The sequence below is a fragment of the Humulus lupulus genome, chromosome X (assembly GCF_963169125.1).
Source record: "Humulus lupulus chromosome X, drHumLupu1.1, whole genome shotgun sequence".
Taxonomy (NCBI): domain Eukaryota; kingdom Viridiplantae; phylum Streptophyta; class Magnoliopsida; order Rosales; family Cannabaceae; genus Humulus; species Humulus lupulus.
Window position 1 is genome coordinate 6,930,246 of NC_084802.1, and position 72,089 is coordinate 7,002,334.

At 34.1% G+C, this 72,089-nt stretch overlaps 4 protein-coding genes and 1 pseudogene across 19 annotated transcripts; 4 read left to right on the forward strand and 1 right to left on the reverse strand.

Annotated features, from left to right (window-relative positions):
* The first annotated feature begins 2,819 nt into the window (after positions 1-2,819).
* Positions 2,820-21,220, forward strand: LOC133806879 (somatic embryogenesis receptor kinase 2-like). Of its 7 annotated transcripts, none has more exons than XR_009879087.1 (9): positions 2,825-3,427; positions 4,244-4,376; positions 4,475-4,546; positions 5,259-5,402; positions 5,915-5,986; positions 6,100-6,171; positions 6,257-6,369; positions 17,162-18,458; positions 18,900-19,551. XR_009879087.1 is itself a non-coding variant. In XM_062244965.1 (9 exons), the coding sequence occupies exons 1-9, from the start codon at positions 3,337-3,339 to the stop codon at positions 21,025-21,027; spliced, it is 723 nt and encodes a 240-aa protein (XP_062100949.1). In that variant the 5' UTR covers positions 2,825-3,336; the 3' UTR covers positions 21,028-21,220. The 7 variants fall into 7 exon arrangements, 5 of the variants coding, with proteins under 5 accessions (XP_062100946.1, XP_062100949.1, XP_062100950.1 ...); XM_062244965.1 differs by lacking the exons at positions 17,162-18,458; positions 18,900-19,551 and adding exons at positions 19,933-19,947; positions 21,017-21,220; XR_009879088.1 differs by lacking the exons at positions 17,162-18,458; positions 18,900-19,551 and adding exons at positions 15,740-15,812; positions 16,320-16,571 and having other exon boundaries at positions 2,826-3,427.
* LOC133806881 (L10-interacting MYB domain-containing protein-like) lies at positions 21,188-30,984 on the forward strand. Of its 3 annotated transcripts, XM_062244970.1 has the most exons (5): positions 21,257-21,364; positions 22,275-22,775; positions 22,862-23,093; positions 23,171-23,292; positions 30,720-30,984. In XM_062244970.1, the coding sequence occupies exons 2-5, from the start codon at positions 22,761-22,763 to the stop codon at positions 30,738-30,740; spliced, it is 390 nt and encodes a 129-aa protein (XP_062100954.1). In that variant the 5' UTR covers positions 21,257-21,364; positions 22,275-22,760; the 3' UTR covers positions 30,741-30,984. The 3 variants fall into 3 exon arrangements, with proteins under 3 accessions (XP_062100952.1, XP_062100954.1, XP_062100953.1); XM_062244969.1 differs by lacking the exon at positions 30,720-30,984 and having other exon boundaries at positions 23,171-23,671; XM_062244968.1 differs by lacking the exons at positions 22,275-22,775; positions 22,862-23,093; positions 23,171-23,292; positions 30,720-30,984 and adding an exon at positions 21,456-22,233 and having other exon boundaries at positions 21,188-21,364.
* Positions 30,985-31,990: 1,006 nt separating this feature from the next.
* On the reverse strand, positions 31,991-35,941 carry LOC133805451 (MMS19 nucleotide excision repair protein homolog; annotated as a pseudogene).
* A 15,832-nt stretch (positions 35,942-51,773) lies between these two features.
* Positions 51,774-55,452, forward strand: LOC133806882 (probable glycosyltransferase At5g03795). 8 transcript variants are annotated; one of them, XM_062244975.1, is made up of 5 exons: positions 51,774-51,904; positions 52,683-53,480; positions 53,574-53,704; positions 53,785-54,133; positions 54,471-55,452. In XM_062244975.1, exons 2-5 carry the CDS (start codon positions 52,734-52,736, stop codon positions 55,134-55,136), a joined length of 1,893 nt encoding a protein of 630 aa, XP_062100959.1. In that variant the 5' UTR covers positions 51,774-51,904; positions 52,683-52,733; the 3' UTR covers positions 55,137-55,452. The 8 variants fall into 8 exon arrangements, with proteins under 8 accessions (XP_062100959.1, XP_062100962.1, XP_062100961.1 ...); XM_062244978.1 differs by having other exon boundaries at positions 51,857-52,003; XM_062244977.1 differs by having other exon boundaries at positions 51,868-52,016.
* A 3,931-nt stretch (positions 55,453-59,383) lies between these two features.
* LOC133807391 (uncharacterized) lies at positions 59,384-63,715 on the forward strand. Its single transcript, XM_062245705.1, has 4 exons — positions 59,384-59,782; positions 60,136-60,252; positions 60,359-60,429; positions 63,214-63,715. Exons 1-4 carry the CDS (start codon positions 59,615-59,617, stop codon positions 63,485-63,487), a joined length of 630 nt encoding a protein of 209 aa, XP_062101689.1. The 5' UTR covers positions 59,384-59,614; the 3' UTR covers positions 63,488-63,715.
* Positions 63,716-72,089: the final 8,374 nt, after the last annotated feature.

Below are 72,089 nucleotides of genomic sequence, written 5' to 3' on the forward strand. Positions count from 1 at the left end.
GCATTCTAAATCATAAAAACAACCAACAACAACAAGAATCAAAGAAAATCACTTGCCCATGTGTATCTTTCTTGCAAGATTTTAGAGAGGGAAGGTATGTGATTTTGTTATGAGAGGGGTATTTTTGGTATTAAATGAAATATGAGCATTTGTATCATATGGTGGTTAACTTTGGTTCAAATTTTAATTATTAAGCTAATGTAAGCATGATTTATCAAATTTCCCTTCACATATAAGGTGACAAAATATTTCCTTTTAAATTCTCACAATTATAAATAATGAATGGATAATTATAAATGAAAGCATATTTTTGAAAGTTAAAACATGAATAATAATAATACTAAAAAAGAAACTCTATTTGGTTTTGCTCGAAGTTCCAATATTAAAAACAAATTAGAAAACCCCATAATAAAGCATTTTTTTATTTTTATTTTTTAAAGAACATAAATAACAAGGAATTAGAGTAGTTGTCAACTTGACATTGATTATTTGGTTTGATTATTTTTTTTGTTTTGACATTTCATGTATTTTGATACTTTTTTTACACACATTGGAATTTTATATTAGGCTAATTGAGAAAATATATAAAATATAATCCTAATGATAAATAATTGATTATACCAAAACATTATGCCTTTGCTAACTCAAAATCTTAAATTATAATAATAATTAAAAAAAAAACTAAAAATTTATTTACTCCACCTTGTATTTCGCATTATAGCTATAAATGAGGGTCCTTATAACCATTGCCAAAAAAAGATAAAAGTTTAATAATGAAAAATCTTTCCCTACATAAAAAGAAATGTCTTAATGAATGAATGTTCTTTAATGTCACTCTTTTCAGCACTATTTTTTTTTGTTAATAATTAGAGAAAAAAATACATATTTTTAATATTGTTTTGATGTAATTTTATGCAAAGTAATGCTTCAATGTTCTATAAAATGTCAAGTGTATTCGACAAAAAAATATTTTACAAAATAACAAAGAAACAAAATTTTTGCCAAATATTTTAATTAGGAGCTTTCAAAATTTAGTCGATTTAGTCCAATACGCAAAGTTAGGGGTGAGCACGGTGTGGTTTGGGCAGTTTGAACACTTTTTAATACACCACGTCACAAGTGCGGTTTAGTAACTAAAACACACCATGCGGTGTGATTTGGTTGCACCAAACCGACCAAACCAAACCATTTTTTGCGGTGTGGTTTGGGCGGTTTTCCACGGTTTGCGTTAAAAAATATGCCATAACAAAATTTAAATTTTAAAAAAAATACTAAATCATTAGTTCATAACAAATCCTTAATAAGTTTTAAACAACATCACAAGTTATCAATTAAGTTCAGTGAAACAAAAAATAAATATACAAGTCTCCCATATTGGGTAACTATAAAAAATGATATATATGTAAAGTTTATTTTTTTTAATATATTTGTAAGTATGCGATGCGGTGCGGTGCAAACCAAAATTTCACACCGCCAAACCGCGCACCGCACCGCGCGGTTTAGCTAAAATACAAACCATACCGAACCATTACATTTTTGATACCGCGGTTTGCGGTGTAGTATGGTGCGGTGCGGTCGGTCACCGCGGTTTGTCGGTTTAGATGCTCACCCCTACGCAAAGTACAAATCATATTAAATTGAAAATTTTAAAATATGTACTTGTACAGAAACACTTTCAATATAAAAAATAACTCATCTTATACAATTCTTACTTATTTTAAAATGTTTTATTTTAAAAATTATAAGTCTATATGAATATTAATATTTTAAATATTATAAAAAACTAGTATTTAAAAAGAAACATTTTAGCTCCAAATAAAATATTGTTGTAGTTTATGAATATGAGTTATTATTATTGGAAATTCCTATGGTAGGGCTTCAAAAAGAGCCCTACCCCTACCAGTGAGATTTTTTTGTGTTCTTAATCTGTGAATAGTTTTCAACGCGATTTTTTATGACCGTGTATATTATAGTTATTTCTACATCCATTAAATTTTCAGAAAATTCTGAATACTTTATAATGCTGAAAATTAGTTTAATAACAGTTTTTTTGCATGTGTGACTATTTTTTTTATGCGCATGGAGAATAACATGTTTGAACCTAGTTTTCGGCATTGTAAATTATTCGCAATTTTTTAAAAATTTGCAGAATGCTCTAAATAATTACAATATACACAGTCATAAAAAAAGGTCACGCCGAAAATTATTCACGGGTCGGAAATACAAAAGAGCTCACCCCTACCATAAAATACTCCATTATTATTTATGAGTAGTGGAACTTATTGTAATTGTTGTTTATGATTTATTGATTATTGTGTAAGATTGTTGAATATAAATATTCTATTTTAATATTTAAGTGATTTATTGTTTTGTTAATTAAAAATATACATAAATGATCAAAATTAATACATAATTTAATATATATTAAAAGTATTAATTTTAAATTGTGCAAGTTGAATAGATTCACATATGAAATTTTTGATGCAGATTAAATTAGTTTTGACAAAAAAATTGCAAATTAAATTGAATAAACACTCCAAATTCTTTTGAAAAAAAAAAGCTAATAATAAACAGTATATTGGGAAAAAATAATAATAAAAAACTGAGAATTTGGACCGAATCTGAGGTGGCTAAAGTGGGCCCCCACGTACTCAAGCCCAGGATTTGATTCAAAACGGGGTTCGCCTACGGTCACGTCACTTTCCACGATCGAACGCGAAGGCGTTTTGACTGCGTACGGGCAGCGGTCAGCACCGTTCGGGCAGCTTCTTTTCTCTATCTCTCTCTCTCTCTTTCTTACACTAACACCCTCTCTCTCTCTCTCTGTGCACGCCTCACTCGAAAAAGAGAAAATAATAATAATATTAATAAAAAAGAAGAAGAAGAGAGAGAGAGATTACAATCTCACAAACACACTCAGTCTCAGGGAGAAGAGAGAGAGAGAGAGAGAGAGAGTTTGGAAAAGGGAAAGTTTGGCGAAAAGGGTAGCAGAGAAAGAATGGGAAATGTTTGAAAATGGTTTCGTTTTCATGGGGTTTCTTTTGGGTGGGATGAGATCGAACTTTTTATTCTTATTTAGTTGATGTAAATTTGTTTTTTTTTTTTTTTTTTTTCTTGGAATAATATAAATGGGTGTTTAAATTGGGTTGGTTTGGTGAGAGTTGGGATTTCTCTGGGTTGAGATTTGGGAGGTAGGGTTTTTGGTGATTTGGGATTGGTTAGGGGGAGTTGGTTGGGGGTGGGGGTAGGAGTTTTTTGTGATGTTGTGTTTGGGTGTGGCATACCATTTGGATCTAAGATTTTTGGTCACTTAGACAAAAAAAGCAAGGGGGAAATATGGAGAGGAAGCTTTGGTCTTCATTTTGCCTTTGGTTGATTTTGGTGGTTCATCCCTTATGGGTGATTATGGTATCTGCTAACAGGGAAGGTGAGTATGCATGATTTTTCATTTTTATTTTTGGGATTTTTTTGTAGCTCTGATCTTTTTATTTATTAGTTTCCAGAAATGGGTTTTGGTTTTTTTGTTTCTTTGGTATTTCTTTTGGAGCATTATTGGTTACTTATGTGATAATGGGTATTGACATACTTTTTTATTTTTGAATATTTGGAAATGTTCCTTGTTTATGATGCTTTTTTGTGTAAACGAAGTTGGTGGAATATTGATAAATTGGGTTGATCACCTTGGTGTTACACATTTATGGCTTGTAGTTGTGTTGTTTTAGTTTGCGAAGTTAATGGACACTTGGAAAATGTCTCTTGACTTGGTGTAACTTTTTTATTTCTCTTAAATGCCATTGTATTCCCCTGATGCAACCTTTTGAGTTGGTCGTACTTCTGTATACAGTAAGGATTCTATTAGACTTTCAGCTAATATGGTAGTTTAAGATCCTTTTTTCTGCGCTTTGAAAAGACCTTGAGTCCATACGCTTGACTCTATATGTTATTCTACATGTTGACTCTACTTGTGATGACCCTTTTGTTTAGTGTGTCAATGGTTGCAAGATTCTTACACATGTTCTATGTCAGCCGCCTTAAATCAGGAAAAAGTGTTAAATCCCATATTTTTAAAGGCTCTCATTTATTTTCTTCAGGTTTCTGTGTATTCTAGTGTCATGTACATGAGATTTTCATGGGTGGTTAGTATCCCCAACAGTTTTTCTGTTTTCAGACTCTGATATGGTGTTTTCAAATGTGCATTCTTTGCAGCAAGAACTTATTCTTATATATATTCACTTTGAAACAGGTGATGCCTTGCATAGTCTGAGGACCAACTTACAGGATCCCAACAACGTTCTGCAGAGTTGGAATCCCACCCTTGTAAACCCGTGTACATGGTTTCATGTCACGTGCAACAATGATAATAGTGTGATAAGGGTGTAAGTTTCTGCCATAGATAATCTCACCAAACCTGCTAAATTAATGAATTCGTTTAAGAAGATCTCGTGTACCTTTTGCTAAAGTTCAGTCTATGCAGTGATCTTGGAAATGCTGCTTTGTCTGGTCAACTTGTTCCACAGCTTGGCCTTCTCAAGAATCTACAATATTTGTAAGTGGTAGTATTACTTCAAAGCTCTTTTCGCTCTTTGTTTTATAATATCCCTTGCTTTTGCCCTTTGATCAGTGAACATTGGTCGCACCTTGGGCAATAAAACAGCCTATTGCATCTTGCACTGAAATAGGTCCTATTACATTTTTTCTTGCCTTTGAAATTCAATTGGCATAGTCTTACACCATTTTTACATCAATAATGGCGTTTTTAGAATTCCTAGTGAGAATGAATAGAATCAATAGCTGAAGCAGGTGTTACTCAACTGAATGTCGTGAATAAATTGCCATAATTCATAGGAGGCTTCTAGTATTATACGACTTATGTTCATAAATAATTAATTATATTTGTATTTTTGAAATTATATGATGTTGATAACTTTCTGATGCTTTCCAAGCACTCACAATCACTTTAGCAAAGCTATCTTTCTACGTGATGATTTGATGATCTTATCGGCTGTTTTGATTTGTACAAGTTTACATTTATGCTTGTCAGTAACATCTAATATCCATCTATTTTGAGGGATATTGCTAACTTTTGGTGCATTACTGTATCTCTCTCTTTCTCTAGGATATCCTTACACATTGGAATTGTATCTCTCCATTTTTTTCCCCTCATCAACCAATTTTGTAGTTTTTATTTAGCTTTGATGCAATATCGCCTTTATTGTCTTGACACGCAGAAATAACATGCTAATTTCACTTTGTAACAGGGAACTTTACAGTAATAACATTAGTGGAACAATTCCTAGTGATTTGGGGAATTTGACCAGCTTGGTTAGCTTGGATCTGTATTTGAATACTTTTACTGGTCCTATCCCGGACACCTTGGGCAAGTTGTCAAAATTGAGAGTTCTGTGAGTACTCTTATTCTTATTCTTTACCTTAATTATTTGTTTATCTCGTTGGTGTACTATGATGTCATCATAGACTTTTTCTTTCAAAATTATATACCTTTCACTTTTCAGGTTTTATTGAACTATTACCCTTTTACAATACCAAAGTGAAGAATAATGTAAGAAAGTGGGCTTTGAGGGTTGAATATATGAGGATTTTCTATAGGTCCTTGTGTCAATTAATAAATATTTTCACGAATCTTCTTTACTTATAATTTATGTTGTGCAGTGTCATGTGAAAGGGATATCTTTATTAAAGAGAGAGATAGAGTAAAAAAAAGGAATGGTAAATATGATGAGAGTTTATATTTGGAAGTTCACATGTCATCAAAATCTTGAATTGTGGAAACCATATTCCATCATAAATTAAATTTATTCCCTTGATTGGTTTGAGGTCTTTACACTGTTAATTTTCTACTGTAATGGTATTAGTTCTTAAAATTATTTCTTTTGTAATATTTGTGTAAGGATAGTCGGCTTAACAACAATAGTCTGACGGGTCCAATTCCTATGTCGTTGACCAACATCGCCTCACTGCAAGTGCTGTAAGTGACTATTGCTCTTGATGCAAACTTATACTCTCTCTTTCCCACCTTCTCTTTTTCTTTTTTAATATATGTATACTTATAACTTAATGCCTTGATGTTGTAAACCGTAGGGATCTATCAAATAACAAATTAACTGGAGAGGTTCCAGACAATGGCTCATTTTCTTTATTCACTCCCATCAGGTTTATAGCTATGTTTGATTTTTCTTACATTCACTATTTCTTATGTCTAGAGCTTGGCTGAACATGACGTTTTCCATTTTTGCAGTTTTGCTAATAACTTAAATCTATGTGGCCCGGTCACTGGGCGGCCCTGTCCTGGATCCCCCCCATTTTCGCCTCCTCCTCCTTTTGTACCACCACCCCCAATTTCAACCCCAGGTGATTATTTTGTTGCTTCTTATTTAATTTGTTCTTTCAGAATTAAGAAAAAGTTATGCATACCCTGTTCTTATTCTGGACATGAAAGTATGTCCATCTTTACTGTTAGTTTTTTAGCTTATTGTTTTACCATCTGTTGCCTGATTGAATTGTTATTTATGAGGCATTTGCTTTTGTAATTATATATAAAACCGAAGTTAAGCTCTTTTTGTCAGTATGCTAGCCAAATGATTATTATTAGACATTTGTTATTTTAAATGATGAATATGATGTTCAAATGTTAGCTGTGGATAATAATTTTATCTGTATATGCTTAAAATTTTCTAAATAATCAAAGGTTTACACTTGCCTACTTGGTGGTTATAAAACATGTGCTGGTGAAGCTTTCTTATTTCGTTATTGGTGGGCTCTTTCTTCCAAGTTTAAGAAGTAATTTTTCTTAAAAGTTAAAGATCAATCAATTAGGTAACACATGTTAGTGGTGTGCCTAAGGCGCAAACAAATTTGGCATCGCGGCTTCGACATAGCTGGAGGACAAGGCAAGGCCGAAGTGGGGGACGAGCCATAGTGATGTTGTTTAGGCATAGGGGAACCAGCAAAAGGAGGTTGTGGGCGATGTTGAGGAGCACGGGGCAGATTGAACAATGGTGGTCTAGATCTGCCTATGTTGGGGGTCAGATTTGAAAAGTTGGCTTGAAGGGAGCTGAGTGTATCCACACTATTTTGACGAGATAGACGAGCATCATAACTGAGAAGCAAACTATACACTTCTCCCATTGTTGGTCGATCAGCACGAGCTTGAATAGGCATAACATAGGCATTGTATTCCCATCCCAATCCGTTAAGGAAATAGAGCAATTGGTATGTGTACGGAACGAGTTCACCTGTAGAAGCCATAATGTTGCATAAACCTCTGAATTTCTGAATATAGGAGAAGGCAGAGAAACCATCCTTCTTCAAGGTCTGCAGCTGAGTACGAACTTCCGAGAGCCGAGAAAGAGACGCAACAGAGTAGATCTGGTCAAGAGAAAGCCTGATTTTTGCTGCAGTACGATAACCCACAATCTGACCGAGAAGCGATTCAATGATAGAGGCATATATCCAACTCATAATGAGTCGATTATATCGATTCCAAGTGTGAACCTCCTGGTGGACAGGATCGACAGAATCTGAAGCATTTGGAACTGGGCAAGGGCGATTTCCAGTGATGAAGTCCTCCAAACCGTTAGCTATGATGATGTTGAGCATTTGTGTTTGCCATACCACGAAGTTGTTTTCATCCAACTTGACTGCAATCAGTTGATTGACAGAAGGGAAAGTGGGTAGGGTGGTAGTATAAAAAGAAGGTACCGTAGGTAATGGTGCAAGAGGAGACGGAGAAGAAACATTTGGTACTGAAGGAGCAGGAGTGGTCTCCTCTGGAGGAGCAGAAGAGGAATATGTGGGGCTATTGACAGAGGCCATTGGCGGAGCATGTTAGGCTTCTGATACCATAATAGAAAAGAAAGCTAAAGGAATGGAAAAGATGTAATTCGTATTCCTTGAATTAGAGAAAAGGGTACAAAAGAGCTATATAGTGACATATAGCAGGACCACACAACACGTGGACTCTGCTTAATAAAAGAGTAATGCTCAATATAATAAAAGAAGCAAAGCACACACTTAAGGAAATTAATACACATTAATCATTTGGTTTAACATATATCACTCCTCACTAAAGCTCTTTTGTTTCTAAACAACCAGCTCCGCGTTCAAGTTTACGTTCAAACGTTGGGCAATGACCTCAGGGTCAATTTTTGTCATGTCCTCATGGCACAAAGTAAAGACATCTTTATATTTCGCTGAGAAATTCTCTAGCTTGGTGCTTAACTCTAAAGTGAGACCAAATCTGAACTAGGCCTCATACTCATGATGCTTAGAGTCGATTTTATAAGCAACTAACTCTTCAGTAACTTTGCCCTATCCTTCTTTCATGGTCTTAGGGGCTGAAGCTCCTCAGTGTCCTTAAAGTGAAAGAATGAAGTAGCTCAAACTCGCTACCATGGCATACGATGTTACTATCCATGCTCACAAATTCATCGATCTTAATAGTTGGAGCTCAGGTCATTGTTACGTAGCAAGCTCAACCTAAGATTGGTCACCATACATGACTTTGACCCCTTCTTTAGTGGAGAGCTTCATTTCTTGGTGGATACTATTGGTATTAAATGAGAAAAAGAAGAATAACAACCGAGATATTAAATGACACATAAATAGATAAGAGATTACCTCTAGTAGCATACAAAGTGTTCTTGAATCTTTTTGTATAAATCAACGAAGTCAATCTTCAAACACACAATGAGGTGTTTAAAATTTTTTATAGTTTTTTTTCTCAGGGAGAGTCTGACAGTCAAAATTTAACACCTTCTTAAACTTATGAAAAATATTGCTTCTTTTCAGGTTTATAAATATAATTAACTAATGGGTTTATACATTTTTGAACCCTGTGTTTTGTCCCATTACCTGTTTGGACCCTGTGTTTTGACAAATTACTTTTTGGACCCTATGTTTTGTAAAATGGTTAAAATAGAACCCTAAACTCAATTTGGCATCTCCTTAGCCTTTTCAGCCTCCTCCTCAGCTTCCTCTGCCTTCAATTGAGCTTGCCACCTCGCCAAGAACTCTTCCTCGAGGGTATCCAGGAAGCTTGTATCAAGGTCGGCATTGTTGGCCCAGATCCTGTACATGGCCGTGTCTACTGTGCGATCCTTCTTTTGCTTGAATTCCTCGAGGAGGTGAGCCTTTTCACCCTCCATTATGTCGATGGTGGCCTTTTTCTCCTCCTCGACCTTAGCGTTTAACTTTTCAAGCTCCTTGACTCTTGAGTTCTCCTCTTCAAGCTCTTTGATTCTCGAGTTCTTCTCTTCGAGCTCGGCCTCCAGCTTCGACTTGGCAGCTTTGAACTCATTAGCGAGCTTGAGCTGGAGATTCTTCGACTCTTGAGCATAGGACATGTTCGAATGAATCTTATTGTTCAGCTTGTAATTCAGCTGAGCAAATTCAGCAAGGGCCTATATACAAACAACTTGGGTCAGAGCATATACCAAGTAAAACCCAAACAAATAACAACAAAGTAAGAGAAAAATTACCGATGAGATGAGCTTGGTACCCTTGTCATAAAAGGCATTGGAGACTCGCGTGTTGGTCAGGAACTGCCACTGAGGAGCACTGAGATTGCTGAAGTTTTGGCCCACCCGAGACAAAACTTCCGAGCTGAGGGTGGCTCCGTGGGTCCCAGCGGCACTATCGATAACGTACTCACTAGAGAGAGTCGAAATCGATAGTAGACGCTCACAAGTTGGAGCCAGCTTCTTCGGAGCTGGTGCGGTCGACTGATGGATTTGAGTGGTAGGAGGCAGAGAAGGAGCAACTTCGGCAGGTACCCCGACCTGGGGGTCTGTGATCACAACTTGGCTTGGGCCTTGGGGACCCGGAGGAGGAGGAGTCACCTCAGCCCTTTTTGGGACCTTAGATGATCGTCCCATTTTTTGGGATGCCCTCAGGCGTTTGCTTTGTTTGGCTCCTGAACGATGATTGAGCACGTTATCGAGGTCAGAGTCCATATCGCCTGCATAAACGAGTCACACATTAGTATACGAGCTCAAAATACTGAAGTAAATGTGAAGCTAACATTTAATGGAAACAAAGATTCAAGTGACGAGAAACCTAACTGGAACTCTCCCCCGAGCTCATACTCGGCGACCAAGTAATCCCCTTATCTTCAGAGGAGGTTGGGGGAGTCCTTTCCCTATATGTGGAAGTTAACCTCGAAAGGTCTCTATAATCATTTTTTCCGTATTGAACGACTACCCATCCCAAACTTCATTTAAAATATACATGGTTTGGTATTTCCCTAGCCAACTATCAAATCTATGAACCCTATCGTCTACCCAAGACCATACATAGAAATCATCCTTGAAATCTGGGAATAAGATCAGGGTGTCGAGTTTATATTGTAGTAGGGAAGGAGACCACAAGGCCGAGCTGAGAATGACTTTACCTCTGTCACTCGAGCTCGAAGCCTCGTTGTTCGCATCATTTCCCGAGCACAGACTCATGTGGCGACGAGCTGGGGATCGGGCCCTTGAGCTCGTTGACCTCTGCCTCGAAGGAAGCTTGTCAGTAGGGAGTGGTACGTGTTCCCACATAATGTATTTTTGGTAGGTGGCATTGTCTATTGACTAGTCCTGCTCCAGAAGGCCGCAAGCTCGAAGCTTATCTTCATGAAGAAGATAAGATAGAGAACGCCTGCCGTACTACAGCTGGAGCAAAGCTTCCTTGTGCTCCCTCATTGAGTCTGTAGGAGTAGGGCGGTGATAGTTGGTTGAAGAAATGGACGCATATCAATTAGATCGAGCCTAAACATTAATCAAGCATGAAAATAAGGGAGGATATGTACTTATGAATTCGTTGGAATGAATAGAATTTCGAAGGAGCCAGGCCATCTGTCCAGAAGAAGGCCAGTTTGAAGTTGGGGGGATGGTTGGGCATGTCTTCAAAAAATTTCTTCTCCTTGGGATAGCTCGACAAGTAGTAGAAGCCGTCTCCTCCCCGAGCCCGGGAGGGGTTGCTTTTCAGGCAGAAGAGATACAGGATCTCTCATAGTGAAGGTCCTTCCCACTTTAATTCGTGGTACAGCGACCTTAGGGCTGACAAGACCCTGTATGAATTGGTCTGGAGTTGGAAAGGCGTGAGCCCAACAAAATCCAGAAAATCCTTAAAAAAAAAGGATTTCAAGGGTAGTAGAGCCCCTGCCTTCATATGCTCGCGACTCCAGGTCACGAGCTTAAGTTTATTGTCAGGACAACCATCGCCCAGGGCGTAGCAGCTTCGTTCGTTGGAGGTGGGAGCTTGACACCTTAGCGAGCCTGATAATCCTAGGTCGTGGCGAGCCAGGATGTCGGAGATTTTTCCTAATGAAGTAACTGAGCTCCAGTAATGCTCGACCTCGAAAAATTCTCCCCTGGAGGTAGGAATAGCAGCAGGTCGCGAGGTGGACGGATGATTTGATGAATCCTCCATCAGCGAGAAAGTAAGCTTACCAGGCTTGTAGGCAACGGTTACTTTGAGCGTGGGGTCGAGAGGGACCGGTCTAAGCTCGGGGTATGGATCTAGATAGATTGTGACCCGAAGTTTCCTCCTTTTTCTCTCCTCGACCACGTCAATTTGACGTCGGAAGTGAGCTCGAATATCTTCTTGCTCGCACCTCACTTTATGTTCGTGAATTAGCCGCTGGTTTCGAGTGAAGGGCGATTCAGGACTTGGAGTTGTCGGGTAATAAGGAACTGCGAGCATTGACTCCCACCGTTTTTCCGGATTCTACGATTTCTAGCAAGAAAGAAAAGAGTGAAATAATAATAAAATTTTAAGTGATTCAAGCTCGAATGCCCGAAATCACGGAATAAGCTCGATCGAGACTGAAATCTCGAAAGAACGGGTCGAACTCGAGGAAATACCCCGAGCCATTGTAAGGTTCGGGCTTCGAGCGTGTAGTTGGCGCGAAGGAGGGAAAGTGGATTTATTTTAAGAATTTCGGATTTTTAGGGAAAAAGTTGACAGTTACCCAAAAAGGCGATAATTTTGGGAAACATGCAATTTAAAACCCTAATTCAGTACCCTATTTCTTGGTCTACACAATACCTTGCCCGTAGTCTAAAATAAATAAATAAATAACCTACATTTACGTCTTTTGAACTAAATCTGGGTTTGAAACCCATGATATCAAAGATTTTGAACCCAAAATTTACGCAGTATCAGCTAAACAGTGTGGATGAGATTACTAATTGCTACAAATATTCTTATAAAACTAGTGAGAAACTAGTAAATACGTTATCGGTTTAGCAGAAACATAAAAATGCACGAAAAAAAATAAATGTATGGAGTCAAGAACATGAAACTTACACACTGAAGCTTGTGGATACAATGAAATTGACGACTGAAGGAGTGGTTGCAAGAGTGATCTCACAGAGTCGAACAGGCCAAGATTGTTTTGTTTTCTCGATTTAGAAAACATGCAAAGAGGAAAAATGATTTTTTGGCTTTGGTTTTTCTTTTTGAAACTCAAAATGTTAAAATGAAGAAGAATGGGACGACACAATTATATATATGTCCCAAGAGGAGATCAAGGGTCCAGCTAATCTGGGCCTTTGGCTGGATTTGGTCAGGTGGACCCTTGATCCAACGGTCAGGTGTGAATGTAACAATGGCAGCAAAAAGCTGGAACATGAAAGGATGTAGGTGTGCTGACAAGGTACTCAAGTACTTTGATTGAGCAACATGTGGCTGATGCGTGTCCACACTCGAGTGTGGTAGGCAGTTCAGTTTTCAAAAAATGGGCAATTCAAAAGTTTCCTTCAAATGGGATTCGAACCGATACTTTTGAGGGGGCAAAATGTTACACCCAGATTTCGAGAACGAGATCTTTTGACCTCGAAATTCAAGTTTGTATGGTGTAAGCTCGAAATAAGCAAGGTCATTATGAGGTCCACCAGTCAGAGATCTCGTGGGCTCGAATAGTATGTAGCCTCAAAGGTGTTTCGAGCCTATAAAGTGAACTCGCAACTCACAATAAGCAAGGGTTCGACACTTGTATAAGTTTCTTGATGCATCTTTTACCCTCAAACAAGATGATTCGAGCTCGAGAGGAGTAACCCTATTTTGGGATCCCATGTACTAAACAATCATTTTAATGAAAATTATCTGTTTATGACCAAAATCTTTTAAACTTTACCTGTTTATGACTTTGGGATCATGTTTTCGTTTGAAAGACTTGATTAGCAAGTCCTGCACTATTTTAAACACACAGTGTAACGGTCTTGGCTACCCAGGGCGTTGCAAAGCTGGACCATCCTTGAGTTGGATAGCTTAGGTGACAATGTGTACATATGCGGGTGCTCGACCGCCACGGCCAAGGGTTGAAAGAGGAACTAGGGTTAAACCCTATTTTGCCGCTTAGGTCGGCTGGTTGTAAATATTTTGTTGTAAATAACCTTTAAATTATATTTTTGGGATCCCAATGTATATGGTAAACATTTCAGTAAAACGTTATATCTTAACCAAAAATTTTAACCCTAAACCGCTATTCCTACTTAGTTACACGATTATGGCCAAATGACTCGATTAGTGAGTTTAGCACTGTTTAAAATGCTCACCGTAACGGTCCTTGGAGTTTAGGGCGTTACAATATCCATCGGAACACAGATCTAACCTTTATATCTCATTAAACCTATATCTGATACTGTATAGTCCCTAGATACCTCAGCTAGGACGTCCCCTCTAATCCTTGTCAGCTGTGGATCACCCAACCGACCTTCCTTTATTTTCTCCAACAGTGTAGACTGTAGCGCAATGTTGGCCAACTGGCCTAACAACAACTCTATTTCATGTAATTGATCAATCAAATCATCTATCATTGACAAATGATACCTGTTCTTAATGGTCAACTTGTTCAGTTCTCTGTGATCTATGTACATCCTCAGAGACCCATCCTCTTTCATCACAAATAAAATTTGGCGCACCCTATGGCGAGAAATTGGGTCTGATGAAACCCAAGTCTAGCAACTCATGTAATTGTATCTTCAATTCTTTCGACTCTACTGGGGCCATACTGTAAGGTGCCCTAAACATTGGCTCTATCCCAGGTGCCATTTCAATAACAAACTGTATCTCTCTATGTGGCGACATGTAACATCCCAAATTTCCTAATATGGCTTAGTGCCTGAATTAGGGCCAGGAGAGCCATAATTGGTTTAATGTGTTATTATATGATTACATGCATGATTATGTGGGTTGTATTTGCATATATATGGGATCGTTTCTTATAAGAAGGGCCATACTCAGAGACCCATCCTCTTTCATCACAAATAAAATTTGGCGCACCCTATGGCGAGAAATTGGGTCTGATGAAACCCAAGTCTAGCAACTCATGTAATTGTATCTTCAATTCTTTCGACTCTACTGGAGCCATACTGTAAGGTGCCCTAAACATTGGCTCTATCCCAGGTACCATTTCAATAACAAACTGTATCTCTCTATGTGGCGACATGTAACATCCCAAATTTCCTAATATGGCTTAGTGCCTGAATTAGGGCCAGGAGAGCCATAATTGGTTTAATGTGTTATTATATGATTACATGCATGATTATGTGGGTTGTATTTGCATATATATGGGATCGTTTCTTATAAGAAGGGCATTTTCTTAATATTGGCCCGTTGATGGTGTATTTGTATATTTATGTGCATGTATGTGATATATGGGTGAGACCACATTATTATGTGGATATATTTGAGTTACTCGGCATGAGACGATCCTAGGAAACAAGTTAGCAGTTTAGTCATAACGGGGTCAAATATTAGGCTCGGGGTGAACCTAGGGGTAATTTGGTACTTAGTACATTACCGGGATTGAGCGAGTAATGGGAAATGATTTGGTAATTATTTGAGGACATTGGGAGTAACGGGAATTGCGAGACGTTAATTATGATAAATGAGGTATGTGGAAAATGACAAAATTGCCCTTAAAGGGCTTTGAGATAGAAGGTTGGCCCTAGGGGTATATTGGTCATTTCCCCTTAAAGTTTAGATATGCTTAGCCAAGGGAAGGTTGTAGAACGAACCAAAGGAACATGGCACACTCTCTCTCTCGGACACACTTTCTCTCTCTTTTCCTCTTTGATTTTCTTGAAGCTCAGTTTGAGCTAGGTTCTTGATTGGGTAAAGCTACGGGAAATTCAGTGATTGAGGTAATGATTCTAAGCTTGAATTTTGAAGTTATTTCTCTGTTTTTATGATGCTCTTAAGCTTGAAATTTTGGTTACAGAATTGGGTTTTTGGTAATGTTTTGATTGTTTTAAAGCTTGGGTTTTGTTGCTGGTTTGGTGATAATGTTGTATTGAGTTTTAGTTTTGATTTTGGGATTGTTTGGAAGTGTTTTGTGGTGAGTTTTGAGCTAAGGAAAACAGGGGTGTTGGGTACGCAGGGTCAAGTTGCGGCTATGTTCTTGGGCGCCGCAACCTGAGCGAACCCCAGGGCCTAGGAGGGGCTCTGTCCTGATAGCGTGTCGCGACCCTCAAGGGCAAGTCGCGGCCCGCCCCTGGCACCCAGACATGGGGCATTTTGTCTGGGAGGTGTGTCGCGACCCTTGGAGGCAGGTCGTGACTCGCCTAGTTCTTTTAAGCCAACATAGGTTTTAAGGTCGAGGTTTCAAACCTTAAGGCTCGGGATCGAATCTACTACCCGGTTTGGTAGAATTTGAGGTCCCGGGGGCTAGGACTTGGTCTGGGAACCTTCAATTGCTGATTATTGATGGGATTTCATATTTGATTATGATTAGGTTACCGCTAAGGGCTCAAGGTCAGGATCGTGCTCAAGGGTCGTTCTTAATTTATTTTACGCTTAAGCCGGAGGTAAGAAAACTGCACTCATTATGTGACATACATGATTATTGATGAAGCATGTTGAGTGCTCTATATATGGATATATGTTGCATTATGAATGTTTGGTTGCATTATTTACTTGAGAAAGGCACTGACTTATCAGTCAAGAACGGCAATAGCGCTGGCCGTAAAGCACTGACTTATTAGTCAAGAACGAAAATAGTGCGTCGGGCGCTAGTCAATATGATTAGATCTAATCAAGAGAGCATTACATGCTCGTCCGACCCAATGACCCAATGGTCGTAGAAAACTAAAGCACTTAACTAGTTCTATGGCTAGATACTCAAAGCTAGGGCAAAAGGCCCAGGGTGGCTTTATGGTCACATGGCTAGGGCAAAGAAACCCAGGTTGACTCCATGGTCATCTGAATAGAGCTAGGGCCCCCAGAATGATTCCATAATCATTTATTGGTACTTGTATGCATGCAATAGTAAGTTTTCTTGCTGAACCTTGGCTCACGGGTGCTATGTGGTGCAGGTAAAGGAAAAGAAAAGCTTACCCAGCCATGAGTGGAGAGCTTAGGTGGCGATGTGTACACATGCGACCGCTTGACCACCATGACCAAGGTTTCTCAGAGGAACTAAGGTTAAACCTTATTTTTGCCGCTTAGGTCGGCGGATTGTAACTTTTGAGTTGTAATGACCATTTTGGACTGTAAACAACTTTGTAAACATTATTATGAGATCTCATGTACAGTTTAACATTTTTAATAAAATATCCATTCATTTTGACCGAAATTTTAACCCTGACCCATTGCTTACATTTAGATGCACGTTTATGGCCTAAAGACCGTTTATCGGGCTAAGCACTATTCAAAATACATAGTGTGATGGTCTTGGCTAACAAGGGTGTTACACAAATCATTTTGGATGATTGGACAATCATATGTTGGCCTGAAAAAAAAAAACTGATACCATTTTAAATTTTAATTTTATTTAAGAAAAACTTAAAAAGTTCTAAATTTGGGCTTAGATTATTTAGGCCTGTATAAAAAAATGAATTGGCCTGCTTGCCAAAAATAGATCGGCCCATTTAAAGCACGACCTGGGCTCGGGCACAACACGAATATTTCGTGCCATGGGCTGTGTTGAGCCTAACTTATCATAATATGGGCTAGCCTGACCTGTAACGACTCAAAATCGCTAATAAGGCTTAAGAGCCTTGATTAGTGTGCCAAGATGGCATTAATGGAATAATTGTGATTTAAATGAGTAATTATATGTTTAGTAATGTTTATATAATAATTGATGATATTATGTGTTAATGTGATATGAAATAAATATGTGATATATGTGAGAACCACATTATTATGTGGACAGGTTCGCAGAGCACGACTCAAGACGATTCTAGGGTCAGATAGCGGGAAAAAGTCACAACGGGACCTAAGATATGACTTTGGATAAGTCAGGGGTATTTTTAGATAGCAGGTAGCGATTTGGATTATCGGGTCATGAAAATAAATATATGGAGATATATTTGAGGTTAGGATGTCTAGGCGGGAATATTGGGGGATTTTACCATTTTGGCCTCGGGGACGGTTCCGGCACCCCGAGCCTCGGGATTAACTTAATGAGTGAGATAGACATAAGGAAGCCTTTAGAAAATACAAACCGACTAAAACTTTTATCTCAGCTCTCTCTCACTCTCAAGGAAAACAAAGGGAAGGAAAAACACAGTGAACTTAAGGGGGAACAAGCAGGAATTTCTGAGATTTGTAGTGAGGATTTGGAGGTTTAGCTCAGGAGTAAATCAAGAACAAAAACAAGGATTAAGGTAAGCATCTAATCTTCTTTTCTGTGGTTGAATTCTGAGTTCTAGCTGGGTTTTGGTCAAGTTTTGAAGCAAACATGGTTTTGATGTCTTAAGGCAGAATTAAGGAGGAAACTTGGAGATTTAGCTTGGCTTTGGCTTGGTGATGTGATTCAACAGAAGAGGTAAGTTTTAACTCATGGTTTAGAGGTTTTAGATTGGGTTTGGATGGCTGGTTTGAATGTTCATAGCTCTTGAGTTTCAGAAATTGAAAAGAGAAGATTAGTGTGTGTTGGGTTGGGTTGAGTTTTCTGTGGAATTAAATTGTTTAAGTCATGTTAAAGGTATTGGATTTGTTGGGTGTTGAAATAGGGAGCTTAAGGGTGGTTGTGGCTGAGGTTTTGAACCTTGAAATGGTGTAAATTCTGGGTTCGAAGGGGAGGGTCGCGGCTCTGTTCTAGAGCGCTGCGGCCCTAGCATGCAAAGGAGCCAAGGAGGCTCGGCCAAAGGCAAGCGCCGCGGCGCCCAAAGCAAGGGTCGCGGCGCGTGTCCTCCTTCAGCTGTGGTGTTGGTTCTGTTTTGGGGAAGGGCCGCGGCTAGGCTTCAGGGGCCGCAGCCCTTGGTTGCACTCATGAATTTTTGAGGGTTTTAGGCACGGGAAAGTGGTCTAGTGTGCTTGGGTTTGGTTTCACCACCGTGCTTGGTGGGATTTGGAATCCCGGGAGTTAGTTTTGTAACTAGAAACCTATATTGGAGTATTAATGGAACCCTATACTTTGGTTGTGACTAGGAGATAAAGACTTAGGCTTGGGAGCGGATCGTGCTTGAGAGGCGTTGCTCGTAATCCAATAACTGCACAGACTAAAGGTAAGAAAACTGCACCTGGTTGAATATATGTGACGGGACTAAGGGCTCCTTATTGTAAATGCTTGAAAAGATGGTATTATGCCATGCAAGCCATTTAGTGAACCAACGGCCTAAGAGTGCCAAGGGTTTCACTAGCGCACAGGGCGCGGCTCGGCCACTGGTAGCCGAGGACAGCTTATTATGCACTGAGCTCGGTTTAAGCGGGCCGGAGTCAGTGGGTTAAACAGAGGGTGCGGCCTAAGTCGTCGGCCCTGAATACTATGTGATATGAGTGTTATATGTGATAGAATGTACCTTGAATCTGATTATATGTGCTGAATATCTGTTGGGGACTATCTGATGGGAATACATGCATAATGAATTAATTGTCTGTTTTTATTGACTGAACTGTTTAAAATGTTTTCTTGCTGGGCCTTGGCTCACGGGTGCTACGTGGTGCAGGTAAAGGCAAGGGAAAATTAGACCAGCCTTGATTGGAGAGCTCAACGAGCGGAATGTACATAGCCAGGTGCTCGGCCGCCACGGTTGAGGTTTAGGCAAGAACGTGAAACCTGAAGTCTGTTTGTTTTGCCTTAGTATGGCTAGTGAATACTCATGTACTTTTGGGAGTCTGTAAACTTATTTAAAACTTGTTTTCTTATGGGATCCCATGTTTACTACAGTTTAAATATATGAAATGAGTCTTTTGAGACCAAAACCTTTCTAACCCTGACTCTACATGCTTAGTGACACGTCTTTAAAATATTGACTTGATTAGCAAGTCTTGCACCTTTATAAGTACACAGTGTAACGGTCTTGGCTATCCAGGGCGTTACAACTTGGTATCAGAGCGTCCTAGGTTTAAGGATTCCTGAAGACAGCCTGGACATGTACATTCGCTGCTGGAGACAAGCTCAAGTCAAGGTTGGTAAGGTGTATATGTGTGTTTATGTGCTTATGTGCCTGAGATGAGCTATGCATTTTGTGATTCATTGAATTGCTGGGAAGCATGAGGTACTGATAGGGCTTGGCCCTTGACTGCTGTGTGAAAATATTGAGGCATGTTTATTAACATTGTCGTGCATGTAAATGGGTATGTGGATGATTAATTGTATATAGTGTATGGATGCTTATATGGGTTGGCTATTTGTGATTGATTATGGCCTCGTTTGGAATGGCTTTTTGAAAAGCCCAAAGCACTTTTTAAAAAAGCTATTGACTAAAAAGTGTTTGGTAAAATAAAAAAAATAGCTTTTTTAGGAATTTAGGTTAAAATTATAGCTTTTTATCAAAGTTGGCCCACACCAACTTTGAGATTTTAGCTTATACGGAAAGCTGAAATTGTTGTTTAATGATATTTTTTTTGGACCAAAATACCTCATTTAAATTAGAATTATTAGGTCTTCTTTTTCAATCGTTAAATCTTCTTCACCTTGCCTCACCATTTCTTCTTCCTTCTTCCTCACGGACTACACTTCTCTATCAAAAACTCCAGCACAATCAAGTCAAGGTATTTCTCTAACTTTTTTTTTGAATGCTATATTAAACACAGATTTATTAAAGGGCATTTTATATATATATATATATTTGTACAGTGGTTTGATTATTGTTTCTGTGATACTGGGTTATTCGATCTTCTTCATACCAATATATTTGTGTGTATATATATATATGGGTTGGACTTGTTTAGTGGTTTATTTTGATGCATTTCCTTTTTGTTTCTAATGGATATATAGAGTGCATTTGTTTTTTTTTTGTTTCTAATGGATATATAGAGTACGACGCAAACGAGAGAGATTTTTTTTGTTTCTAATGGATATATAGAGTAGAACGCAGAGGAGAGAGAGAGATAGAGAGAGAATTAAAGTCGTATATAAAGTTATATTCAACACTGAAAGAAGTAAAGTCATATGTAGAGTTGAATATTCAACATTGACTGAAAAAGGAGCCTTTGTGATTGACCAAGAAAAATACAGAGTGATGGGTGCCAATAGAGTACGACACAGAGAGAGTACACAGCCTTTTTTTTTTTTTAATCTTTTTTCTAAATAAACTTTAATAATAAAGAATAAGAATTACCATGAAAGAATAGATATGCTTTTTTAATACAAAAACTAGATTAGATTACTATCTTTTTGTTTTGAGTGAAATAAACAATATAAAGGAGATATATTTTGTCTAACAATATCTATAATTAAAATAATTTCATTTATGGTTGTCTGCCCTCTCAGCCGAGAAGTGGACATTAAAAATACAATTTTTACATTCAAAGATGAATCATTTATGGTTGCCATATACATAACAAAAATATCTTTTTAGTTCTTTTATTTTTACTTAATTTTCTCACTTCAAAAGTTGATTTATAGTAACCTTTTTATATGTTTATGAATGTACATATGTGTGTGTTTTATCTTCTCCCAAGGGATTCTTTAAGAATAGTCTTGAAGTTGGATATGTTGAACTTTAGTTGAATTATTTAGTTTTACATAGATGGTAGTGATTGATAAGAGTTGTTGCGTATATGGATACATCATTTTACTTTTGTATTTTTTTTATACTTATCATTTCACTTTTATTAGATGGAAAATGAAAATAATATTTGCACCAAGAGTGACGTACCAAGAAGTAAAGCAATATGGAATTCAGAGAGTTTGAATTTTTTCTTAGACTTCTGTATCAAAGAGGTTGATGATGGGCATCGTCCTACTACTTATTTAGATAAAGTTGGATATGTAAACTTGATTACAAATATGAAGAAAGCAACTGGAAGAGATTACACTAGACCACAATTGAAAAATAAGTGGGATGGATTAAAAAATGAATGGAAGCTTTGGAAGCAACTCAAGGGAAAAGAAACTGGCTTAGGATGGAATATAAAAAAGAATACAATTGATGCAACTGAAGATTGGTGGAATAGTAAATTACAGGTACATTATAATCTTGTTAAATATTTATATGAAACTAAAAGACTTTTTTTTTTCATAAATGTTACATTTAATTAACAAAAAAAATTTGTAGAGTCATCCCGATGTTGCAAAGTTTCGCATTCGGGGAATTGAACCAGAGGTAGAGGAAAAATTAGATAGGATTTTCATGAACACTGTTGCTACAGGAGAGTATGCTTGGACACCTTCATCTGGAATAATTCCATCTGAGTCTGAAAAACCTTTTAACAATATTGAAACCTTACATGAACAACTTGAGAGTAGTGACGATGATCTAGAGATGCCTAATACTGATAGATTTCTTAGAGAGAAAAATAACAAGAGATTAGCCGAGCCACTTGAGAAACAAAATAAAGCAATGAAACATGGAAAAGGAAAAATAAAGAAGACAGGGCCTTTAATGATATTTGAACAAATTGGTCGCCTTCCTGATGCTGCGGAGACAAGGAGTAGAAATATTGAAACAGCTAGAAAGGAGAATAGTATTACCAAAGTTATGAAAATTTTAAATTCTTTGCCTGGAATTGAGAAAGGGAGCAGCTTGTATTTATTTGCAACTCGCTTGTTTATCATGAAAGAGAAGAGAGAGATGTTTGCTTCATTGGAAGAACCTGAGTTGATGCTTACTTGGCTCAAGAATGAGCATACTCTGGGATAATTATAATACTATGACTTATAGTAGTAGTAGTATTTATTTTCTAAACTTTGTGTTATGACGCTAGTATATGTTTATTATGTTATTTCTTTACAGACTTTTTTTTTAAATTGCTCTCAAGATTTGGTGTTGTCACTATTTAATATAAATATGCTTTATTATGTTTTTCACTTGCATTTGTTATGAAGACTTTATGGCTATTTGGCATGTATTTTATATACTCTTTAATATACACAGGTTTATTTTAAATTAGAAATAATGGCAAACACGGATGAGGAGATTGAGTTACAATCGGCGTCTATAGCTACATGCTTTGTTCAACATTATTATACAACATAAATTGAAAAGACACCTTGTATGAATTCTTCTCAAACTGGTCATATGTGGTTGATGGAAATATTAAAAGGAAATGAAAGTAGATGTTATAGCATGTTTAGGATGGAGAAAGATGTTTTCATTAAATTATGCTATGAATTGGAAACTAATTATGGATTTAAGGGTTCAAAGAGAATGTGTGCTCTTGAGATATTAGGCATGTTTTTATTTACATTAGGTCACGGTGCTGGAAACCGATTAACACAAGAGCGATTCCAACACTCAGGCGAGACAGTTAGTCGATATTTCAACAAGGTTTTAGATGTTTTATGTCATATGAGTGTAGATGTATTAAAACCACCAGAATTTAAAGATGTTCCTGAAGAGATATTGAAAGATTCTAGATAAATGCCTCATTTTAAGGTAAGTCATACTTTAAAATTATACAATTTTTTAATAATTTTTTTCTAACTAGAGTATATTTTTATAATCTTGTATTTTTTTTCTAGAACTGTATTGGCGCAATAGACGGTGTACATGTGAATGTTGTAATTCCACTTGAAGATCAAGTACCATTTGTTGGTAGAAAAGGGATACCAACTCAGAATGTCATGGCAATATGTAATTTTGATATGCAATTTATATATGCATATGCTGGGTGGGAAGGTTCTGCTCATGATACAAGAATTTTCTATACAGCTTTACGTGATTCAACTTCAAATTTTCCAAAACCTCCCCAAGGTTGTCATCTAAACACATTTATAAAATATTAAAGTCTTTATAATTTTGTAATTATATTTTTATATTTTATTTGACAGGAAAATATTATTTAGTGGATGCGGGATACCTACAAATTACAGGTTTTTTAGGACCATATAAAGGCCAAAGATACCATCTACCACAATTTCAACGAGGTAGCAAACCTACGGGTTATAAAGAGGTATTCAACCAGGCACATTCTTCTCTTCGAAGTGTTATTGAAAGAACTTTTGGAGTATGGAAGAAAAGATGGAAAATATTAAGAGATATGCTTAGTTATCCATATCAGAAGCAAGTGAAAATAGTGATTGCATCAATGACCTTGCATAATTACATTCGAAGGCATGCAAAACGTGATCGACATTTTGAGAAAATTAGAGATAATCCATATTATTGTGTAGAAGATCAAACTAATATTGAAGATGAAGATGAGACAGCTAGAGCTTCAAATTTAAATGAAATGGACAATACTAGAGATCTGATTGCTGCAAGTTTAATGGGATATAATTAAACTATATTCTTATCTATTTTATTTTATTTAAGTTTTGTATTTTGTCGTATCAAATTGACTAAATTTAAATTATTTGTTATGATCAAAATTTATAATAATTTAAAAATAGACAATATTTATGTTGATTTTTTATTTTTTAAAATTTAATTAATCATTTTATTATACGTATATATTAAAAGAATTAAATATTATAAAAAATCATTATTATTTTTAATAAAATAAAAAATAATTATAAATATGTTAATATGTATAAATTTATTCAAACAAAATTAGTTAAATACATATGATACCTATTTTGGTCATTCTGTATTTAACAGCTATCTAATAATCTAGTTTACCAAACACTTATATACAATTTTTCCAACTCACAGTATTTCTAAAGTTATAATTTACCAAACACTCAGCAGCTTTTTCTCACAGCACAACTACAGCTGCTTTTTCTCACAGCACAGCTACAGCTGCTTTTTCCCACAGCACAGCTGTACCAAACTGGCCCTATGTTCTATTGATGAGTTTTGGATAAGCTTTTACCCTGTCGTCATGGTCTGACCGCCGAGTCGTTATTTGCAGATTGACTTGGATAGCTATGCTTCCAAGAAAATCTTCACGACTAGCCGGCACTAGGTCCGGGACCAAGGGTGATGACCAGGGCCAGACTCCTCCGCCAGTGCTTGAGAACTGGCAGCAGTTAATGGCTGAGATGCAGGCTCGATTATAGAGTCAAGACGAGCAGATCCGTATTCTGCAACAGCAGGCTCCATTAGGGAGTGCTGCCCTTGCTTTACCACCAGCAGTGGTACCAGCTGTGCAGCCTGGGGAGGTTGTTAACAAGTGGGAATCGTTATATGAGCGGTTCAGGAAGCAACAACCCCCAGTTTTCGAGGGTGGACCGGATCCGTTGAAAGTCGAGCAGTGGCTAACCATGATTACAATAATTCTGGATTTCATGAGAATTGAGGGACGGGATAGGGTGGCCTGTGCCACTTATATGTTGAGGGAGGATGCCCGCATTTGATGGGAAGTGGCATCGCAGACCAGAGATGTTGCCACTTTGACTTGGGAATGTTTCAAGGATTTGTTTGGCCAGAAGTACTACAATGTTGCTGTCAGGGCAGCAAAGGTCAATGAGTTTGTGAGTTTGGTACAGGGCAATATGACTGTTATTGAGTATGCCCTGAAATTTGATAGACTTGCGAAGTTTGCACCAGATCTTGTGCCTACTGATGCTGCTAGGCAAGATCATTTTATCAGGGGGCTTAATGCTATGATAGCGCGGGATGTCAGGATCACAACGGTACCTGGAGGAATAACCTATGCCCAGGCCGTTGAGAGGGCTCTTACCGCCGAGGAAGCGGAGAACAAGATATGGAAGGAGAGCGCAGTGAGGCATGAGGGCCGCAGGGCGGTGCCTCCTTATTCAGGGGCAGGTAGGGGTGGAGGCCCCAGTGACTTCAAGAGAAAGACTCCTGACACTTCGGCCGCTCCTGGTTCTAATAGGAGGGGTCGGGGTGGTCAGAGAGGCTGTCAGGGTGGCGGCGAGGCATGGCGGACCTATCCAGAGTGCCCGAGGTGTAGAAGACGCCATCTGAGCAAGTGTCGGGCCAAGGCATGTTTCGTGTGTGGGGCAGTGGGACATCTCAGGAAGGACTGCCCAACGGTAAAGAAAGGTGAAGCAGGAAAGGTGGATAGCTTGACTCCAGCTCGAGTATTCACCTTGACTCAAGTAGAGGCTGAGGCTAGTCCCTCAATAGTGACAGGTCAGCTTTCTAGTGCTGGCTTTCCTTTTACAGTATTGATTGATTCTGGTGCTACACATTCTTTTGTTTCTAGTAGAGTGATTGATAGACTGTGTAGACCTAGTGAGTATCGGACCGCAGGGTTTGGGACTCTGTTGCCTACAGGGGAACTGGTAGTCTCTAGGAGATGGATTAGGGCACTGCCAGTGATGGTTGATAGTAGGGAACTCTTGGTGGATTTGATTGAGTTAGATTTAGAGGATTTTGATATGATCTTAGGGATGGACTGGTTGGCCAGATATGGAGCTACGATTGACTGCAGAAAGAAGATTGTGACTTTTGAGCCTGAGGGCGAGGACCCTTTTGTCTTTGTGGGTGCGGTGTTTGGACCCCGCATACCCATGATTTTAGCGTTGAGAGCCAGGGACTTGTTGCAGGGGGGATGCATAGGTTTCTTGGCCAGTGTGGTGAATACCATCAGAGTTATGCCGACAGGGCCGGGAGAGACCAGATTGGTATGTGAATTTTTGGATGTCTTCCCTGAGGATCTACCAGAGTTGCCGCCGCGTAGGGAGATTCAGTTTGAGATTGAGTTGGCACCGGGGACAGAACCAGTATCAAGGACATCGTACAGGATGGCACCAACAGAATTGAAATAGTTGAAGATACAGCTGCAAGAACTTCTGGATTTAGGGTTTATCAGGCCTAGCTATTCTCCTTGGGGCGCTCCAGTGTTGTTTGTTAAGAAGAAGGACGGGACTTTGAGGATGTGCATTGATTACAGAGAATTGAACAACTTAACTATTAAGAATAAGTACCCTCTACCAAGGATTGATGACTTGTTCGATCAGTTGCAAGGTAAGACGGTGTTCTCAAAGATTGATCTTCGATCTGGTTATCACCAGCTGAGGATCAAAGATGAGGATATACCGAAGACGGCTTTCCAGACGCGTTATGGGCATTATGAGTTCTTGGTCATGTCTTTTGGTCTGACCAATGCCCCAGCAGCTTTTATGGATCTGATGAACAGGGTGTTCAAGGACTTTTTGGATCAGTTCGTCATTGTCTTCATCGACGACATCTTGGTATACTCCAGTTCAGAGGCAGAACATGAGCAGCATCTCCGACAGGTTTTGCAGAGGTTAAGGGAGCATCAGTTGTACGCCAAGTTTAAGAAGTGTGAGTTCTGGCTACCAGAGGTGACCTTTCTTGGACATATAGTTGGGGCAGAAGGGATTAAGGTGGATCCGTCCAAGGTAGAAGCAGTTAGAGATTGGCCGAGGCCGAGGAATGCCTCGGAGGTGTGGAGTTTCCTTGGGTTGGCTGGTTACTACAGGCGATTTGTAGAGGGGTTCTCGAAGATTTCTTCGCCGATGACAGAGTTGACAAGAAAGAATCAGAAGTTCATCTGGACAGAGAAGTGTGAGAACAACTTTCAGGAATTGAAGCGACGGCTTATTTCTGCGCTTATGTTGAGCCTTCCTTCGGAGGAAGGGAAGTTTGTGGTCTACTGTGATGCGTCAAGGTTGAGTTTAGGCTGTGTGCTGATGCAGAATGAGAAAGTTATAGCCTATGCATCTCAACAGCTGAAGGAGTATGAGCAGAGGTACCCGACTCATGATTTGGAGTTAGCGGCAGTGGTGTTCGCACTGAAGGTATGGCGTCATTATCTGTATGGAGAGAAGTGCGAGATATACACCAACCATAAGAGTCTGAAGTATTTCTTCACCCAGAAAGATCTGAATATGAGACAGAGACGTTGGTTGGAGTTGGTTAAGGATTATGATTATGATATCCTTTACCACCCTGGGAAAGCCAACGTGGTGGCAGATGCGTTGAGCCAGAGGGGCCCAGGACAATTATATAGTTCTACTCAGATCTCGAGAGAATTGGTTGATGAGATGGTCAGGGCAAAGATAGAACTGGTGGTGGGCCAGTTAGCCAATATCACTCTACAGTCGACCCTGTTAGAGCAGGTCAAGGAGGGTCAGTTGACAGATGTGCAGTTGCAGGATAGTAGGCAGCATGCCTTAGCGGGGACAGCTAAGGATTACTCAGTTTCAGAGATAGGTTTGCTCCGATATCAGGGGCGGATATGTGTTCTGGCGGATGAGGGAATTAGGCGTGAGATATTGGATGAGTCTCACACTGCGCCATACTCACTTCATCCGGGTACCACGAAGATGTATTAGGATCTACGGACATTATACTGGTGGCCCGGGATGAAGAAGGATGTAGTTGAATATGTATATAGATGTTTGACATGTCAGCAAGTTAAGGCTGAGCATCAGCGATCAGCGGGGTTGCTTCAGCCTTTGGGTATCCCAGAGTGGAAGTGGGAGGATATTACGATGGATTTCGTAGGAAGATTACCCAGGACAGTTGGACTTCATGACTCGGTGTGGGTGATAGTGGATAGATACACCAAGTCAGCTCATTTCCTACCAGTGAGGTCAACTTACACCGTGGAACAATATGCAGAACTGTATGTGAGGGAGATAGTTCGTCTCCATGAGGTTCCAAAGTCGATTGTATCTGATCGAGACCATATCTTCACCTCTAAGTTCTGGGGAGCTCTGCAGAGAGCCATGGGGACTCAGTTGAAGTTTAGCACAGCTTTTCATCCTCAGACTGATGGACAGTCTGAGAGGACGATTCAGGTATTGGAGGACATGCTTAGAGCATGTGTGATTGACTTCGAGGGTTCGTGGAGTACGTATCTCCCATTAATTGAGTTTTCATATAACAACAGTTATCAGTCCACGATTGGAGTGGCTCCTTATGAAATGTTATATGGAAGGAAGTGTAGATCGCCTATTCACTAGGATGAGATGGGTGAGAGAAAGTATTTGGGGCCAGATATGGTTCAGAAGACTAATGAGGCCATTGAAAAGATTCAAGCTAGAATGCTTGCCTCGCAGAGTAGACAAAAAAGCTACGCTGATCCTAAGCGTAGAAACGTGGAGTTCCAGGTTGGGGACCACGTGTTTCTGGGAATTTCACCGTTGAGAGGTGTGAGGAGATTTGGAGTAAAGGGCAAGCTGAGCCCTCGGTTTGTTGGACCCTTTGAGATTCTAGAGAGGGTTGGGCAGGTGGCTTATAGGCTGGCCTTGCCACCGTCTCTATCAGGAGTTCATAACGTGTTCCATGTCTCTATGTTGCGAAAGTATGTTTCTGATACAACACATGTGTTGAAGTATGAGGACCTAGAGCTACAAACGGACTTATCCTATGAGGAGAGACCAGTCCAGATTTTAGACCGGAAGGACAAAGTTCTGCGGAATAAGACAATTCCGTTAGTGAAAGTGTTATGGAGGAATAGTAAGGTCGAAGAAGCGACCTGGGAGTTAGAGACGGCGATGCGGGATCAGTATCCTGAGTTATTCAGGTAAATTTCGAGGACGAAATTCTCAGTAGGAGGGGATAGTTGTAATGACCCAAAATCGCTAATAAGGCTTAAGGGCCTTGATTAGTGTGCCAAGATGGCATTAATGGAATAATTGTAATTTAAATGAGTAATTATATGTTTAGTAATGTTTATATAATAATTGATGATATTATGTGTTAATGTGATATGAAATAAATATGTGATATATGTGAGAACCACATTATTATGTGGACAGGTTCGCAGAGCACGACTCAAGACGATTCTAGGGTCAGATAGCGGGAAAAAGTCACAACGGGACCTAAGATATGACTTTGGATAAGTCAGGGGTATTTTTAGATAGCAGGTAGCGATTTGGATTATCGGGTCATGAAAATAAATATATGGAGATATATTTGAGGTTAGGATGTCTAGGCGGGAATATTGGGGGATTTTACCATTTTGGCCTCGGGGACGGTTCCGGCACCCCGAGCCTCGGGATTAACTTAATGAGTGAGATAGACATAAGGAAGCCTTTAGAAAATACAAACCGACTAAAACTTTTATCTCAGCTCTCTCTCACTCTCAAGGAAAACAAAGGGAAGGAAAAACACAGTGAACTTAAGGGGGAACAAGCAGGAATTTCTGAGATTTGTAGTGAGGATTTGGAGGTTTAGCTCAGGAGTAAATCAAGAACAAAAACAAGGATTAAGGTAAGCATCTAATCTTCTTTTCTGTGGTTGAATTCTGAGTTCTAGCTGGGTTTTGGTCAAGTTTTGAAGCAAACATGGTTTTGATGTCTTAAGGCAGAATTAAGGAGGAAACTTGGAGATTTAGCTTGGCTTTGGTTTGGTGAGGTGATTCAACAGAAGAGGTAAGTTTTAACTCATGGTTTAGAGGTTTTAGATTGGGTTTGGATGGCTGGTTTGAATGTTCATAGCTCTTGAGTTTCAGAAATTGAAAAGAGAAGATTAGTGTGTGTTGGGTTGGGTTGAGTTTTCTGTGAAATTAAGTTGTTTAAGTCATGTTAAAGGTATTGGATTTGTTGGGTGTTGAAATAGGGAGCTTAAGGGTGGTTGTGGCTGAGGTTTTGAACCTTGAAATGGTGTAAATTCTGGGTTCGAAGGGGAGGGTCGCGGCTCTGTTCTAGAGCGCTGCGGCCCTAGCATGCAAAGGAGCCAAGGAGGCTCGGCCAAAGGCAAGCGCCGCGGCGCCCAAAGCAAGGGTCGCGGCGCGTGTCCTCCTTCAGCTGTGGTGTTGGTTCTGTTTTGGGGAAGGGCCGCGGCTAGGCTTCAGGGGCCGCAGCCCTTGGTTGCACTCATGAGTTTTTGAGGGTTTTAGGCACGGGAAAGTGGTCTAGTGTGCTCGGGTTTGGTTTCACCACCGTGCTTGGTGGGATTTGGAATCCCGGGAGTTAGTTTTGTAACTAGAAACCTATATTGGAGTATTAATGGAATCCTATACTTTGGTTGTGACTAGGAGATAAAGACTTAGGCTTGGGAGCGGATCGTGCTTGAGAGGCGTTGCTCGTAATCCAATAACTGCACAGACTAAAGGTAAGAAAACTGCACCTGGTTGAATATATGTGACGGGACTAAGGGCTCCTTATTGTAAATGCTTGAAAAGATGGTATTATGCCATGCAAGCCATTTAGTGAACCAACGGCCTAAGAGTGCCAAGGGTTTCACTAGCACACAGGGCGCGGCTCGGCCACTGGTAGCCGAGGACAGCTTATTATGCACTGAGCTCGGTTTAAGCGGGCCGGAGTCAGTGGGTTAAACAGAGGGTGCGGCCTAAGTCGTCGGCCCTGAATACTATGTGATATGAGTGTTATATGTGATAGAATGTACCTTGAATCTGATTATATGCGCTGAATATCTGTTGGGGACTATCTGATGGGAATACATGCATAATGAATTAATTGTCTGTTTTTATTGACTGAACTGTTTAAAATGTTTTCTTGCTGGGCCTTGGCTCACGGGTGCTACGTGGTGCAGGTAAAGGCAAGGGCAAATTAGACCAGCCTTGATTGGAGAGCTCAGCGAGCGGAATGTACATAGCCAGGTGCTCGGCCGCCACGGTTGAGGTCTAGGCAAGGACGTGAAACTTGAAGTCTGTTTGTTTTGCCTTAGTATGGCTAGTGAATACTCATGTACTTTTGGGAGTCTGTAAACTTATTTAAAACTTGTTTTCTTATGGGATCCCATGTTTACTACAGTTTAAATATATGAAATGAGTCTTTTGAGACCAAAACCTTTCTAACCCTGGCTCTACATGCTTAGTCACTACAAGAAAATGGGGTCTTTACTTACCAATTGTAAGGGTAGGTAAAACTAGCCTAATGGTGGGTAATGTGGTTTACCTACCAATATTGAATTGGTAGAGATTGGTAGGTAAAGGTTAGTGGGGAAAGAGTCTTTACCTACACTTATTAATACTGGTAGGTAAAAGAAACAGTGGACCCCACTAAGTTATAAATCAATTGATGAGTCAGCAGATGACGTGTTTGACGACGTGGCATCCTACGTGTCTACTGACATGGTTTCCATAGTTTTATGTGTCTGATGACGTGGCATCCTACGTGTCTGCTGACATGGTTCCCATAGTTTTATGTGTCTGATGACGTGACATCCTACGTGGCATACATCAATATCGCCACTTGGCATCTTGTGGTTGCTCCACGTGTCCAACAATAATTTTTCCACGTGTCGTTTGATAATTTGTACATATGTCATCATTTTATATAGACCACGTGGCATCATTTTATTAGTCTACGTGCCACAATATTATTGGACCATGTGGGGTCATTTTATTAGCCCACATAGCATGATTTTATTAGTCTATTACAGAATTTATATTTTGGTCAAATGTAATGGTTATGTGTAGGTAAAAAATAATAACAGTTATTATAAATGTTCTATATTAGAAATAAACTAGAAAAAAACCATAGAATAATAAAATGTTTAATGCTAAAATTCTTTAAAATGTTCAATACTAAAATAAGTCATAAAGTTATCCTTTTAAGGTTACCCCTACAAAAATAAAAAAACTTCATAAAGTTCATTCCTTAGTAAATTACTGTAAATAAACTAAGAATCATCTTGTGACTCCCGAACCGAACTCAAATAAATTATTTAACATTAATAATAAAATAATCAAACATATATTATAAAATATTCATTGTTTATTAAAGATGAGTGTTAAACTAATTACATTTCATAAAAATATCAACAAGTCTATTCTTGACTTTGAGATTATTACTAAAGAGCATCATTTTTCTCGAACTTGTGAATGTCGATGATGGCTTTGTAAGGTAGACACCGACGATGGTTGGAGGTGGGGTTCGAGTTGGCAATCAGATTCAAAACATATTTGTATACAGAATTGTAATTATGAAAGCAACACAGGTCAAACACAAAAATTGTAATTATGAAAGCAAACCAGTGACAGAAACTCACACAAAACATCATGTGCAGATATCCACCTTTTGGGATCTCGAATAAGCATTTTCCTTACTAAATCTTTGGCACCTTTAGAAATACTAGGCCATGGGTCTGTTGAAAAGTCTAGGTCACCATCTGCAAGCTCTTTACTGCAAAACAATGCTATTAAAAATTTACATATTGTTACTCAAACAGAATATACATATAAGAACTTAAAAGGAGAAAAAAAATACTAGGAATTACAAAAGTTTACTTTGTAACTCTCATGACATTGGTTCTAAAATTACTTATAGAAAAATAGTACTGAAGTGCAAATTATATTTTCTCCAAAGCAAAAACAAACAAACAAAAAAATGGGCTACTAAAGAAGGGCCAAGAAACGACATTATCATATCAAAACAGTGACTTGTTTAACCAGACAAAATATGTACTTTAAATAAAACCAATTACCTCTAAAGTAAATATCCACATCATGAACAGCTTCATTAGCAGTTGCAACAAGGGTAGAGCAGAGAATATGAATTAGTGAATCAAAACAGTTCCGAATGATGCAACAGCATGCCTCGTGAGTTGAAATAGAGTTAGAAGCAAGTTCTCCAGAGTCTACAATCAAATCTCTACACGCAGCAAGGAGTTCCACACAGAGATATAGAGCTCCAAAATTTAGGAAGTGATCCCTAGATGAATTTCTTTCCAGAATCTCCACCAAGCGGGGAAAAAAAGTATCAAGCACTCTATTACAGGAAACAATGGAAGTTCTTGAGGTAATAAATAGGATACGACCAACAACATGTAGCATTTCTTTACCTTCCAATGGGATATTATTGTAACTCCTATAACTTGTGATGATGTCGAAAATGCTACTAATGTCTTCATCATCCAGAATCAAACTTAAATATAAATCGTTATTTTGCAAGACAACTTTTCCCAGAAGCACTAAAGCTTCTGCTGCAATTTCATTTTCCTGAAACCCAAGACCATTTATTGATTCTGATGTAACAGCTTCAGTAGGCTCTTTTACTGAAGTACTCATTTCACTTTTAATTGAGCTCCAAATAACTCCAGCATGTTTGGCCATCCTGTCTGCTCCATACTTCAATGAGCAATAGCTCAGATACTTTAAAGAATCAACCTTCAAACATAAAGAGTCAGCATGAAAATTGATACAAATATACTTTCTACACCAAAAAAATTAATTATGTTGCCTATGTAATCATATAAATTCTTTGTGATGGCACCAACCTTTGATGATGGCAGAGAAGAAGAGAGTTTTTCAAGAAGCAAGGGAATGACATATGGCTCAAGAAGAGGTGTTGATGAGAAAGCTACATACAGAACAAAAAAATAGTACAATTTGGTTATTTGTATAAACGTGCTCTTACAACCCTTGTAATTTATGGCAAGTATAAAAGTGCTCCTCCCAGCTTGTCTCAAGGCTCAAATCATAAAAAAATAAAAATTATGATAAATTTGGTTCAAGCACCAAAGAGAAATTACTCAATTGATTAAAAACACTCATAAGTCATCTTCACCAGAAATACCTATGCATCTTGTAACAGTTTTCTACTTCTATTAAATTTCTTATTGTGCTCACCAATTCCAATCAGTGCACGAATGATGTCAAATGCTAGCAACAAGCAATGAGGGTCCTTCTCTCCATCAACAGCTTCACAGATTCCATATAGAAGGAGTTCATCCTTAATAACACCCAAAAAAAAATTAAGATAGAAAATGGGAAAAAAAAATAACGAAAAATGGATGAATATGTTAAGAGAAAAAGAATTATATGGGAATTCTTTGTTCTATTGACATCTATTTGACCAGAGTTATAAAGAGAAAAAGAACACAAAGAATAAACTCTAAAATCATTATGTTGAAGTAATGTAAGCATCTAGCTGAAATATGAAATGAATGAAAACAATTTGTAATTTTACAACTTTAAACTATTGGTATAAACAATGACATTCAAATTACAAATCAGTTGAGAACAAGTGATAAAATGGAAAACAGAACAATAAAAATCCAGCAACTAATTTGAGAGTGAGTTTGGAAAGAATACCAAGGAAGCAACCTCATTGGGATAGCATTCTAAGACACATTCCAGAAGCTGAAAACAAAGCTGCAACAATGCTTTGACGTTAAATTTTGTAAAAGGGCAGTGGCTATACATGAAGGCAAGTAGTTCTTTTTTTTTTTCTTGATTAAAATTCATGCATTTGGATTCTTACCTTCCTGTCATGCTGACCTAAAGACTGCACCTGTAGGGTCTTTAAGTACACCTCAACAACTGCTTTTTCATCAGTGGCAGAGACTACACCAACATCACTTTTTCTTCTCAGTAATGCTAGGCACCCAACAAGAGCCCCACGTAATGCTCTCCAATCTGCCTAATATCATTACAAAATAATACATTAACAGCAAAAGTTAAGATTTTAATCAAAGAATTAGCTCTTGTGACAATGTGCTTCACCATTAAACCGACTTAAAACAAACAAATTGCATAGGGGAAAGAGCACTAACTCACCAGCCTATCTGTGAAGAATCCAATTAAGCTATGAATGATAGCACTGCCTAGTGGCTTTCAAGCAAGACGTCCAAGAACTTCTGCAAGAAGAAGGGTACCTGAAGATGAGGACATAATCTATGAGATTTTTAGATTAAATTAAATAGATAAAAACTTATGGGAAAAAAGAAAGAAAGTGGTTAACTGCTAGGAATAAATTGAAGCACCTGTTGTACAATGCAGATATACCAAGGAAAAATAACAATGCTACTAAAAAAGAAGCACAAACAGAACAACAGTTTCCAAAATAGTAAGAAGAATGAACTTTTAAAGTTTAGAGTACTCTTTGACTGTTTGACAGTCCAAAACCACAATGGCACTTACAAGACCTGATGAAAAAGACACCAATAGTACTGTTTTGTTTCAAATAAAAATAATGTTGCATAAAAGATGCTTACCAATCGGTTAAGCTGGTGCTCATTCAAAGTACCACCATGTTCTGCATGGCTCTCAATTCTGCACGTGAAAAAATATAGTTTATAAGAATACATAGCGCATAGGAATATTAACTATTTGCCAGTTATGTCAGAAAACTTAAAAAATTAGGCATACCCTTTAGAAAACCACTCATTAAACTGTTCGTGACTATCAAATAAGGTTGGCATAATGAAATGTAGTAAGGCCCACAACTCTGCCATATTATTTTGGATTGGAGTGCCAGTAAGCAGAAGCCTATTTCGGCAATTAAAACTAAGCAGTGTCTTCCATCTTATACTGTCCAATCACAAGCAAGACAACAAAAAAGTATGAGTACAGAGAATTAAAAATAGAAAACAACCATTCAGAAAGTAAAGGGATTCAAGAAGATAGATATACTATATAGCTTTTAAACCAAATAAAGATAAGACACAAGCACCTTAGCAACATGACCACTAACGTACAGTTCACAGGAATAACTTCATTCATTAAACCTTCTTCCAAATCAATAAAATGTCTATTGTTAATCTTTAACCAAGCACATCAATTTACAATAAAATCAAGCTAAAGACTATCAGATAAGGAGAAAATAATCGGCACCATTGAAATAAAAATTTTCCTTTTTTCTAAAGGCTGCGCATCTATCTTGCTTGGCTGCAATTATGACAATTAAATGTTAGCACAAACTACAAAGTACACTGACACGAATTATTTGAATCAAACCTGTTTGAACTTTTAATTGCTTGGGCTTCATCCAACACCATATATTGCCATTTCACCCGCCGAAAGTACTTCTCATCAGTCCAGCTTATAATTGACATTGGAAAAATTCTTCAATGACTTTTTAGAACAATTGAAGGCAAATCAAGAATATATTTTAACTGTAATCAATGTACTCCCATTAAAAAAATTGAAAGTTACCATCTCCTTATCCACTCTCTTCCAGAAAAGCAGCATGTCCCTAGCTATCTTCCTTGTGCGAATCGGAGCACCCTTCATCAATTTAAGTGATCTACTCACTTTCAATTTCACCTGGTAAAGAAAATAATGATAGATAAATAAAGCATAGCTTCAGGATATTACACTATAGCACAAAGGCCTCACTAAGATCGCAAGAACAAAATTAAAAGTTACTTTCCAAAATGCTACTAGAAATCGAAATATGAGAAGCTTCAGAGAGAATGTTTGCTTGCCTCTCTTTGACAATTTTCTGAAACCCTCTTAGCATCAATTAGTTGCTTCCTATGAAAAGCTGTAAAATTCCTATGATGCTTTGGCATGTCTCTTCTTACAATATTGACCCATACTTTTCCAATTTTCTCCATTTCCTCCCTCTCAATCACAGAAGGATCTTTCTTCACCTTTTGCTTTTTAGGGAAGCTTCTTTCAATTATCTGCAGCACAAATAACAACACTTTGATTAAGAACCCATACTTAGAAAAGGAGCAATTGCACACCAGCCCCCTCCCATCCCATATAAACTAGCGTAATTTAACATTCAAAAGTGAAGGAGATAAAAACCTCATATGTATCGCCTTTCTCTAGAACTTTAACATAGTAGACCTGTAAAGCACCACCCTCAGACAAAATAGACCCATTTCTACAGAAACGAAGTCCAATAAACAGAAATAAAAATAATGGATAATAAATAAATAAATAAAAATGAAAATGATTACCGGCATGATATTGGGATTGGCAAGGTCCTTCTTATTGAGAGCAATAACAAGTCGTTTGGCGGAGAGGTGAGAATGAAGGTCCTGGTTGGCAGACAACAGGGGAATTCGAGCGTCGTGGACCTCAACGACAAGGTCAGCTTGCTTGAGTCGATCGCGAATGGCGCGGGAGGCTGCAGCCATGTGACCAGGGAACCAATTGATAACTCCACCGCCAGCGTTGAACCCCATTTCTCCTAAACCCTTCTTCACGAATTTCTTTACACCCATCTTTTTGTTTTAGCTAGAAAACACTGTGAAGTGGTCAAGTCTTATTCGAACGGATTTGGCGAATGAATAAATTAGCAGTTAGTCGAAGCTGGAGGAAGGGTGGTGGCAGCTGCCGAGTCGAGGTGGTAGTGACTGTGAAAGAATGAAGGTGGAAAGAGAAGAGAAGAGAGATAGGTCTACGGGAAAGACCGAGAGAGTACGAGAGAGATAGACCGAGAGAGACCAGGAAGAAAAAGAAAGAAAGATTGAAGAAATGAGTATAGGGGAAATGGGTACACGGGAAAGGGTGAAAAAACTTAGGGATTTGGCGCCTGAAATTTTTACCTTGCCGCTTGAAATTTGTCTCATATACAATAACTCTTTTTAAATACTATTATAATGATGTGTTATGGTAATGGGTGTTTGGTGTAGTGTCCCAAAGTAAGTCCTTAAAATTGTTAAGTAAAATACTTATTTTTTAGCCCAGATTTTTTAAGGACTCGCATATTTTTTTAGGACGCTCATTGCGAGTCCTAAATTGTATTTTTTCAGGAGTCTCAATGAGTGTCCTAAAAACTACATAAATATTTTTAAGGACTTGTATTTATGTGCGTGTCCTAAAAAAGTGTCCTGTAAAGGGTATTTTGTAGTAGTGGGCCTTGAGAGACAAATGTTAGGGTTTAGGTTTATAAGTATATATTTATATTTAATAATAAATTTATTTATGTTTTTATTATATTATATGTATTGATAAAATGATGTGTAAATTATAAAACAAGTATGGTTAGACACTAGGATAATGTTGTAGACACATCATCATTAATTTTAATAAAATTTTAAAAATTAAAATAAAATTAGAGGGAAAAATGAGCTCCAAAAGCTTAATTTTTTCCCTCCAATATATACGTAGGTAAAAATCTTTACCTACCAACTTTATTGGTAGCGAAAAATATATTTGAAATAGTTTATATATTTTGTAATATTTACCTACGCATAGTTCGTACCATTAAATATTGGTAGGTAAAAGTCACATTTACCTACAAATAAATATAAGTAGGTAAGGAATTGGTAGGCAAATGTCGTACACATCATATTATTTACTCCACATAAGCTTCCAAATAAGCATTTATAATAATAAAATAATATAATGAAATTAAAAAATGGGGGGAAAATTGAGCGGGAATGGTTAAAAAATTTCCCTCCATAATATACGTAGGTAAAGATCATTACCTACTGATATTATTGGTAGATAAAGCTATGTTCCGAAATATAATATAATGGACTAGCATTTACCTACTAATATTATCTACCAATAAATATTGGTAGGAAAAACATTACTTTCCCTACCAATATATATTGGTAGGTAAAATATTGGTAGGTAAAGATCAAATTTCTTGTAGTGAGTGACGCGTCTTTAAAATATTGACTTGATTAGCAAGTCTTGCACCTTTATAAGTACACAGTGTAACAGTTTTGGCTATCCAGGGCGTTACACGACCCAACCCATATTTTGTAATGGGCTGGGCTAGACCGGCCTAAATTTTTTAGGCTTTTTTAAATATGGGTCGTGCCAGGCTGGGCTGGCCCATATTTATAGCTCTAAGTGTGAAGAGAGAGGAAAGTTGGCATTGAAATTCGTGTATGGCAGCTGAAGAATTCTTCCACGTGCACGTGCATGACACACACCAATTGAAGCAGGCGGTGCACCTTACTTGCGCTTGGAGTGAGTGAAGAAAGTGTGTAATGCCCCGAAATTCCTAATGCAGTTTAATGGTTGGATTAGTAGGCCGGGAAGGCCATAATTGATTTATTATGCCATTAAACTGTTATATGCATGTTTATGTGAATTATATTATAGTATGATCTTAAATGCAAGCATGTGGGTCCACATTTCATAACAGGTCATTACTATTTATATATATTATAGAAATACATCGATTATGAATCTATAGATCTAGCTATCTGTATATATAGATGTATTTTGGTAATTTGGCCCGTTGAGAGCGTAATTGTATATTTGTATGCATGTCGGTAATATATTCTTGAGGCCACATTATAATGTGGATTTGTTCGAGCTATTCAACATGAGATGATCTTTGAATATTAAGTAGCGTTTAGTCATAACGGGAGTAAGTTCGAGGCTCGGGGTGAGTCTCGGGATGTTTTAATGATTAGAGCGTTGCCGGGAATAAAAGGGTAACGAGATATGAATTGTTGGTATTTGAGAATATCGAGAATAGCGGGAATTGGAGAGCGTTAATTATGATTAACGAAATATGTGAAAGATGATGATTTTACCCTTGGGGAGACTTTAGAAGCTTTAAATGACCTAGGGGCATTATGGTCATTTGGCTTAGGATATACATGGTTTAAGTTGGCTATAGAAACATATAGAACAAAAACAGAGCAAGGCTTCTTCTTTCCGTACATCATCTTCCCTCTATCTCCCTTTGAAGTTTTTGGTCCCAAATTGAATTATCAAGCTAGGAAATCAAAGCTTGGAGGTTATAGACTTAGTTCATCTACTAAGGAGGATTCAAAACCAGCTGGAGGTAAGAAATTGTCCATGAATTCCAAGTATTACTCTATTTTTCTTTTAGTTTTCAGCCTATAGAATTTTGATGTGGATAGTTTGAATCAAAGGGAGTTTTTGTGTAAGATTGATTGGGTTTTGGTGAGGGGGTGATGTAGATGAGGTTTAGGAGTTGAATTGGGTGTTTTGGTAAGGTTTTGGATTGGTTTGGAAGGTTGGTTTCAAGGGGAATCGCAAGGCGCAGCAGCGCTAGGCAGGGTGGAGAGTTGGGCCTCTCTGACTTGGAAATAGCGCTTCAGCGCCATTTAATAGGGCTGCAGCACTGGTCCATTTTCCAGCAAGCCTATTTTAGGGCTCGGAATGACCTTTAAGGCTCGGGGTTTGGTTCCTTTGCCCCGTTTGAGTATATTAAGATTCTTGAGAGTGCGGGATTGATCCCGGGAGTGTGGTTTTAGATTGTGAACCATTTATTGATTTACTTTATTAATGGATTATATTTGGTTATGATTAGGTAACCGCTAAGGAATCTAAAGGTTGATCGTTCTCAAGGGTCGTTCTTATATTATTTTTCGCTCGAACCTGAGGTAATAAAATTGCACCCTGTGTATGTATGACATGCATGTTTGTTATTGAGGCATGTTGATTGATAAATGTGGACATGGATTGCCTATTAAATGCTAGCGAATGTTGTTTACCTGTATATGTACTGACTAGTCAAGGACACTGACCTAAGAGTCAGAAACGGCATAAGCGTCCTGAACGCAGGGCCGAATGAAGATTAGATCTAATCGATATCAGCGTTGAATGGCTCTAAGGAATTAACGCTGGACCGACCCTAAGGTCAATGAACTTATAAGCGCTTGTCTAGTCTAAGACTAGTTACTAGAGCCAGGGCCTAAGGCCCCGATGACTGCTTGTCACATGGCTAGGGAACGATGTTCCAGGGTTATGACTCTATGGTCATGAGGAAGGTTATGTTGGTGACTAGTCACCATGCACCTATCCTGTTCGAACTAATAAAAGTTCACTTATCTATTAAGCCCCAGTGACCCTATCATCACAAGGCTAAAGGGAGCTAGACCCAACTTAGTGACTTTTGCGACTGTCACCTATTTGTTTGGACTGATAGTCTTGAATGATTATTATAATCATTGATGATATTATATCATGCTTATTATGTTTTCTTGCTGGGCTTGGCTCATGAGTGCTATGTGGTGCAGGTAAATGGAAAGAAAAGCTCACCCAACCTTGAGTGAAGAGCTTAGGTGGTGATGTGTACATATGCGGCCGCTTGACCACCACGGCCAATGAGTTCTCAGAGGAACTAGGGGTTTACCCTATTTTTGCCGCTTAGGTCTGCGGGTTGTAAATTTGAAATAGTAATGACCATTTTGAATTGTAAATAACTTATAAATGTTTTTGATGGGCCCATGAACAGTTTTATGTATTTAATAAAATATATCATTTCTTTTTTATTGGTTTTCCACCTTACCCTGTTAATAACACTTAGAAGCACGTTTTTAACCAAATGACTCGGGTAGCGAGTCAAATTTCCGGTTCATCGTTCACCATAACTGTTTTGGAGTAACCAGGGCGTTACAAAGTGCATCCGCTTTTACTCCTGATTGTGGGGCCCGCCCGTCTGATGCTGCAGATGGCGACAAGTGGTGCTTGACTTAAGCAGCTCGGCTCCAAAAGTGGCTTGTGCGATTCAGCTGGGCCGAGAGAGATTGGGTTGGGCCTTTTCCTTTGGTCTTTGGACTCTCTCTTTTATTAAATTTCATTTCTTTGCAAGATTACCCACATTTTTCTACAAAAACAACATAAATGAAATTAAAATTAAGTATTTTCAAATTCAAATATAATAAATTAATTATATGAAAATATTAATTAAAATTTAATTTATTTGAGCATTTGTAAAAAAATAATAGTATATTTTCATGCACTTATCACATTATCACATGCTCTGTAAAATTTGATTTGTGTTCAAGTTAAATTATACTATTTGAGGGAGAGAAATGATAAATTTCTTTATTTTAATGGGGCGTTCAATTTTTATTTATTTATTAAGGTGTTAAAAATGTAAACGTACCTAAAGTTTTATACGCATTCCTATTTTTCTTTTTTTATAAATAAATCTTTTAATGATATTTATATTTTTTCAATTTTCATTTTCTACAATAATATTAATACCCATTTTTATAGAAATTTGAAAAATAAAAATTTCTTTGATATATTTCTCAACAATTTTTTTGAATAAAGAAACTCACCAATGATAATTTGTATTCTCTTAAATACAAACTAAAAATAAATTAAAAAACTTATCTTGTTAAAACAAACTTATTAATAAAATTATAATATGTTCAACTTTAATGTTTTGTAAAATTTAAAATATTAACTAATAGTGATAATCTAATTATATAAGTGATGTACTAGAAGTATTAAACGTGTTACTTGTTGATAAAATATAATTTTATTACTTAATAACTTATAGAGATATTTATGAAATTTATAAATATATATTTAGAAAAATTAATTAATTATAAAATGAGTAAAAAAATGTGGGGAGAATTAATGGAGATACGAAGATACACACATTTTTTTTTTATAATTAGCATCAAAATATCATTAATGAATTCTTACCACATGAGAAATGCGAGTGAAGTAAAAATATAGGGATTATAGCATTTATTTATTTTTTGAAATGGGATTATAGCATTTATTATGACACGAAAATTAATATTTTAATTAGGTAAATAATCATAATTAATCAAGCACCGAAAGAAATTTACTTTTTATGAGGTGGTCGGTGGTTTTTTATTCTATTTATATATAAAATATTTAATTTTAAAATAAGATTAAATTATATTATTTATTGCAGTGACCCAGACAAAGTACATTGAAAGAGGTCATTAATTCATTATTGCTATGGAGTGGTGAAACATTGTACTGTGAAAGAATTTTAGCTTCAGTATTAATTAATCAGTTGTCACCATTTTCCATTTTTTACAATCCAAAAAGCCATCCAATTTTTAGAGGAAATTATCGCTAAAATCCTTAATGTTGTTAAAATATTGTACTTTTGTACTCAATTTTTTTTGGGTGGTGTTATGCCTAGATTTCGAGAACGGGATATTTTGACCTCGAAATTTAAGTTTGTAAGATGTAAGCTTGAAATAAACAAGGTCATTATGAGGTCCACCAGGATCTTGTGAGCTCGAATAGTATGTAACCTCAAAGGTGTTTTGAGCCTATAAAGTGAACTCGCAACTCACAATAAGCAAGGGTTCGACACTTGTATAAGTTTCTTGATGCATCTCATGCCCTCAGACAAGATGATTCGAGCTCGAGAGGAGTAAGCTCGAAGGTGACTGATTTGTCAACGATTACTCGTTGGGAGTATACACGAAGTGAGATAACGAGCTCGTAATAGACAGACGGTCTCGAAGACACATGGATCCAGCATTCGAACGCATCAACAGAGTGTGAATGAATTTATTGTTATAAATTCCCAATATTTAAGGGATCTAATGTAATATTGTTATTAAATCCCACATTTTATGGGATATTACCGCGTGCATAGCAAATAATGCATTTATTGGCATTATTTTATTTTATTTACAGACTATCTTCTCAATATATGCGGGAACGAATTCTGAAACATTCTCTATAAATAGAAATGTAAACTTCATTTGTAAGAGACCATAATATTGAGATTGGGAGAGAAAACTTTAGGTAACTATTATCTGAAAGTTTCCAGAAGACTCTAAAGAGCTAATAATAGACTCATGAGGCAGATTTTAACTGCTGAACCACGTAAAAAGATCTTGTTCTCATTCTTTTTATTCATTTCATCTGGTACATTCTTGTTTAATTTCTCTGATTTTTTAAGTTAACGAAAAACGACGTCAACAAGTAGTAAATATCTTCAAAATATTGCACTTTTATATCTATTTTTTTTTTATTTTGTAGTAAATATACTAAATATTTTTAAAATGTTACACTTTTATACTTATTTTTTATTATTATTTTGAGAAATAATAGGTTAGTAAAAGAAAAATATAAATTTTAAATTATTTTCACCTTTTTATTCTTTTTTCATTCACTTTTTTTTTAAAAGAAAACTTATATTTTAAATTGATGGAAATATAATTTTTCAATTATTTTAAATTATTTTTAATTTAAAATAGTTATTTTGAGAAAGAATAAGAAAGAGAAAATAATTAAAAACCTATATTTTTCCTTCACTTTCTTATTATTTCTCAAAATAATAAAAAAATAGGTATAAAATGCAACATTTTAAAAATATTAGCTATATTTACCGTAAAAAAAATGTGGGCATAATACTGCAACATTTTTAAGATATTAAACATATTTATCGCCAAAAAAAGATTGAGTATAAAATTGTAACATTTTGAAAATATTGAGTATTTTAGTCGCAATTTTTTTTTTAATATTTGTAACTTTATTCATAATTGATATTAAAATTATCTATAGTGTGTCATAAAATTAAAAAAAAAAATTGTTTTCATATTCAACTCATCCTAGCACATTTTCCATTTATATTTTAATTTGGACTAAGTGCATTTTTATCATCCTGGTTGATGTTTAATATTTATTAGTGTTTTTCTTGGTTAGAAATTTATTGGTTAGAAATTTATCATCTATGTTTAATGATGATATTTTTTTGAGAGAAATTTTTTCCAATTTTGTTCTTAAGTTTTTTATTTTATTTATTGATTAAAATTTTAATTCAATCGATATTTATTTTATTTTGTTTAATTAATTTTTTTTTGAAGATATCTGTTTCAGTTTTTCAAGATAATTGATAATTGATTTTTAAAAAACAGTTAATTATGTTTTTTAATTTAATATATTATATTTTTACTAATTATTATATCATATATATATATTTTTTGATAAAAGTGGAATTTATTAGCAAAAGTCTTTCAACATTACATCCCACACTCTAGAGGATATATCCTCCTTAACCAAAATACGATCAGCCACCATGGAAGACTCTCTTGCAAGAGCATGAGCAGTCCCATTGGCAGAACGTTTCACAAAAACAATTTTAACAGAAAATAAATCACTCCACAGGAGTTTACATTCATCGATTAAGCACCCAAAGTAGGAGTCCAACGCCATACTACTCCTCAAGGCCTGAACAACTAAACAAACTATCCGTCTCAACAATCACCTGCCTCCAATTCCTCCTTTTAATCCAACTCAAGGCCTCACGCACCCCCATAACTTCCGCCATCTCTGGTAAGACGATTCCCAGACGGCACACAGTGAAGGCTTCGACAAAGGCACCTGTGTGGTCTCGAGCAACTCCTGCAAAGCTGAAAGAATTGGCCTCATTAAATAAGGCAGCATCTACGTTGATCTTAAGCCAACCCATTGGCGGTCTACTCCACGAAGATTGGCCGTCTTCAGGAGAAAGGAAAGATGGCAATGGAGCAACTTCCTTATCCTGAGATTTAGCCCAGTTTTGCCATGAAGAATCAGCCAACAAGAGAACCCCATAAGTCGAGCTCCGTTTCTTCCTCCACACCCATTCATTGCGCCTTCTCCAAATTGCCCAGCTTAACATAAGCACCTTAGCTCTTTGGTCGGCGTCTAGCCTCAGAAAACTTCGCTGCAACCAACTGGCAAAAGATTCAGACTCAAGAGCCCTCAGCCGAAGCCCCAATTTCTCCCAGCAAGGCCAAACTTGGTTGCACCCAACAAGGCAATGACCAATCGATTCCCTCTCTGTTTCGCACAAAGGGCACATCGAATCCACATGCATATGCCTCAAACGAAGCTGGGTATTTGTGGGTAAACAGCCAGAGGCGGCTCTCCAAGCAAAATCCTTAACCTTAGGAGGGACCCTAACTCTCCATAATCCATTCCATAACGATTTTTCCAAATCTGAAGCTTCTCCATTTTTTTGCACCTGTTGAAGCCTATAGCAGCTCTTTACTGAGAAGAACCCAGAGGATTCTAGAGCCCAATACCATGTATCAAATGGACAGTTTGGACTAAGGGGTATACTAAGAATACAACTCGCATCCCTCTCATTGAAAAGATCTTTGACCAAGTCCACATCCCAACCACTCCCTTCGGCATGCATCAAAGCCGACACCTTGGACCCCACAAGTGATGGATGCAACGTGGTAACCCAGGGATGATCCACATCTGGTAACCACGGGTCCAAACTTATATTGATGGTCTTCCCATTTCCAACACGGCAACAGGCACCTTGTTGAACTAAATTCTTTACCTCAATTAAACTCCTCCAAATGTAACTTGGATTGGAACCAAGAACTGCACTCAAATAATTTCCATCCCTGTAATACCTTGCTTTGAAGAGACGACCCACTAGGGAGTTTGGATTACTGAGCAACCTCCAGCCCTGTTTACAAAGAAGAGATCTATTGAAATCGTGGAGATCCCTAAAACCCATACCCCCCTTCACCTTATGCACGGTTAAAGCCCCCCAACTCTTCTAGTGAATACCCCGTCCAGTACTAGACGAAGAATGCCACCAATATCGACACATAAGTTTCTCCATATCTGTACACAGATTTTTGGGAATCATAAAAACATTCATTGCATAAGACGGCAACGATTGAGCAACTGTATATCATATATTTAATAACTTATAATCTATTAAACTTCTTGTTGTCAATATATATATATATATATTTTAATATAACTTCTTGTTTTTTTTATTAACATTATTATTATTTTTTCTAAAAATATACTTATATTTTATTCTATCTTTTTTTTAGATTAATAGGTATCATTGGATATTCGGATGCTATAAGAAAATATAAGGATTTGTAGAAGCAGAATGTGTTTTTAATGATGACTCTAGATTAGAGTTATTCACTTGGTTGTTCTTTGCACATTGGTGCATAAGAATATTTAGCAATTGTCTTAAATATATATTTTTTCAATGACTTCAACTCTTTATTAGAGAATATTGTAAGTTTTTGTCTAATTTTTCAAGAATATCCTTAATTCATGCTTATAGTAAAGGATTAACTGTGCATGTTATTTAAATGGATGAATAACTTGTTTGACTACAAGATTTCATTTAAATGTATTACATTATAAATTATTTTCAATTAATAAATTTCTTTACGAAAAAAATTGACTTGACTGGACTTAGATAAGGATTTTGTTATTTAGAATAATAACCTAAAATTTGGTGATGGTGATGATGATGGGAGAATTTGGTAACTTATATTTTAGTTTATAGATTTTTGTGAATAACGTTAGGGAAATTTGAGTTTTTTTTTGCTTAATGAGGTGTACTAAATAAAAAAAATGTCAAATCTTTTGACAATACCCAAAATACCCCTTCCATAATTTTTCCATCCACTTTCTATTCTCTTTTCCCTCTCTCTCCCTCAACCCATTCCTCTCAACTCTCTTTCTAAAAAAAATTCACAGGTAAGGTAAAATATAAGAGAACTCAATGTAATAGCAAGTATTTCTTACTTAGGACACTAAAATACTGCATTTCGAACAGATCTAGGCATGATTTTTGCGTTTTTTTTGCGATTTTTTTTTTTCAGATCTGAAACTTTGAAATCTGCAGAAAATCGACGTGGTTCGATGGTAGTTCGATGCCAGCTCGATGGGGCCTTTAAAATCAAGATTTTCATGAAAAAATCGATATTGCTCAATGGTGGTTCGATGGTGTTCGATGCGATTCTTGCAAGATACGTAATTTTTCACTCGGGTGTCCGTTTGGGGTGAATTTTTTTTTTATTTTGGGTATTTTTTCAAGATCTACACGTTTGAGATGTGTATATACACATTTGGGAAATATAAATCTTGAAAAAAATGACAAATGCAAAACATACCTCATGTTCAAGATATGTTTTGGTATGTTTTCAAGCTCTAAACTTTGAAAATGTGTATGTGAACATTTAAAACGTGTAGATCTCAAAAAAAATACGAAAAGTAAAAAAAAATCATCACAAACGGATACCCGAGTGAAAAATTATATCTATTACAAGAATTGCATCGAATCACCATCGAGCAGTCATCGAACCACCATCGATCAACGTCGATTTTTTCATGAAAATATTGATTTTGAAGGCCCCATCGAGGTAGCATCGAACACCATCGAGCAACCATCGAGTGGGGCATGATTTTTGAGTTGTTTTTCATATTTGAAACTCTGAAATATGTAGAAAATTGACTTTGCTCGATGGGGCCTTCAAAATCAATATTTTCATGAAAAAATTGATATTGCTCGATGGTGGTTCGATGCAATTCTGGTAAGAGACATAATTTTTCACTCGGGTGTCCGTTTGGAATGATTTTTTTTATTTTTGGTATGTTTTTTAGATCTACACGTTTTAGATGTTCATATACACATTTTCAAAGTTTAGAACTTGAAAACATATCTTGAACATGAGGTATGTTTTGCATTTGTCATTTTTTTTCTTCAAGATTTACATTTCCCAAATGTGTACATACACATCTCAAACGTGTAGATCTTGAAAAAATACAACAACAAAAAAAAAAATCACCCCAAACGGATACCTGAGTGAAAAATTACGTATCTTGCAAGAATTGCATCGAACCACCATCGAACCTCCATCGAACCACCATTGAGCAACATCGATTTTTTCATGAAAATCTTTATTTTGAAGGCCCCACGAGCTGGCATCGAGCACCATCAAACCATGTCGATTTTCTGCAGATTTCAAAGTTTCAGATCTGAAAAAAATCGCAATAAAAACCCGAAAATCATGCCCAGATCTGTTCGAAATGTAGTATTTTAGTGTCCTAAGTGAAGAATACTTACTGTTACATTGATTTCTATGATATTTTACCTTACCCATGAATTTTTTTTCTAGAGAGGGAGTTGAGAGGAATGGGTTGAGGGAGAGAGAGGGAAGAGATGAAAAAAATTATGAGAGAGGTATTTCAGGTATTGTCAAAAGAATTATCATTTTTTTGAAATGATTTAAATGCCTAGCATTTTTTTGATTTATAACCCCTCATTAAGTATTAAAACTCAAATTTCCCTAACGTTATTTAGTTTATAAATATTCGAATCCATATCTAGTCAAATCAAATTCAAACACAAAATTATAAAATTGATTCTTATTAGTTTAGTTTATTTATAAGGGTTTATACATTTTTAGACTCTGTGTTTTGACTCATTACCTATTTGAACCTTGTGTTTTGTAAAATAGTTCAAATAGGCCCCTAAACCTGATTTTGATGAATAAAAAATTGAGTATAACAATACAGTTCTTAGGCAGAATGACTGTATTTTTGTTATGAGTTATTAGTTTGATGAATTATTTGTGATTTTACTTCAAAAAACTTTAATCAAAATCGGGTTTAGGGGTATATTTGAATTATTTTAGAAAATACAGGGTCTAAAAAATAATTTGTCAAAACACAAGGTCCAAACATGTAATGAGACAAAACAAAGGGTCTAAAAAAAAGTATAAACCCTATTTAAAAAGTATATATATATATTTATTTGTTATATATAAAAAAACAATTTTGTAACTTATATTCAAAAGATATATTAAATGTTGTTCCTTTTAGTAATTTTATTATACAATTTACCAAACATTATAATATTATTTTTTCAACTCATAATTTTTTCTCACACCACAACTAATAGAATTGATTGTTGCATAAATATAAGTTAGAATAAACTACTCCAATTTTTTTATTAATTAAAAAAGAAACTAATGACAAATAAGATAGTATTTTAAGATTAACATTCTTATACTAAAATATACTTTTATGATATTCTTCTACACACCTCATAATTTGTATATTATCATTAATATAATAGGGGAGATAATTTAAATATAATAGATTCTTTTATCCAAATTATTAAAGCCCCATGCATGAATAGTTATTGTACAAGTGTTCCATTTAAAACAAAAGGTAAATTGATAACACTAATAACGACAAATATAATACCATTGAGCCAGCTTTCTTATATGCATAAAATGATAAAATGTACTTTCAAATCAATAATTGATTTGAAAATTTAATAAATAAATAAATAAATGTGCCTCTTATAATTATTATAGGAGAGTACTATTTAAACAAAAGCTCAATTCTTTATTGGTTCAATTACTAATATTTAAAGCTGCCAACATTATTTTGTTCTTTTTGCCAAAAAAAAAGAAGACTTAATTGAAAGCAGCCACACTAGAATCTTTGTTAGTTGTTAACAAGTCAACACCACAACTCAAAACATATGTATATATATTTTAAATATATCTATGTATATATTTTTTAAATTTATTTAAGACTTAATTGGATATAGTATTTGGAAATAAATTTATAAACTCAAAAATATTATTCATAGATTTAGTCTCGTAGTACTATACTTTTATTTCTACTCATAAACAAGATGTTCAAACTCGAATCAAAAGAAGAAAAATTATGCTACCTCTTTAGAAAAATACTTTAAACTTATCTCCAAAAATATATATATCCATTTTTTTAATAAAAATTAAAAACATAATTTTATTTTAAATATATTTAATATATTAAAATTAAGACAAACCAATTATAGCCCCCCACATATTTTTTCTACCCATATTAAATGTGTATTTTGCTGTAAAAAAAGTATTGAGTTTCTAATAAGGCTTACTACATAGTAGTTACATCAATATTTTACCCATCGATGATCACCTTTATTTTAACCGTTAGATTTTTATTTAGTGGTTATGATTAATTTGATTAGAATTAAATTAATAACCTATAACTTGATTTTTACCTAGAGCTAACATTTATTACAAATATCTTATTACTTTATAACGAATGTTTAAAAATTAAAATTTTAATATAATTATTAATTTGTTTCCAAAAATTGAACTTTCCAAAATTTATATTTATTTATTTTTTCATTTTATACTTCAAACTTTTTCCATTAAAATTAAAGTATTTTCTATACTTGGTTATTTTGTTGTAATAGAATTGTCATGTGTTTGTTAGCTTTCAATTCTTTGTTTTTTTATTAATTAGAAAAAAGTGCATAATATAAAGTTTTAATTAAATTGTAAGAATAAAAAATATTGAAAATAAAACTCATAGCAATGTAATCTATTTACCAAATGTAATTAAAATGTGTGCATTCCTTTTAACATTCATTCATACGTATAGAATTGATCAAATAGGGATTTTTTTAAATAAAAAGAATTCTTAATTGTTTGATTTTTTTTAATAATTGCATGCATGTCATGTTTCAAAATGCACGTGTATTGTTTAAATATGTTATATAAAAAATATATAAATTTTCTTTAATAGTTATTGTTTATGGAGGATTATATGTTAGGCACTTCAAAAAGAATCCAGCAGGTGGGCTCTTTTGTATTTACAACTCATGAATAGTTTTTTCTGCGATTTTTTTTATGATCGTGTATATTGTAATTATTTAGAGTATTCTGTAAATTTTCAGAAAATTCCGAATAATTTACTATATAAAAAACTAGGTTCAAATATGTTGTTTTCCACGCTCATAAAAAGATTAGTCACACGTATAATAATCTATTTTAAACTAATTTTTGACAATGTAAATTATTTAAAATTTTCTAAAAATTTACAGGATGTTCTAAATAATTACAATATACACGGTCATAGAATAAAAAATCGCATCAAAAACTATTTACGAGTCAAGAACATAAAAAAGCCTCACCCACCGATAGGTTTTTTTTGAAACCCTAGGGTAGAAATTTCCATTGTTTATAATTATGTAATTTTTATTAAATAAATAATTAATATAATTTTAACTCCAAAATCAAGTTCTAAAATTGGAAACTTACATGCTAGTAACCTATTCAAACCTGTTATAGCATGTGGTTAACTCTTAAAAACTTCCTTCAGACTAATTATTGATTTTTATTGTAAAAAAATGTATATTTAAACAAATAGCTAATTTAAGAATTTTTTAGTAAATATATATATATTTTTGACAAATGATAAATTTATTAATTAAAAATAGAAAAATAAAAGTCAAGCTGAACCAGCGGCCAGCGGGGCAACACATTCCACGTTGTACAGTGAAAAAATGTCACTCGCCAGAAAACGCGCGTGGGACGAAGTTTAATACGGAACGGAAGCGAATAAAGTCAAGTTGGGTGGTGCCAGTGGCATTTACGTAATTTCATAGATACAAGCTCAAACGAAAGAACAACTCTCTCTCTCTCTCTTCGTAATAATGCTTTTAATAATAAAACCATAATCAGAAGAATCTGAATCAGTAATGGCAGCACAACTACGTACACGCCAAACCTCCCCAAGCTCGCCACCCTAGGTATCAATCTAACCACCTTAATTTTCTTACCTTTTCTGCCCAAAATCACTGTTTGGTTGCCGAGAAACTGTTGGGAAAGAAGAAGGAAGAATAGTTGTAGTTAAGTTTGCTGGTAAACCGGTACTTCAAACTTAAATTGCTCTGCTTGTTTAGTTTGTGATTAGTAAATATGTTGTTTTTGTTTTTGGTTCTTTGGTTTTTTGGTTTTGTAATGAGGATATCTTGATTAAAGGTGCTGTCTTTTTGCTAGTATTAGGAGTTGAAATGAGTTTTCTCAGCGGAAAATTGAAGCTAATGGAGGAAATTTGAAGATCCTGAACTTGACTACTTTAGTTCAAGTTTTGGTTGGAATTAGAGTTGGGATTTTTGGGGTTGTGAGTAGATATTGCTGCTGCCATTTTTGGTCAACAACTTCCTCAAATCATGCATTAATTTCATTCTTTTATTTATTAGTTTGCATGTTGTTTGATTATAATACTATTGTTCGACCCACCTCTTACCAGCTGTTTAAGCTTGGAATTAGTATTTATAATGCATGTTCTTTATAATTGTACTCCTTTTTAATTTCTTTTGTGACACTTATAGAATCAAGTTCTTCAAGTTCTCTGCATTTACTTTCTTTATATGTAAGTAATAGCTTTTGAAGTTTCATTAGGTTTCCATATCTGAATCTAAACCCACATATGTACTTCCCCAGAACAGTTTTATGTACTTGAATGAGTTTACTTTTCATTTTGTTATGAGGGGTTGTCACTGAATTTTTCTCAATATTTTTCAGGTATGTTGGGGTGCTTGAGAGTCATCCAACAATCAGAGGCGGTTTTTCAAAATGGCCCTGAAACTTTTCACTAAATGTCAAGCAGAAACAAGGAGACTGATTTGGATTATTGGGTTGATGTTTACACTGGTTTTAATCTTTCAGTACTTTGAACTCCCATATGGTATTTTTCTTCCATCTATATTTCCATCTGCTAAGGTACCTGTAGTGGAAGAAAGTAGTCTGCAAAATGCAGATTTGCTACCTAATTATAAGATTATAGGTGATAATAGCTCACTTTCCAATAACACTCACTCAACTCAGGTTAATGATACAAGGATCTCTGGTTCTATATCAGAAGAATCCTTGGGTTTAGATGAGGGTAATACTACTGGTAAGGAGTATTTATCTGGGGATTTGGAAAGACAAAACAAAACTGAGAAGAAAACAGAGAATTTGAAAGATGTAGATAATGGACTTCCGCAAGAGGAGGCCAAACAGCCTGAGCTGACCTTCCATGAAAAGATCAACACCACAAATATTAGTTTTTCGAATAATGAAACAACTATTACAACTTCTGATCAGAATGGAACCTCATTTGCTGGTTCTCCCACCCCAGCTAATTCCAACACCTCTTTAGTAGAGAAAAAAGAAAATTCTGAGCCAGAGCATACTGAGCTCAAACAAAAGGACAATAGTTCTTCCATGACCACAGCCCCACAGATTACTAACAAGCCCAAGACTCCGGTGTTGGATGTTTATTCGCTATCTGATATGAACAAGATGTTGCTTCAGAGTCAGGCCTCATACTATTCAGTGGTATGTAATGAAACTTTGGCATTGTTTTTAAGAAGATAATTTGTTAAGCCATGAATGCTTCAGTCTTTCTTATATTTTCAATTTTATGTATAGATTCCAAAGTGGCCCTCAGCAGCTGAGCGTGAATTGCAGGCTGTGACATTACAAATTGAGAATGCACCAATAGTAATGAATGATCCAAAATTATATGCTCCTCTTTATAAAAATATTTCCACATTCAAAAGGTAAATAGATATTGTGCTAGTTCACATCACTTCTTATAAGATTTAATTATGATTTTAACAAAGAATTAACCTATTTGCAGGAGTTATGAATTAATGGAACAGACTCTCAAAGTTTACATTTACAAGGAAGGAGATAGGCCTATACTACACACACCAGTACTCACAGGGTTATATGCTTCTGAAGGATGGTTTATGAAGCAGATGGAGAATAATAAACAATTTGTTACTAAAAATGCAAAGAAAGCCCACCTGTTTTACTTGCCTTTTAGCTCTCGAATGCTAGAGGAAACCTTATATGTAGTTGATTCACATAGTCATAAGAACCTTATACAGTTTCTGAAGAATTACGTGAACATTATTGCTGCAAAATATCCATACTGGAACAGAACTGGAGGGGCTGACCATTTTCTTGTTGCTTGCCATGATTGGGTATGCTTTTTCATTTTCCTTGGATTTTAGTCTAACCACTTACTCGTGAGCATGCAGGTTCTTTAATAGCGATAGAGTAATTGGTGAAAATAGACATTTTTTTATAATGACTCTTTGCAAAGTAATCTTCTGGACAGGGTGTCGAATTAATTCGATAAGGTTTCAAGGGCTCTTTGCAAAGGATAATCAAAAGAAGGTCATTTTATAAAATGACATTAGATTCATAATTTTCCAAACATTACTATAGTGATATAATCAATCTACGTTTAATGATTAGTTCTGGATTTTTTATATAGAATTTGGATTGTCTTGAATCTAACAAAACCCATGTCTTCAGGCTCCTTCAGAGACAAAGCAATATATGGGGAAGTGCATTAGGGCCCTATGCAATGCTGATGTGAAAGAAGGTTTTGTATTTGGCAAAGATGTGTCTCTTCCTGAAACCTATGTTCACTTGCCTAAAGATCCCCTTAGAAATCTTGGAGGCAAGCCTGCTTCAAAGAGGTCAACACTAGCATTCTTTGCAGGGAGTATGCACGGTTACGTTCGGCCAATTCTGCTGCAGCACTGGCAAGATAAAGACCCCGACATGAAAATCTTTGGCAAGTTACCTAAGAAGAAGGGAAACAAGGTGTATGTCAACTACATGAAGAGCAGCAAGTACTGTATATGTGCAAAAGGCTACGAAGTCAACAGTCCTCGAGTTGTAGAAGCGATTTTCTACGATTGTGTTCCGGTGATCATATCTGACAACTTTGTGCCTCCATTTATAGAAGTTCTTAACTGGGAATCCTTCGCGGTGTTTGTGTTGGAGAAAGATATTCCCAACTTGAAGAATATACTACTTTCAATCCCAGACAAGAGGTATAGAAGGATGCAGATGATGGTGAAAAAGGTACAAAAACATTTTCTGTGGAATCCTAAGCCTGTGAAATATGATATTTTTCACATGCTACTTCACTCTATTTGGCACAATAGACTTCACCAAATAAGACCCATATAAATAGGAATAATCTACATTATATTTTTTGGAGCTTGGTTAGGCAGAATAATAATACCCTTGTGGAAAATGAAGCTAGAGGTGAAAATGAAGGGTGGAGTGGAGGTTCTGAAGATTTTAATATATGAGTAATTATCAATTTTTTAAAATGTACATATAGAGGGACATAAATAATGAAGTGGTAAAATAGAGCAATTATGTTCTCTGTTTTTGGCTAATTGCATAGTCAAGCACATTCATTTATTATGTACCTTGTTTCCAAACATATACATAAATTATATTTGATAGTGATATGAAAGTTGAGGTTTTTCCATGAAAATATTTTTATTATAGAAAAATAGGGTCTGCACTCAATGTTTATGTCAATTTTAGCCATTAGAATTAAATTATTATTGAATAGTTATAATTAATTTGATAGTTACTAAATTTTTTTAATGAGTAATTATTATTGACTAGTAACTTGATACTTACTTAAAATGATGTTAATTAAGATTTTATTTTATTTTTGACAAAAATTAAGATTTGATTTATAGTTTTTTAAATATAATTATTATTATGTTTCTAAAAATTAAAATTTCTAATTGAAATAATAAACGTGGCTTTCTTACAATTTCAAGTCATATTTTTTATAATAATTTTTTAATCTGAAAATTTTAATATTTAACATCAATTTTGTTTTGTTTAGATATGAAGTAATAACATTTTTTTTTAAAAAATAGTAGAAAAATGTATAATTTCAATATTTTAATTTATAAATAAATAATAAAAATTTTGAATTCTAATATTGTGCTATCCTAAAAGTGGAGTACAATTCAAATATTTTTCTTTTGTCAGAATTCAAATATTTTTCAAGAACTAGATCAATAGCTTATATAAAAATAAATAAATAAAACTTTGATTTGTCTAACAAATCCATCTCTACATTTATTACATTTTTGTGCTTTTTTTTTTCCATTGGAAAGCTAATTTAAACTTTTTTTTTTTATTGTCAATTCTGAAAACATATTAATAGTTTCGTAACATGTTGATTTAGGAGTTGCTTTGAAGTTTCAGCTTTCAAAAATCGCTTAATAAGTTATTGCTTATGAGTTTTTTATTGCTTGATTTATGGATTGCTTAAAGAGTTTTAAGAGTTATTCCAAACGATTTGTTAGGAATGTTATGATACTAATCACTCAATTACAACTAAAATCTAGATAGTAAAAATGAGAATTTCAAATAAAATTAAGAATTTCACTATAATAAAAAGATTATAATAATTATCTCTAAAATAAGGAGAGCACAAATAATAATCTCTCTCTTATAATAAAAGAAAAATCATACTCTCTCGTGTTAGTATATGAAAAATCTCACTTTATTTTCTCTCTAATACTCTCCATTTTTTTTTAATTTCTTTATGGAGTCTTTTTCTTTCACTTAGATACTTTAAATAAGATACTTTGATTAAGTGCTCTAAACTCATATTTAATAACATTTGACTTAGTCAGTATCTTAATTAAGAAGCATTAAAGCTTCTATAACTTCTGGGCTACAAAAATTATCTATTGCATTTGACTATTCAAAGACAAAAAGTGGCGTAACTGTCACAACATTGATAATTTTTGTCTTGTAATATTAAATAATGCATATGCTCTTTATGCTAAATATATAATCCAATAGTTTTGGTTTTTTTATTTGTTTATCTGTTTTTTGTGTGGATAGATTTGTATTCAGCAACAAAAGTGAATTCACATAAACACAATTAATTTGTTGCATAATTAGTCTTTGAGGAGGACACTGTTTTTTCACATTAAAAAATTTACTTTATATAGGTTTGAATTAATTTTTAATTACCGTATAAATGAATTATAACCTTATTATATATGTATTAATAAAAAAAAACTATTTTAAAATTATGTACACATATCAAGTAATATCAAATAATAATGATTGTCAAAATGAAAAAGAAAAAAATGGTGCTAGTACTCTTACAAATGAAAAAAAAAAAGCAATATTCAAAAGATTCATTTTTTTTATTCTAAGGGGGAAAAATGAAAAATTCACACGAAATATATTCATTATTCATACCCTATAAAAAGAAAACGATAGTTATGAAGGGATTTTCTTGCTAGACCAAAAAAAAAGTTTCTATTTTTACCAATCTACCAATAAAGAGTTGAAAAAGAATCACTAAAAAAAAGTTGGAAAATAAATTTTATTTACACAATATATTGAACGTAGTGTTAACAATGAGCACTCAGTTTATTTTGTCGTAAATAATAATAATAATAATAATTTGAAAAAAATTAAAAACAAACTTGAGATTTAAATATTGGGGAATTTCTATGGTAAGGGCAAAATGAGCTCTACAGATAGGATTCTTTTGTGTTACCGACTCGTAAGTAGTTTTTGGTATAATTTTTTTTATGACAATGTATATTATAGTTATTTAAAGGATTTTGTAAATTTTTAGAAAATTTTGAATAATTTATTGTGTCGAAAATTAGTTTAAAAACATATTGTTGCACGCGTTGTTAATTTTATTATACTCGTTGAAGATATATTTGAACCTAGATTTTAACACTGTAAATTATCAGAATTTTCTAAAAAATAATATAAATAATTACAATATACACAATTATATAAAAAAAAATAATGCCAAAAATGTTTATAAATATTACAATATACACATTCTAGCCCATACCATAAAAAGACCCTCTTATAAATATTACTTAAAAAAATTAAAACTTGTGAGACAAATATCTAATAAATATGTCATATGAGTAGTACAATTGTAAAGTCAACACGTGTCCGTAAGATTTGTTAGTTAGCATAAAAGTGAGTGAATCTAGTAATCTACACCAAAACACGTTCAGAACGCCCTCACTCTAACAAAGTTAAAGCTCTCCAATCTGACCGTCCGATCAAAATTTCTTAACCAATCAAATCGTAGATTAGAGTATGCAGAATATTTATGTATTTGTAGTTGAATTAAAAATTAAATTTTATTTACTATAATTTAATAAATAATATTATTTTATGTAATGTTAGATAATAAAAATCTTTGGATGATTATCAGGTGCTCTACCCAAAATCTTTTGTCTTCATTCACTTGTTTGAAATTTGACAAATTATATATTTTCTTTTGTCAGAGTACTTATAGTGTAAGAGCTAAATTATCTAATTTTTTAAAATATTAAAAAAAATGGTAAAAATAAACTTTTAATAAATGTGCTAAATTTGAGTTATTTTATATTTTTTATATTAATTAATATTATTACTCTACATGTAGAAATAATTATTTATTGAGTTAAAATTATTTTATTATTTTTTCTTTCTTTCTCTTTCTATATTAATTATATTTTGTTTTACTTTGTTTCTTTCTTTTTTCTATTTTAGTATTTTAATAAATAAAAATATAATATATAAATGATGTAAATGAAATATAAAGAAAAAATAAAAAAAATTGATATATGTTGTAATGCAAATGTTTGATGTAAAATAAAAAAAAATTTAATAATGTATTTAAAAAAACAGAGTAAAACATTCATTAGTACACTTTTTTTTTTGCTCATCACTACTTTCTAATTACTCATAAAATTAAAAAATTTCTTTTCATATATCTGTACAAAATTATCTTTTTATAAATAAAAAATAAAATCCTTCTACCGACATATCTTATCAAAATAATATAAAAAAAATACATCTCCATATTAAAAAAAAATTCAATTGTAAAAAAATAAATTTTATTTTCTTACACCTAAATAAGAACAAATAATATTAAAAATTAAAAAAAAACTTACCTCATAACATTTATAATTTATTTTATACTTATTATTTAGTTAATGTATTAAAATATAAAATTTAAGTTTATTGTTAAATAACTAATAATAAAGATATATATTAAAAGAATCAATTAATTAAAAAATGTGTAGATAGAAATACCTGTTGTATATTTACTTACATTTATTCTATCACATCTTTATTTAAATACAAATTCCTATATATATTAATATATATATATTTATTTATAAATGAATGATAATTTTTCAAATTTTAAATGATGAGATAAAAAAAAAAAGAGTGTAAGATTCAAGTTCTTAAACATACTTACTGCTTTACAGTGAAGACTCAATTCACTTTACCAGTTAGCATTATGAGTATAATGACATATTTACCCTGGTTTCGCGCGAAGTTGAAAGGGCATTTCAGTCATTTCAACGTAGCTTCGGTACAGAAACTACTTCTTCCCCATTGGAACACCCGGAAGAAAAATAAAAAAACCAAACCAAAATCTATTTAATAATTTTATTTTTCTTTTACGATTTTCACTTTTTATAAGAAAAATTAAGTCTGGGTTTTGGAGAAAATCATTGAATCTATTTATAAAAGTGAAAAAAAGCGAGCTCAAATTGAAGAATTTTCAATAAGATAAGAACTGAACCAGATCAATACCCAAAAAACATATATATATATATATATATATATATTTATAGATATCTATGGCGTCAGAGACGAAAACAGCTGTGGTGAAGTTGAAACCCAGTAACCAAGATGGTTCTTCGAAGGGAAAAATTGACCATTCTATCAATCGGAAGAAGATCGAGAGCTCAAGCCGGCAGGGTATTGATTCAAAGTCCAAATCAATAACAACTACAGTAAAGACTGAGGTATACCCAGTTGATATCTTTTGATTTCTTTTTGTTAAGTTGTAATCTTTGGAGCTTGGGTGAATGGATTATACAATACTGGATTTTCTTCAACTTGTTCCGAATAGAACGAGGATGTTTTTGGGTGAATGCGTTGCTGGATTAGGTTGTATGAGAAAATTAGCTTATTTTTTTTGGTGTGGATTTTTTAATTTGGGGGTTTTGGGGTTTCTGGATTGGTTCCTTTGAATTGCGACGATTGATTTGGTGTTTCGCAAGGTTGAGATTGGATTGTATCTGTCTTATGTAATTGTGCTAATTTGGTATTGAGATGTGATGTGATGTGATTTAACATTGATAGTTTAAATTTGAAGGTAAAAACTAAAGCAACAATAGTGTCATCAAAAACAGCAACATCAACTGTTACTACTAAGGTGAAACAGAAGAAAGTTTATACCTTGGCTGGCCAGAAATTTGACCCTCCTGAAGAGGTTCTGACTTTGCAACCAAAATTTTTCCTTTCTTTTTTATTAAGGAAGATGTCTAATATGATACAGTTTCATCATCTTTTTTTTTTTGGCTGCTTCCTATTAACAGAGAGAGCCCCTGAGGATCTTCTACGAGTCATTGTCAAAACAGATTCCTAGCAGTGAAATGGCAGAATTTTGGTTAGTACTGCTGTGTTCCTTAATCTAATTGTTGAAGAACCTTTGAGGTACCATTAGCTTTTTTATCAAACAAAATTAAAGCATTCTTTGTTTAGATTCTTCTCTGTAATTAATCATCAAAAACAGTTTAAGTAAATTGTGTGGTCACTTATTTATCAGTTTTCTCTAAATTGAAACTCAGGTAAGCTTGCTAAGCGGTTTTGATCATCGAGTCATCTTTTGATGATCTTGATTGGTATATAGGATATATTCTAATATGTTCTTATTTGCTATTCTGGTTGTGAAGGTGTACAGAAGTTTGAGTATTATTTGAAAATTAATAATAATAAGGCAACTGTCTTTATGCTCATAGTTTGCATGGTCTTATTGACTGACTGACTGGAGATAAATGTCGATGCTGTACATGACAGATCGATACAGACAAAAAGTACAGTTGTGTACTTTTCTAATGCTATATCTTCCAGATTTCTATTCCTGAACATAAGGAAAGATTTAAGTAATCTGTTTTTTTTAAAGTCAATGTGACAATACTACATTTACCTTGACAGACAACAAAACTCATCCCCTGATCAATCTATTGTGGTGTATAATATTCTAGACATAAGGAAATACACAAATGGTTTTTTTACCTTCCTTAGTTCAGAGTACTTTTTAGTTGATTTAGTTTTACTATGTTCATTCTCTTCTATTATTTTTGCAGCTCCTCATCTGTTTGTTTTTCTCACCTTTTATATATACTAGTGCCTCTTCATGGAATTTTGTTGCTGTATATAGCAGAAGCTCACCAGGTGGGTTATTCTAGTGTAAAAAACATCAAGAAAGGGGAAAATAATTTTGATTTAAATCAGATTACTCCCTAAGATACTCAATTTCCCCAAACTCTTATGCTTATCATATATCTTCTTTATGGCATTATACTATATGTTATCAAAAGCTGTGCTACCATGTTTTTCCACGAGTGTTACATACTATTTGATGAGTGACCGCTATCACGGAATTTTAAAGAAAAAAATCCTTTGGAAGAGGAGTCTCCTTGAAATTTTTTCTTCATTTTATAGCTTAAAATTTTGCCATAGATCATTAACTCCTAAGAGTTTTCATTTTCTCCCGTAAATACCAGTATATAGATCACCATTGATTGATCTTCTGCCTAACTTTACTCTTTCCCATCAGTTATCCTGTGTTCCTCAATCCTTTCCTGTCATGAAGTCTTCTCTGTTTCATTTATGTAATTAATTATTTTGTCTGAGGAAAGACATATATGGTTCAAGCATTTCTGTTTTCAGTACAGGGTAGGGGTTATTCTTGCCACAGTCTATATATGATTGTTTACTAGATATAATCTCCAGAAAAGACAAACTTCACTCTCTTCTGCATCTGCTATGGTCAGAAGTTATTTATGTTCGTAACTCTTCTTCCCTATAGTTCCATCAGTGATCCTACAATTTCCATCTGCATTCCCTCAGGACTGACTAATATGGTCTCTTGAATGTTTGTCTCTAATTTCATTCTAGAAAGAATGGCAGAAGTCGGCTTGGATGTTTGTAAGGTCCCTCAGGCTATGTTTAGCGAGGTTCACACCTACCCTTGAATTTCAGGGAGATCCTCAACAAGATATTGATTCAGCGATTAGTTTTCCCCTCTTTCTTGATTGTAGTGTTGGTTTGTATTTATAGCTCTCTTTTTATCCCTTAGTTCACTTTGCAGGGTTAGATCTGTCTAGGTGGTATTTAGTTTTGATAAATTTTTTTAAATAATTACTTCTCTTGCAGAGGTTTATATTAATCTGCTTCCATCCGGTCATGATGAAAAATGCTTGAATTGAATCAGATGTTGTTTGCAGACTTTGAACTATCTTATGTGGAATAGTCAACTACTTTGGGGTCAACTTGAAGAATCCTTATTCTCTTTTGCTTTGTTTTGTTCTTCTTGAAACTTCACAAACTAAATTATCTGCTACTAGGTTGGCAACGTCCATTAGCATTTTCGTTAGATTCTTGACATTGTCTAAGTCTGTTTAGAGGAAGAGAACATGATATTAGAGTACTTCTTTTAATGTAATTATGAGTCATGACTTCAAATTAACATATGCATAAATTGCGTGCAACTCATTTTTTTAATTTTAATTCCAAAACACTAATATCTAGGAGTGGAGGGTCCTTACTTTTATGATCTTCAAAATATGTTATGATAGAGAACGTGTGTGTGTGTGATCCTGCAATTTGCTTGGGTTATGCTGCACTGATGTCTGGCTTAGTTTGGTACCCAGTATGACCAACTCACTTTAGTAGCAGTTTTCCCAATGATAGATTGCCCATATCTTTGTTATGTACTTGCATTGATAATAATCAACTATGAGGTACAGATAAGGCTGTGCATATAAGAAATTGATGAAAACAAAGACACAGGATTAATACTCTTCTGCTTGGCGTGTTTAACTTCTTTTATTTCTGAGTGTAGAGCTGTTGTTTCTTATCATACTCCCGTGGACCAATAGTCTTGCTAAATTCATTGAAACTGATCACTTGACTTGTTATGGATCTTACAAAGCCTTAAATTTTCTGTGTGTTAAGGTGACAGTGTCATCATATTGTGTAGTTATGCATTATATACTGACCTTCACTTAACTATTCACAGTACTAGCTAGTCTTGTATATGATCAGCAGAAACATCACACAAATGAATTCCTGTTTCATTAACTTGATTATGCACTCAACACAATGTTATTCAGATTCTAGATACAAAATATTAAACATTACATTGTTATGTTTTCTCAATTTGCAGGATGATGGAACATGGTTTGTTGTCCCCTGAAAGATCCAAAAAGGCGTTCGAAAAGAAGCAGAGAAGGCAGAAGGAACTTCGGTCGGGAATTCCTATGAAACCCTCAAAACCACCAAGCAAACCACTGAGCAAACCACCAAGCAGGCCGGAAAGTTCACAGAAGAAGCAGCCGCAGCAGCTGGCTTCAAAGAATGGCACAAAGAAGAGAGTTTTGAGTGATAGTGATGATGATGATGATGACTTCATTTTAAGTCCCAAGAGAAGGAGATTCTAAAGGGAATAAAGAGCCCCCTATAGCTAGTTCTGTAGCGGCTTTTCTCTGGAAATTGCTTTAGTGCAATCCTTTACATTAAATTGTAGACACCATAAAAGAGTTGAGTTTTTTTTTACTGTAAACCAACATAGGTGATAAAACAAAAGTACATTTATTTTAGTTTGGAATAATTTGTGAATTAAAACAATAAGATTGGCGTATTAAATGATTCTCAATTTACTTCTCTTACATTACATAATTGTCTTACTATTATGCTTCAATCTTTGATATTACATTTATACATATGTGAAAAACATTGGGGCGCTACTATTTGGATAGACAGTACTTTTCTTTATATAATATATATATATATGTATAGTTGATGGGAATAGCTAGTTTTCATCAAATGACAAGACATATATTAGTTATATATATATTTATATGTATCAGTCTGTTATCTGAACCAATATACATATAGCAAATCCATAGAGAGTATTTTAGAAAACTATGAGCCACTGAATCATGTCGAAAAAAAACCAGGCCATTAAATATTTATCAAATAACAGCTAGCTATAGCAGTGGTTTTATGTAGACTTCCATATCAAATAATAAATGCTCTAAAAATAGGTATAGTTCTTGAGCTGCTCAACGAATGAAAAGACATAAAATAAAATTATTAGTACGTACTTACGTACGTACCCCAGCACAGCAGCCATAACGATTCATTGTATATATGAATATCATGAACAGATTATTAATGCTTTAGAATTGAGCTGCCATATATTACTAGCTATATGTATATATGATTATATATACATATTTATAATTACATGTGTAAATATCTAGATGGGGTTTCGCAGGTCTCTTCACATGGTTTGCATGTGAATATGGGATGTATAGATTAATTATGATCAGAGATAAGAGAAGCCAATATATATATATCGATCTTCTGATATATAACACTGTTGTAGAATCAGTGGTATATAGTTCATGTCCCATGTATAATACACTCTCTTAGCTAGGTCATGGAATCAATCTTTAAAAGCCGTGTATGGGCACTACATGTGGTGCAAAACAAGGTAAAAGATATTTTATATACACACATATATATACACACATGTTTGTGTGCATATAAATATAACAGCGTAGCTACCAGGCCCCCCTTTATGGCCACAGTTCCATATCATCATGTACATACATTTATAGCTACACTCCAACAAAGAGATCATGCACCAACACGAATTAATGTTGATGGGTTGTAACTATATACGTTTTTATATACATGTATATATATATATGTGTGTGATATCTTAAGTATACAAAATGTGGGTTTTGATAATGAAACCAGCTATGAACAACTGCTTTTATATATATATATATATATATATATATATAAAGTTCAGGTGAAATGCAATATCATCATGGGATTCTTAAATATCTCTTGAGTTTTCCTTAGAAAGGTCCTAGCTTATTAATTCTGCTGCGGCTGAATTCATGATCACATGTAATAAGATATATTTAATTGAAGAGAAATTGATGAAAATAATTTTTTTAAAGTGATTTTACACTTTATCTACTTTTTGATAATTTGTTTTTTTGTAAAATAATCTCGGTCTAAAATTCTATCTAAATTTTCGACTAACTATTTAAATTATGAAAAATCATTTCACAAAAAAATTATTAAAACTAGACTAGTGTCTAAAATAACTTAAAATATTCATTTTGTTAAGTTACCTTAATTAAATGAATAAATTTTAGAAAAACTATTTTAGAAAAACTATACTACGTAGCTATATATATAAAATATGTATATGTGGGTGCACTCTTAATGATTACTATCCATGGATGATTATTTTAATATTATCTATTGGATTAAGATCTATGGTCCATATTTATAGTTGTTAATTAATATTTCTACAAATAAATCTTAATTTTTTCAAATTTTTTGAAGGGTTACTTGATGAAAAACGTGTATTTATTATGAAAATATAATATTGCAAACTTTTCATTTTTCAAATGCATGTCAATTTTCTAAATATAGTAGTGTCTCTCATTGGTTGGAAAAAACATTAATTATGGTAAAAAATAATAACTATATTAGAAATTAATGTAAAGAAAAATATTTACATGTTGGTGACTTACTATACCAAGTCATTATGTTGCCACATCATCATAATTGTTAGTACCCATTTATAGGTAGTAACCATTTAGAAATCTTTCATGTATATATATATATATTTATATATATAAGCAACGTGCAATATGTACGTTTGCTTAGTTTTATTTATAGAATTTATTAATTATTTTTATTAAATTTATATTAATGTCATGTAAATTTTGAAATAAATATTATATTTTAATTAAATAATTTATTTATTTTTGTTTAAGTTTATGTTTATTCTAGTTTTTGAATTTGAGAGTGACATCAAGAATATATATATTATATGATTAATGTAATATTAAATATTATACTTGGATTTTAAATTTAAGATTCTTTCTAGAATTTAAAAAAAAAAATTTGTTACTAATTTATAGTAGATTATATTATATGTTTAATATGATATTATTTTAATAAGTGAGTTTAAGTTTAATTAAATTTTATTTAAGTTATAAAATATATGATTTTATTATTTTTAAATAATTATCATTGTAAAATATTTCAAAAATATCATTTTTTTTATTATTTATTTTATTTTATTTAAGTTTAAGTATTTATAAACTACTATTAAATATAAGAATATTTCGTTAAAATTAACATTAAAAAAAATAAAAAATTTCTGTTATCTACACATTTATTATATAGAAGAGATATAATAGTTGATATGGTGATCGATGGATCAAGATGTGGTTGGGTTGGCAAGGACAGCTATAATGCATGATGCTTTGAAATTCATCTCCAGCTATTTAATAATATATATAACAAAAACTCAATATCAAAATTTATTTTTTAAATATATAAATCTATAGAAATAGATAAAGTAATATCAATTGGGATACAACTACACATATCTATAGTTATATATTTGAACAAGTAACATTAATCAATTATATTATTAATAGTAATATTGATTTTACTAATGAGTTAATATATATTACTGAATTTAGTACCACGTGTCCTTCAAACAATGTCAGTCTGTTAAAAATAACTTATATAAATAGTATTTTATGATTTTATATGATCAGTAGTCTGATTCCCGTTATAGTGTCTAGGTCTCTGCTCATTAATATGAAACTGGTCTATATATATAAAATACAATTTTAAAGAATGGCCAAAAATAAATAGACAATCTAATAAAGTTGGATTTTGTAATCATTTATTTCAGGAAAGAAGTAAAAAAAATATGAGGGACAATCAAGGACTATATATATAAATACATATATATATATAATTCTATGATAAAGACTTCACCTTAAGTCCTACTAGTGGGGCTCTCAGTATTCTCGACCCGTAAATAGTTTTCAGCGCAATTTTTTTTATGATCGTATATATTGTAGCTATTTAAAGCTTCCTGCAAATTTTCAGAAAATTCTAAATAGTTTACAGTACCAAAAACTAAGTTCAAACATGTTGTTGCACGCATGACTAATTTTTTTTATGCGCGTGGATATCAACATGTTTGAACCTAGTTTTCGGTACTGTAAACTATTCGAAATTTTCTAAAAATTTGCAGGATGCTCTAAATAGCTACAATATATACGGTCATAAAAAAATCGCACCAAAAACTGTTCACGGGTCGAGAAATACTGAGAGCTCCACCGATAAAGTTTAAAGTGAAGCCCCTATAAAAAAAAATTATCTTATATATATATATTTATGTAGTACAATATTACTAGATAAGAAGCACAAGTTTTCTTACCCTAGCTATAGCTTGGCACCTATATTTACACACTCATATAAGCTATATATATAAATCTTCGATCACCTTCAAGAGAAAGGTACATATTATTAACTAAAGCATATATTATCTATTTAATTATATCATGGTGCTTTAACTATAGGGCATAATGTATTTCGTTTATCTTGTAAGATTAATGTATGGTTGGATTAATGGGACCGTACGTTATTACTCAATGAATCATTAAATTTTAATCCAAGTAGATATATAATAATCGAAAAAATTTAAAGCCTTAATTAAATGTGTTTGAATAAATATGGTGTTAGAAGCTAGAATTATATATGACGTGATATATATATGCACGTGATAATTAATATACGAGTATTGATATTTGACATCTTAAGATGTCTAACACCACACGAGGTGACACTTTATAATTGATTAGCGATACCCCATAATACTTATTAAATTCAAGGTTTTATACATTTTTTAACCATGTATTTTTTCTGAATATCTGTTTGAACCCTGTGTTTTAAAAAAATCATTTTTTGACCCTATATTTTATAAAATAGTTCAAATAGACCCATAAACTCAATTTTGATGAAGAAAAAATTGAATATAACAACACCCTATTTTATCGGATTGAACCATTTTATGGTTCTATTTGAACCATTTTACAAAATATAGGGTCCAAAAAATAATTTGTTAAAACACAGGGTCCAAACAGGTAATTAGAAAAAACACAGAGCCTAAAAATGTATAAATCCTAAATTCAAATATGTGAGACCCGATATTGAATTGCCCAAATAGCAATACGCCACTTTTTTGTGTTATTAAGCACCAATAATACTTTTTGGCAATTTTCTGAATATATGGTAGAAAATGCATACAATCATTTTCATGTAGTGTTGTAATACACATAAGAAAATATGATGATATTTCTTTATTTTTGACTTTTAAGGCACACTAAATTAATGCATATGCATTACTGAGATTTATTTGAATTAATAATAAATAATATATACGACAATATTTCAGAAAGAGAAAATCATAGACAAGTTACTTAGATTTAGGCTTTACAAAAGAACCAAGTTGATATCGCTTAGGACTACTTTTTCTCCTCTTTTGTAATTTTTTTTTACTTATTATACTCAGTACACTGAGCAATAAGACCCAGCCTTTGTCGGATTGAATATTAATTTTTTTATTTTGGGAAAAATAATATAACTTTACCAATAAAGAAAAAAAATTAAAATGTTCAGCTTTTGCACACCAAGAATTCAAATCATTAATGTAGTAAATGATGTTTCAATAATTTGTAAATATATGAATTGTGATTGATAGTGATGAAGATGACTTTATTTTTTTTTTCATCTTATAATGTTTATTATCACAATAACAAATTATTTAATTATAAAAATAAATACTCACAAAATTAATTCTTATATGTATTCCGTACTATATAATAATAATGGATGATAGAGCTACAATTTAATGATTTACAGACCGAAAGCTGCTATCAACATGAGTTTGACAATATATATACATACATTTATTTATTTTGCCCATTACATATTAGTTTTTTTTTTAAAAAAAAAGAAAAAAAAAGCATTAAATGAGTTTCATGATGTGGTGATTGTGCACAGTTTTTTTTTTTAAAATTATTGAAACTTGTTATCATTTACTCAAGAATGTGAATATCAATAATGAGAATACACTAAATTTACAAATCTAGATAATTTAAAGTTCAAGTGTGTTCATCAAAGAAAAGAAAATACATTTTTTTTTTCTTTAAGAATTTTAGAAATAACCCTATGTACAAGAGTAACAATCACATTATTATAGGGTCATTCAAGTTATGACAAAATGGTACTATATATACTTCTATAGGGCAATAGTGTATATTAATAAATAGGAGAAAAATATATAAGCAACAAGAATATTAAATCATTGTTGAATAATAAATAAATTGAAAGGAATATTGGGTTTTACTCAGGCCACACTAAACATTACCAAATGGCTTAGATATAAAAGTATTTTGAGGTCTTACTTTTAATAGTTTTTTTTTTTTTTTTTTTTGAAGCTTTATTTCTTATAGATAAAATCAAACAAAATTTTGAAGCCTTAGATTTATGTTTAGTTTGCTAAATGGATGAGCTGACTACTTATTTAATTAATTAGTACTTATAAGACTTAATTAGTAGTAGTATATACTTTATAGCTGTTTGATTAAATATTTAATTACTACATGGTGTCTAATTATATTTTATTCCTTCACTAAAATGAGAAGAATTTTATTTATAATTCTCTCTTCATTCAAACACTTGGATATAATATTATATATTTTTTACTCATTTCGGGAAAACTTACTAAGTCCAGACACTATAAGAATTGATAAATCGAGAGCACATAGTCGTCGTTTTTAGTTGGTGAAACAATTTGTCTGATTATTAATTCTGTTAATGAATGAGATCTTAGCTTGCCCTAATCACAAGAGATATGATTATTATTGTGCATTCATATTAACATTTGAAAACTAACCCTAGCTAGCTTTAAGAGTGTTGCTATTTGGCATCTTAAGGTGTCCAACACCACATGAGGTGTCGTCTCATGATTGGTTAGCGATATCCTATAATCCTTATTAAATTTAAATAAGTGAGACTCGATATTAGATTGCATAAATAACGGTATGCCACATACTTGTGGTGTTGGGCACCAATGATGCCCCTTAGCAATTCTCCTAGCTTTAAAGTCTTGTCATCATTTCATTCAATTTACAATAATTAAATAATTGTTTAGGGTTATTACATAACTAATCAATTAATTAGCTAATAATAACGCATGTAGTATTGACCAATATATATATATATATGTATATATTATTAAAGAAGTAGCTAGGAATTAACACTACGTATCAATATATCACAAAGTGAATTCCCAAAATTCTTAACTAGGAACATGAAAATCTCCAGTAATAATTAAATGAGGGTTGTCACTGTTTTTTTAAAAAAAAAAACATTCATAGACATGGATGACAGTTGTTAAAAAGGGCTTCTAATACTAGCTAATTAATCCTAGATTAAATTATATACATATTTACCTTGTGATGATTAATTTATCAGACAAGTACTACCGTTTAAAAGCTCTTATTAATTAATGACAATAAGTTAAAATAAAATGACTAAAAATATAAGTATAGGGTAAAGAATTATAATATTTGACAAACAAACATAGATTTTGTAACAAGGAATAAAGCCTTAAAATTATAAATAAATATATATATACATATATTTAGGAATTTTTCTTTATATGGTTTAGTTTAAGCCTTATTGGTGGGGCTCTTAGTGTTCTCGACCTTTGAATAGTTTTCGGCGTGATTTTTTTTTTATGACTATGTATATTGTAATTATTTAGAGTATTAGTGCGATTTTTAATAAATTTTTAATAGTTTACAGTACCAAAAACTAGGTTCAAACATGTTGTTATACGTGTGACTAATTTTTTTTATGCGCGTGGAAAGCAACATGTTTGAACCTAGTTTTCGGTACTGTAAACTATTCGGAATTTTCTGAAAATTTGCAAGATGCTCTTAACAACTACAATATACACGGTCATAAAATAAAATTACACCGAAAATTATTCATGAGTCAAAAACACTGAAGAACTCCATTAATAGAGCTTAAAATGAACCCCTACAATTTTTTTTACCATTTATCTATAGCTGAAATGAGAATATATTTATAGCTGAAGTGGCAATATGATACAGAGGACTGTAAGGCAAACACACAGTAATGAATTTTCTGAGAAGTAGGTAATTTAATTTGACCTTATTGAGTCAAGTATTAAATTTACCCTGGAGGGACATTAATGAATGAGAATGATATATAAATATATATTTATAAAAATAAGAATCTACATTATTTAATGAAAAGTCGGTTCTGTGGTCATAATTAAAGACGAAAAGCTTGTTTTGTTGTGATATCATATGAGAATTGATAAAAGAGATTATTTACATTATTTACGAAATTAGGTGTCGAATTTTAATTTAATATTAGTTTTTATATTTAAATTTAATAAGAATTATTCAATATCGCTAAATAACTATAAGGCGGTAATTTATGTGGTGTTAGATAATTTAAAATACTAAATAACAACGATATCATATATATATATATATTCATATAGCTCAAGAAAGGAGTGGGAGTACTCATTCCAGAAAAATAAATAAATATATATACATTGAAAAGATCAAGTGAACAATAAATATAACGATATATACACATCAATCATCAACTACTTTTATACATATACATATACATATCACTCTATGCTATAATTAAACTGAGATCTCTATCCATATATTTGTGATTGAAACAATATAGTTACATAAATGTATACGTATATAAGAGCCTAAAGTGTATGTGTATATGTACATTTTCTTCTGTTGTTTTCATATCATTTATTTGAGTATATATTTCTGTGTCTGTCATATTTAGTTGTGATTACTTCAGTGACTAAAACTTTTCTTGTTTGGGCAGTAAACGTTTTCCTTGGGCCAAATTATTGAATACAATTTCTAAATTTGTTTTAAAAAATAATTCTGCAGAATAAAAACTTGAAATTGATGTATCTTAATTGTACTAGTTAATAAGTTAGGTTTCCAATTACAGTATTTTCAGACATATATATACATATATATATATATATCAGAAGTCCAAATTAATTACTCAAATTTTATATTTTATAGTCACTAAAGATCGATCTAGTTCTGCAGTTGATATTATCAA

What these genes read in the sequence shown, in the direction of transcription:
- LOC133806879 (XM_062244962.1), top strand. Translation starts at nt 3,337, where the DNA reads ATGGAGAGGAAGCTTTGGTCTTCATTTTGCCTTTGGTTGATTTTGGTG. An exon ending in TCTTTATTCACTCCCATCAG is followed by an intron (nt 6,172 to 6,256) that starts GTTTATAGCTAT and finishes CCATTTTTGCAG; the next exon opens with TTTTGCTAATAACTTAAATC. An exon ending in ACCCCCAATTTCAACCCCAG is followed by an intron (nt 6,370 to 19,932) that starts GTGATTATTTTG and finishes CAAAAACTCCAG; the next exon opens with CACAATCAAGTCAAGGTATT.
- LOC133806881 (XM_062244968.1), top strand. Translation starts at nt 21,188, where the DNA reads ATGAAGAAAGCAACTGGAAGAGATTACACTAGACCACAATTGAAAAAT. An exon ending in GGTGGAATAGTAAATTACAG is followed by an intron (nt 21,365 to 21,455) that starts GTACATTATAAT and finishes AAAAATTTGTAG; the next exon opens with AGTCATCCCGATGTTGCAAA.
- LOC133807391 (XM_062245705.1), top strand. Translation starts at nt 59,615, where the DNA reads ATGGCGTCAGAGACGAAAACAGCTGTGGTGAAGTTGAAACCCAGTAAC. An exon ending in CAACTACAGTAAAGACTGAG is followed by an intron (nt 59,783 to 60,135) that starts GTATACCCAGTT and finishes TTAAATTTGAAG; the next exon opens with GTAAAAACTAAAGCAACAAT. An exon ending in AGTGAAATGGCAGAATTTTG is followed by an intron (nt 60,430 to 63,213) that starts GTTAGTACTGCT and finishes CTCAATTTGCAG; the next exon opens with GATGATGGAACATGGTTTGT.
- LOC133806882 (XM_062244975.1), top strand. Translation starts at nt 52,734, where the DNA reads ATGGCCCTGAAACTTTTCACTAAATGTCAAGCAGAAACAAGGAGACTG. An exon ending in AATATTTCCACATTCAAAAG is followed by an intron (nt 53,705 to 53,784) that starts GTAAATAGATAT and finishes ACCTATTTGCAG; the next exon opens with GAGTTATGAATTAATGGAAC. An exon ending in TTGTTGCTTGCCATGATTGG is followed by an intron (nt 54,134 to 54,470) that starts GTATGCTTTTTC and finishes CCATGTCTTCAG; the next exon opens with GCTCCTTCAGAGACAAAGCA.